Genomic DNA, 72,089 nt, shown 5'->3' with positions numbered 1-72,089 from the left:
ATTGTCAATCCCTTCATATGTCAAGACACACAAAGAAACCGAAATTCCGTTTCCTCCATCCCACGGTGACGAGACATACAAGTAGGCGACACAATACAAAAACAAGAAGGCACAAACCATAAATAATAAATAATAAATAATAAATAAATAAAATAAAATGAGCGATGAATAAAAACAGACCAATAACCCATTGAACATGAGGGGCAAAACCGAGCCAGTGAGCATACAGCAAGAACAGGACGCTACGCTGAAAGGGGGAGCGAGTTCAGGATCCTAACAGCCTGGAGTACGAAGCTGTTGGAAAGTCTGGTGGTGCGGGAGCGCAGGCTCCTGTACCGCCTCCCAGAGGGCAGAAGCTCAAACAAAGAGTGAGCGGGGTGACTCACATCACTCACAATCTTGGTCGCCTTGCGGGTGAGATGGGAGGTGTAAATGTCCTTCAAGGAGGGGAGAGAAGCACCAATAGTCTTACTAGCCGTTTTCACAATGCGCTGCAGGGCCTTCAAGTCTTGGTCAGTGCAGCTGCCACCCCAGACAGCAATACAGCTGGAGAGGACGCTCTCAATGGTGCCGCGGTAAAAAGTAGTCATGACGGCCGGAGGAGTCCCCGCTCGCCTGAGTTTCCGAAGGAAGTACAGGCGGCGCTGGGCCTTCTTCGCCAGCGACGCGGTGTTGGTGGACCAGGAGAGATCCTCACTGATGTGCACCCCCAGGAACCTGGCGCTGCTCACTCTCTCCACCACAGCACCGTCGATGGTCAGCGGCAGGTGTTGGGCGTGACCCTTCCGGAAGTCAATACTCCTTGGTCTTGTCGACGTTCAGCAGGAGGTTGTTGTCCCTGCACCACGCGGTCAGAAGGTCAACCTCCAGCCTGTATTCCCTTGGTGATGAGACCCACCAGAGTCGTGTCGTCAGCAAACTTCACTATGCGGTTCCCGCTGCAGGTGGCAGCGCAGTCATGCGTCAGGAGGGTGAAGAGCAGCGGACTGAGCACGCAGCCTTGGGGGGCTCAGCGTGATGCTGATGTCATGAAGTCTCCCCATACATTGTGTCCATCCTCCTCAACCCTTTCTTTTAGGGCTCAGATCGAATATGTAGGATATATTTTAGAAAATTTATTACTGTAAATATTAGCGTTTTAGCTCAATTGCTCCCAAGTCATGTGAACCAATTATATTAAAATGTACTGCGCTAAGGCTATTTTAAATGTGCGTGTCAATGACATTTTTTTAATTTGAAAAACTTAGACTTAGAGACTTAGATTTAGACAGAACTTTATTGTCATTTTGTCAACACTAGGTGTGTACAAAACGAAATTTCGTTGCATACGGCTTTCAACAATGTAGAGGTATTTCGGCTGGTTAAAAAGTGACATTCTATATAAAAATATGAAATAAGATAATTATAAAGTACAAAGTGCAGCAGTGATAAAGTATGTAAACAGTGCAGGAGACAAAAGCAGTATTTACAAGTGTGCAGAGGAATGCTACGTTTGAATGTTCAACAGTCTGACGACAGCAGGGAAAAAACTATTGCAGAACCTGGTGGACCTGCAGCGGATGCTGCGAAACCTCTTCCCAGAGGGCAGCAGGGAGAACAGTCCATGGTGGGGGTGTGATGGGTCACTGATAATATTTCGGGCTCGGGACACGCAGCGCTGGGATGACAAGTCCTGAATGGAGGGAAGAGGAGCCCCGATGATCCTCTCTGCTGTCCTCACCACTCTCCTCAGGTTCTTCCAATCGGAGGCGCTGCAACCTCCACACCACACCGAGAGACAGCTTGTCAGAATGCTCTCTATGGTGCTTCGGTAGAACGTCCTCATGATGGGTGGGGGCAGGTGGGCTCTCCTCATCCTCCGCAGGAAGTACAAGCGCTTCTGTGCCCTCTTGACCAGTGTTGTGGTGTTCACAGTCCAGGTGAGGTCGTCTGTGATGTGGACTCCCAGGAATTTAGTGCTGCTGACCACCTCCACAGCTGAGCTGTTGATGATCAGTGGAGCGTGGTGAGGCTGGTTCTTCCTGAAGTCGACGATGATCTCCTTCGTCTTCTCCACATTCAGGATCAGGCTGTTTTCTCTGCACCAGCCCACCAACTGCTCCACCTCCTCTCTGTAGTCCAGGTCGTTGTTGTCCCTGATGAGGCCCACCACCGTTGTGTCGTCTGCAAACTTCACGATGTGATTGGTGGTGAACCTGGGGGCGCAGTCGTGTGTCATCAGGGTGAACAGCAGGGGGCTCAGGACGCAGCCCTGAGGGGAGCCTGTGCTGAGGGTGATGACATCTGAGGTGTTCTGTCCGACCCGGACTGACTGAGGTCTGTTGGTGAGGAAGTCTAGCAGCCAGTTCCGAAGGGGGGTGCTGAAGCCCAGGTGTTCCAGTTTTTCCACCAGATGTTGTGGAATGATGGTGTTAAACGCTGAGCTGAAGTCCAGGAACAGCAACCACACGTGGGTGTTCCTCTCCTCCAGGTGAGCCAGGCTCAGGTGACGAACGGAGGAGATGGCATCCTCAGTAGAGCGGTTCTGCCGGTAGGCAAACTGGAACGGATCGAATGTTGGGGGGAGTCTGGAGACGATGTGATCTTTGAGCAGCCTTTCGAAGCACTTCATCATGGTGGGAGTCAGTGCCACAGGTCTGTAGTCATTCCATGAGGTGATTTGAGGTTTCTTCGGCACCGGAATGATGGAGGCAGCCTTGAAGCACACTGGCACTTTGGCTTGGTCCAGCGAGATGTTAAAAATGTCTGTGATGACACCAGCCAGCTGGCCTGCACATTCTTTGAACACCCGCCCAGGTATGTTGTCGGGGCCTGGGGCCTTACGTGGGTTGACTCTTCTCAGAGTCTTCCACACGTCGGCTGAGTCAAGGCAGAGGGCCTCCTCTTCCTGGTGGGGAACAGTTTTCACTGCAGGAGTGCTGTTTAGTGCCTCAAAACGCCCAAAACGACAAAAGAGCAACATGGAGAGGCATCTTACAAATTGCTATTATTTATTTTGAAGACCGGTGTTACGGTTCAACTCGCTCCCATTTTAACTTGCTCCGCGAATCCAGTTGCGGCCGTTAGGGAAAAGCCAGTTCGGTAATAGTGATGGCTCCTGAGTGAACGATTCGTTCAAGAGAACGAATCTTTTCAGTGAACGAGAGTGAACAAATCACTTCCTAAAGTGATTCATTCTTTTTTCAATTCATATGACTTCAACCAGTAGGTGTCAGTAATGCGCATTGAAGCTGGTGTTACTTCGCCGTAAAACAAAACGAAGAAGAAAATTACGTAACTTCCCGTTCATGAACGAGTCGTGAATTGCATTTCCCGTTCACCAACGAACGAATCTGTGAGTGAACGAATCAGTGAGTGATTTGCATTTCCGGTTCATCGCGAGAACGGATCAGTGAGGGAACGAAACCTGACTTTCCCGACTTCCCGTTCGCGAACGAGTCAATGGGTGCACTCTCATCGGACTGATCCAGGACGGTGATGAGACTGCGTACAGACAGGAGGTGGAGCGGCTGGTCCACTGGTGCAGCCAAAACCACCTGAAGCTGAACCCGCTCAAGACTGTGGAGATGACAGTGGACTTCAGGCGAGACCCTTCACCACCTTTACCCCTCACTATCCGCAGTAATACTATTCTCTCCACAGACACCTTCAAGTTCCTGGGAACCACAATCTCTCGGGACCTGAAATGGACCGGCCACATAGACTCTGTCCGGAAGAAGGCCCAGCAGAGGCTGTACTTCCTGAGACATCTCAAGAAGTTCAACCTGCCGCAAGAGCTTCTGAAGACCTTCTACACTACCATCATCCAGTCTGTCCTCTGCACCTCCATCACTGTCTGGTTTGGATCGGCCTCCAAACAAGACAAGCACAGACTGCAACGGACAATCAGGACTGCAGAAAAGATAATTGGAATCAACCTCCCATCTATCCAAGACTTGTACCTGTCCAGGACCAGGAAACGTGCAAGGAACATCTCTACAGATCCTTCTCACCCAGGTTGCAGTCTGTTTGAACTACTCCCCTCCGGACGGCGTTATAGAGCTCGGTACGCCAAAACCAGGAGACACAGAGACAGCTTCTTCCCCCAGGCTGATGAACTCACACCACTCTTAGAGTCTCAGAGTCATTACTGTGCAATAACATCTTGCTCTCCACACCTTTTTTAATTTGTCTACACTGTTTGTACTTTGTGTCCTCTCTGCATCCATTGCAGCCTGGTCATCCTAGATAAGGGACCTTCCCATCTGTGGTCTCTTCTCAAGGTTTCTCAGTTCCCCTAGCTGGAGTTTTGAGTTCTTCCTTGCCCTCTTGGGAGTTTAAGATCAGGGGATGTTTGAGAATATTTGCCATTTTTCACATGTCCTGAGTGTTGTTAGTCACCTAAATGTTGAACAGAGGCTGTGATTTACCGAAGTCAAATTCCTTGTTTGGCACGCTCAAACATGGCGAATAAAAAACTCTTGAATCTTGAATCTTCTTCAGCTTGACGGCATCCCTTACCGCCGGTGTCCACCAGCGGGTTCGGGGATTGCCGCCACGACAGGCACCAACGACCTTACGGCCACAGCTCCGGTCGGCCGCCTCAACAATGGAGGCGTGGAACATGGTCCACTCGGACTCAATGTCCCCCGCCTCCCCCGGGACGTGGGAAAAGCTCTGCCGGAGGTGGGAGTTGAAGCTCTTCCTGACAGGGGATTCTGCCTGACGTTCCCAGCAGACCCTCACAGAGCGTTTGGATCTGCCAGGTCGGACCGGCATCTTCCCCCGCCATCGGAGCCAACCCACCACCAGGTGGTGATCAGTTGACAGCTCCGCCCCTCTCTTCGCCCAAGTGTCCAAAACATGCGGCCGCATGACACGACTACAAAATCGATCATCGAACTGCGGCCTAGGGTGTCCTGGTGCCAAGTGCACACATGGACACCCTTATGTTTGAACATGGTGTTCATTATAGAAAATCTGTGTTGAGCACAGAAGTCCAATAATAGAACACCGCTCGGGTTCAGATCGGGGGGGGGGGGCGTTCCTCCCCAATCATGCCCTTCCAGGTCTCACTGTCATTGCCCACGTGAGCATTGAAGTCACCCAGTAGAACAATGGAGTCCCCAGAAGGAGCACTCTCCAGCACTTCCTCCAGGGACTCCAAGAAGGGTGGGTACTCTGAGCTGCCGTTTGGTGCATAGACACAAACAACAGTCAGGACCCGTCCCCCCACCCGAAGGCGGAGGGAGGCTACCCTCTCGTTCTCTGGGGTGAACCCCAATGTCCAGGCGCCCAGCCGGGGGGCAATAAGTATACCCACACCTGCTTGACGCCTCTCACTGTGGGCAACTCCAGAGTGGAAGAGAGTCCAGCCCTGCATCCATTGCAGCCTGGTCATCCTGGATAAGGGACCTTCCCATCTGTGGTCTCTTCTCAAGGTTTCTCAGTTCCCCTAGCTGGAGTTTTGAGTTCTTCCTTGCCCTCTTGGGAGTTTAAGATCAGGGGATGTTTGAGAATATTTGCCATTTTTCACATGTCCTGAGTGTTGTTAGTCACCTAGATGTTGAACAGAGGCTATGATTTACCGAAGTCAAATTCCTTGTTTGGCACGCTCAAACATGGCGAATAAAAACTCTTGAATCTTGAATCTTGACAGGGGGAGACTGAATAAGATGGTCAGACGAGCGAGCTCTGTCCTGGGCTGTCCCCTGGACTCTGTTGAAGTTGTGGGTGAGAGGAGGACGTTGATTAAGCTTAAATCCATCATTGACAACACCTCTCACCCCGTCCATGAGATTGTGGGTTCCCTAAGCAGCTCCTTTAGCGGCAGACTTTTGCACCCTCGGTGTCGAAAGGAACGGTTCCGCAGGTCCTTCATTCCCTTCGCTGTCAGACTTTACAACATGCATGCCGCTTGATAAAATGAATGTGTTTTGTCTCTACTAGCAGCACTTGTGTTTGTCCTTGTCTGTTATTTACCCTTTTTTGTAATTCTGGCACTCGTTTTATTCTTGCACTCGTATGCGCTGCTGTGACAAGTGAATTTCCCCGCTGTGGGATGAATAAAGTTCTATCAATCAATCAATCAATCAATCAATCAATCAATCAATCAATCGTTTTTATATTCGCCAATTAAAACATAAAAATCTGACATTTGGTTAACTGCTTTATATAACAATATATATGTGTTTTACGTTGTTATATGAGTTGGTGTACTCTTAAATAACAAGTGTTATGTCGGGGTTTTTCCAACCTTTTATTCAAACACAAACACATTCGGTATAATAACACCATCAACTATAAGCCAACAAATACAAAATTAAAACATCAATGTTGGCATAACGTGTCGGCTGGCATAAATCTGCGCGAACGACCAATCAGCAGCGAGCGATAGATGGAGGCGAGATTTTACGAGTCAGTGACGTAATTTCCTGTTCACGAACGAGTCAGTGACGCAACTTCCCGTTCACGACCGGGTGAGAGACTGTTGCCAACGGATCAGTGTGTGGGTGTTGTATTATAGAAAGAAATGTGTTAATTACCCGAGCCAATTATTATTATTATATATAATAAAAAGAAAATAGGGGGGGGTGTAGTTGTTTTTTTCCATGAGATGTTCTAAAAAAAAACAAAAAAACAAAAACAAAAAAGAAGATTCGGTTTAAAAGAACTGGAATGCACATCACTAGTCGGTAATCTTGTGATTCGTGACTGCAACATGGAAATTGTCGGACCGCTAAACTGTTCATTTTCGAGTGGCTGCACGAAATTGGAAACAGTAAAAAAAAAAAAAAAAATTTAACAGGAGACAGCGGGATTTGAACACTAGACGCAAAGTCATACAGAACCACTCGACAGCCCGATCACTTAACCGCTATGCTACGATCAACTTACATGAATTGTGGCGAATTACATTATTTATAATTAAAAGCAATTTACCCAGCGAGGATATGAGTTGATCTGGTGCCTCGTGTGTATACAAGCCCATCGTAACTGTCTCCTCCGAAGCAACTTGTCATGGTCGCGTTACCAGGCTTCACGACATCCTCGCAGTTGGGCATTATACATTTATGACATGATCAACTTTGCAGATACATAAGGAAAGGTTCAAAACACTAAAGCAACGGTGTTACCAAAGTTATATTTATCGGCTTTGCGTATAAATGAGTGTGGAGAGGACAGAATTTCACAAATGATCGTCTGTCATGCGACGCACGAAGAGGAAGCGGGTGAGATACAGAACAAGTGTCGAAACGGTTTATACCATACAATGTTGACAAATAGATTCACTCAGAAATAAAGGGAAACCTGCGTAATAAACTAAGTGAACCATCAATGTTGAGTATACTTGATTACATTCTATTGTTACGTACCATGGTTTCCAGGGTCTTCACTGTCTCCTCCATGATCTCTGCTGGATTCGAGGAAGGTCGGAAGTCGGAGTTTTCAGAGATCCAACAAGGGAGGGTGCACGAGAACGCCCTTTTGTTGGTAGTTGGGAAGTCGGAACATTTCTTTATATAAATTAAGGAAAGTTGCAGGTCAAAATATGTTACATTAAACGAGAACAATCAACCATGATTGTTGTTGACATTCGCCTCGGAAGCTTTGAGGTCGGAACTGGGCAAATTCGAGTTGGATTATTCCGATTTCCGACGTTGGTCGAATGCAGCAGAGGGAAGTACGTCTCGCTCACACCGGACGTGGAACGGCTGTGTGGAGGTATTTTTGGTGAAAACATTTTGTGTACTTTTTTTTTTTTTTTTACGTTTTGTGTTGGTGAAAAAGTTTTGTGTACTTGCAAAAACGTTCTGTGTACTGTTGGATTTGGTCCACAATTTGGGAAGCGCGCTATCCGCGCCTCATGGCAAAAGCCATAGCCTGGCTGTGACATCAATTTGTTAATGTTCCCTGACTATGCAAAGTTCTTACTCACCACTTACCATGCGTTTGTTTGTTTGTTCTTTTGACACTAGAGAGATATAAACAATGGGCTTAACTTTGATGTCTATTGTTATGCAAATGAGGCAGGTGGATGCACTACCCCCATGATACCGCCAGGGGGCGTTGCAGGTGTCTTCGTTGTTATGTAAATGCTGCAGGTGTCTTCGTTGTTATGTAAAAGATGCAGGTGTCTACGTTGTTATGTAAAAGGTGCAGGTGTATGTCTATTGTTTTGTAAATGCAGTAGGGGGGTGCACTGTCACCATGATAGAGACTTAGACTTAGACTTAGACAGAACTTTATTGTCATTTTGTCAACACTAGGTGTGTACAAAACGAAATTTCGTTGCATACGGCTTTCAACAATGTAGTGGTATTTCGGCTGGTTAAAAAGTGACATTCTATATAAAAATATGAAATAAGATAATTATAAAGTACAAAGTGCAGCAGTGATAAAGTATGTAAACAGTGCAGGAGACAAAAGCAGTATTTACAAGTGTGCAGAGGAATGCTACGTTTGAATGTTCAACAGTCTGACGACAGCAGGGAAAAAACTATTGCAGAACCTGGTGGACCTGCAGCGGATGCTGCGAAACCTCTTCCCAGAGGGCAGCAGGGAGAACAGTCCATGGTGGGGGTGTGATGGGTCACTGATAATATTTCGGGCTCGGGACACGCAGCGCTGGGATGACAAGTCCTGAATGGAGGGAAGAGGAGCCCCGATGATCCTCTCTGCTGTCCTCACCACTCTCCTCAGGTTCTTCCAATCGGAGGCGCTGCAACCTCCACACCACACCGAGAGACAGCTTGTCAGAATGCTCTCTATGGTGCTTCGGTAGAACGTCCTCATGATGGGTGGGGGCAGGTGGGCTCTCCTCATCCTCCGCAGGAAGTACAAGCGCTTCTGTGCCCTCTTGACCAGTGTTGTGGTGTTCACAGTCCAGGTGAGGTCGTCTGTGATGTGGACTCCCAGGAATTTAGTGCTGCTGACCACCTCCACAGCTGAGCTGTTGATGATCAGTGGAGCGTGGTGAGGCTGGTTCTTCCCGAAGTCGACGATGATCTCCTTCGTCTTCTCCACATTCAGGATCAGGCTGTTTTCTCTGCACCAGCCCACCAACTGCTCCACCTCCTCTCTGTAGTCCAGGTCGTTGTTGTCCCTGATGAGGCCCACCACCGTTGTGTCGTCTGCAAACTTCACGATGTGATTGGTGGTGAACCTGGGGGCGCAGTCGTGTGTCATCAGGGTGAACAGCAGGGGGCTCAGGACGCAGCCCTGAGGGGAGCCTGTGCTGAGGGTGATGACATCTGAGGTGTTCTGTCCGACCCGGACTGACTGAGGTCTGTTGGTGAGGAAGTCTAGCAGCCAGTTCCGAAGGGGGGTGCTGAAGCCCAGGTGTTCCAGTTTTTCCATCAGATGTTGTGGAATGATGGTGTTAAACGCTGAGCTGAAGTCCAGGAACAGCAACCACACGTGGGTGTTCCTCTCCTCCAGGTGAGCCAGGCTCAGGTGAAGAACGGAGGAGATGGAATCCTCAGTAGAGCGGTTCTGCCGGTAGGCAAACTGGAGCGGATCGAATGTTGGGGGGAGTCTGGAGACGATGTGATCTTTGAGCAGCCTTTCGAAGCACTTCATCATGATGGGAGTCAGTGCCACAGGTCTGTAGTCATTCCATGAGGTGATTTGAGGTTTCTTCGGCACCGGAATGATGGAGGCAGCCTTGAAGCACACTGGCACTTTGGCTTGGTCCAGCGAGATGTTAAAAATGTCTGTGATGACACCAGCCAGCTGGCCTGCACATTCTTTGAACACCCGCCCAGGTATGTTGTCGGGGCCTGGGGCCTTACGTGGGTTGACTCTTCTCAGAGTCTTCCACACGTCGGCTGAGTCAAGGCAGAGGGCCTCCTCTTCCTGGTGGGGAACAGTTTTAACTGCAGGAGTGCTGTTTAGTGCCTCAAAACGCCCAAAGAAGTTATTTAGACCATTCAGGAAGTCAGCATCAACCTCACCCACCGGGGGGGAGGGTAAGTTGTAGTCCGTGATCGCCCGTATGCCTTGCCACATACTCCTGGTGTTATTGGCGTCGTGGAAAAAATCCTGAATTTTTCGACTGTGGCTTCGCTTCGCTAGCCTGATGGCACGGTTCAAGTTGGCTCTCGCTGTCCTCAGTGCCTCCTTGTCGCCAGACTTGAAGGCTGAGTTCCGTGCTCGTAGCGTATGACGTACATCCTCAGTCATCCAGGGTCGTTGGTTGGCTCGGGTGATGATGTTCTTAGTGGTGCTGACGTCCTCGGAGCATTTGTTGATGTAGGCTGACACAGTCATGGCGTACTCATCAATGTCGATCTGATTGTCATATGTTGCTGCTGACTTGAACATGTCCCAGTCAGAGCACTCAAAGCAGTCCTGGAGTGCCTCCATGGCCCCCTCAGACCACACCCTCACCTGCTTCACTGTGGGTTTTGCTCTGATCAGCAGGGGCCTGTATGCAGGGATTAGCATAACAGATAGGTGGTCTGAAGAGCCGAGGTGGGGGCAGGGGCTGCTCTGAATGCATCCTTTATATTGGTGTAAACCAAGTCCAGAGTGTTCTCTCCCCGAGTTGGAAAATCCACGTGTTGGTAAAAATGAGGGAGAATAGTCTTCATGTTAGCCTGGTTGAAGTCCCCAGCAATGATGAAAACACCCTCTGTGTGCGTGGATTGCAGCTCACTGATTGTCCGATAGAGAACACTCATGGCCTCTTTAGTATTAGCGCTAGGAGGCACATACACAGCCGTGATGCTAACAACAGTAAACTCTCTGGGCAGGTAGAAGGGTCTGCGGTTAACAGTCAAAAGCTCGATGTCCGAAGAGCAGAAGCTGGCGACAGATCTAGCATTTTTGCACCAGTTGTTGTTGATGTAGACACCCAGCCCACCTCCTCGGGATTTACCGCTTAGCTCGCTGTTTCTGTCGGCGCGGAATGTAGCGAGCCCCTCCAGGCTAACGGCGTTGTCCGGTATTGATGAGTTCAGCCATGTCTCCGTCAGGATGAGAGCGCAGCAGTTTCTAACCTCCCTCTTTGAAGAGAGTTCCAGTTGTAGATGGTCCATTTTATTATCCAGTGAGCGGACGTTGGAGAGGAAGATGGATGGAAGCGGCGGTTTGTAGGGGTTAGCTTTAAGCTTAGCCGTTAGCCCACCTCGACAGCCGCGCTTTCGCCGCCGGTCACACCGCCTACGCTTACTCCTCCTCCGGCGTGTGCTGCCCGGCGAGCCCGCTGCATCGTGAGCTTCTGGGGCTAGCGCCCTAAGCACTCCGAGGCTACGTAAACAGACTAGGGTAGTTGTGGCTACGAGTCCGAAAACACTTGATGACCGTACCTCCAGCAGGCGCTGGCGATCATACACTAATCCAGTGTTTCCCAACCTTTTTGCATTCACGGCACACCTTTTCATTGGAAAAAATCTCGAGGCACACCACCGACAAAAATCTGTTAAGTGTTACACCAGCTTCTATATTAAAATCAGTTATATGACAACAAAAGACGTAAAGTTCTCTTCCTATATATGTATGGTGAGTCGAATAATGGAATACAAATAAATGCCAAATATGCTTTAAATTGTATTTCTTTTGTAAATAAAAGTGAGTTTTTGAAAAAAGGTTTTAGACAGTTAAGTGAATATGGAATAAACTATTGAAAGTGATTGTGATCAAAATCCAAAAGAATCAATATGACTTTGTTTACTGTTTTAGACTAGCTCTATAAATATTGCGACAATAAGAACAAAGTCACTTTAAAAGACGCTCTGCTGTTCTGACAGCGGCTGAGTGGCTATCACAGTCAAGGTGTCTCGACTTGACTGTATATTATATGTTGGTGAAAAACGAACAATCCAGATTCTCCCGTTGAACTACATGCTCTGATTTCCATCGGACCGAAAACGCACCACAGCCATCATAGTGTCACTGTTACTAAAAGCACACAGCAACACACACAAACTGAGTGTGTGCCGATGCCACAACATGAAATCAAGATTCTCCGATTTGCCACGCATGCACGATTAGCAAGTGGCTGACCAGGCCTTGCGCTAACTGACCAGTGGTTTGGCAATCCTGTTTATATATATAATTAATGTTGAACAATTTCCCACGGCACAGCTGAACATCTCTCACGGCACACCGGTGTGCCGCGGCACACTGGTTGGGAAACACTGCACTAATCTACTGGATGGATAAACTAAACTTTGTGTTGTTTGTAGTGTCCTAGGCGACATATTTTGTGAAAATACTCGTCGGTTGTTGAGAGCTGTAGCGGCCGCGGCCAACTGGGGCGCCGCCATCTTGAAGCTATTCAAACTTTGTCATGCCTCGTCCCCTGTTTTGCTGTCTGTATGGGTTGTAGTCGTTTCTGTGTGCTCGCCCCTCCCTTCCTGTGCCCATGATCGGTGTGATCATGCTCACCTGCCTCTTGTTAACTGTCGTGTATTTAGGTTCGGTTTGGGTACCACTCGATGTCGGAGCATTGTGTGGACAATGCTTGTGTCACCGTCACGAGAGCCTGTCTTTTGTGTTCCTGCAATAAACCCTGGTCCAAGCTGCATTTGGTCGTCCTGCTCCATTTCTACACTCCGTTCGTGACAGAATGCTCCGACCACCACAGCGACCAGCGCTTGGACCTCTCTCCACCATCAGCTCACACTGCGACGTCCGATCCGCGGCCATCGTCCGAGCAGGTTCCAGCGCGATCGGCTCCGCTGTCGTCATCGGACTTCGCTGCCGCGACGCCGGACACGCGGCCGCCATCGGAGTTCTTCCCGGCGCCATCGGCTGCGAGAGTCATCGGACTTCGCTGCCGCGACGCCGGACACGCGGCCGCCATCGGAGTTCTTCCCGGCGCCATCGGCTGCGAGAGTCATCGGACTTCGCTGCCGCGACGCCGGACACGCGGCCGCCATCGAAGTCTTCCCGGCGCCATCGGCTGCGAGAGTCATCGGACTTCGCTGCCGCGACGCCGGACACGCGGCCACCATCGGAGTGCCTCCCGGCGCCATCGGCTGCGAGAGTCATCGGACTTCGCTGCCGCGACGCCGGACACGCGGCCGCCATCGGAGTCCTCCCGGCGCCATCGGCTGCGAGAGTCATCGGACTTCGCTGCCGCAACGCCGGACCTGCGGCCGCCATCGGAGTGCCTCCCGGCGTCATCAGACTCGCGGTCGCCATCGGGCTCCACCCCAGCGTCGCAGGCCCCTTTGACGTCGCCCGTCTTCAGGCCAGCTGCACCGGACCCGCGATCGTCCCACTGCTGCGGCGCGTGGTGGCTCTTGCTGTTGCCGCAGCTCCGTCTTACGAATGCCGCTGATCGCGGTCCGGACTTTCGAGTGCCGCTGATTGCGGCAAGGACTTTTTTTTTTTTGCCGCCCGAGTGCGGGTTTTGCGTGAGTTGCCGCCCGAGTGCGGTTCGGTTCCCCTCGTCGCCGCCCGAGTGCGGTTCGGTTTCCCTCGTCGCCGCCCGAGTGCGGTTCTGGTTCCCCGAGTTTCCGCCGATTGCGGTTCTGTTTCCGCCGACTGCGGTTCTGTATCCCCGAGTTTCCGCCGATGGCGGTTCTGTATCCCCGAGTTTCCGCCGAGGGCGGTTCTGTATCCCCGAGTTTCCGCCGAGGGCGGTTCTGTATCCCCGAGTTTCCGCCGAGGGCGGTTCTGTATCCCCGAGTTTCCGCCGAGTGCGGTTCTGTATCCCCGAGTTTCCGCCGAGTGCGGTTCTGTATCCCCGAGTTTCCGCCGAGTGCGGTTTTGTATCCCCGAGTTTCCGCCGAGTGCGGTTCTGTATCCCCGAGTTTCCGCCGAGTGCGGTTCTGTATCCCCGAGTTTCCGCCGAGTGCGGTTCTGTCGCCGCCCGAGTGCGGTTCTGCCCCTCCGAGTTTCCGCCGTGTGCGGTTCTGTCGCCGCCCGAGTGCGGTTCTGCCCCTCCGAGTTTCCGCCGTGTGCGGTTCTGTCGCCGCCCGAGTGCGGTTCTGCCCCTGAGTTTCCGCCGTGTGCGGTTCTGTGCCCCGTGTCGCCGCCCGAGTGCGGTTCTGTGCCCCGTGTCGCCGCCCGAGTGCGGTTCTGTGCCCCGTGTCGCCCCCCGAGTGCGGTTCTGTGCCCCGTGTCGCCCCCCGAGTGCGGTTCTGTGCCCCGTGTCGCCGCCCGAGTGCGGTTCTCTGCCCCGTGTCGCCGCCCGAGTGCAGTTCTGTGCCCCGTGTCGCCGCCCGAGTGCGGTTCTGTGCCCCTAGTTGCCGTCGTGCACGGTTCGGGCTATTTCAGAGACCAGTAGGGTCGTCTGGACTCGTGCGCAGCCCCCCCCGCCCCCACGCGTGCCGCCGTGGGGGGTTGGGTTTTTGGGACGTCGGGAGCCGTCCCTTGTGGGGGGGGTTCTGTCATGCCTCGTCCCGTTTTGCTGTCTGTATGGGTTGTAGTCGTTTCTGTGTGCTCGCCCCTCCCTTCCTGTGCCCATGATCGGCGTGATCATGCTCACCTGCCTCTTGTTAACTGTCGCGTATTTAGGTTCGGTTTGGGTACCACTCGATGTCGGAGCATTGTGTGGACAATGCTTGTGTCACCGTCACGAGAGCCTGTCTTTTGTGTTCCTGCAATAAACCCTGGTCCAAGCTGCATTTGGTCGTCCTGCTCCATTTCTACACTCCGTTCGTGACATTAATGTGCATATTTACATATTCCTGTCCACAAATCCGTCAAATTCTTTCTCTTCTGTGTCCAAATTGAAGAGGTTTTTTTCAACAGTTGATCGATATACAATACAAACATTGCACAATAACACAACGTTGTTCAAATGTTAATGTACATATTTACCGTAATTTTCGGACTAAAAGTCGCTCCGAGTACAAGTCGCATCAATCATAAAATGCCCAAAAAAGTGAAAAAAAACCATATATAAGTCGCTCCGGAGTATAAGTCGCATTTTGGGGGGCAATTTATTCGACAAAATCCAACACCATGAACAGACATGAATGAGCAACAACAGGCTAAACGATAGGTATGCTAACGTGACATAAACACAAACGAAGAGCTGAGAACGGGCCTGACGTAACACTCAGAGTTATTAAAAAAAACTATTACATAAACAACACATTTATAAAACCATCTGTGTCACTCCAATTCATTAAATCCATCGATCGTCCTTTGTCAACAATGGGTGCGCGCCGCTGACGGCGCTTGCACTTCAAAATATTCCACAGGCCCATATAACGGTATATAAATTAGATATCAAATACCCATTATCTAAGCCAGGGGTGTCAAACTCATTTTGTTCGCGGGCCGCATTGTAGTCATAGCTTCTTTCGGAGGGCCATTAGGACTGTCAACCCAAATATATGTATGAGCACTTCATATTATATACAGTAAAAGCTACAAAACAAACTCATTTTCAAATCAGACGAGTAAAAACTGGTCAAATATTTAAAAAAAAAGACATTTTTAAAAGTGAAGACAATTTGCAATTCTAGTAATGACACGAATTTGATGCGCAATTCGTCTTCGCGGGCCACATAAAATGATGTGGCGGGCCGTATCTGGCCCCCGGGCCTTGAGTTTGACACCTGTGATCTAAGCAATAATATTATCAAACCATCTGTGCACTCTAAATCATTAAATCCATCGATCAAATTCCTCGTCCTTTGTCAACAATGCCGCGCGTGCGCCCTGACGTCAGCCTCGTCGTCATTCCACAGATCTAGTATATAACTATATTGTAGCGTTAACAAAGTACAAGGAAAGACGTGGGTTTGGTAAACGGCTCTTTATTTAACAAAACAAACTTCCAGGCGTGTGGCGGCGTGGACTTCCAGCCACGGAGGTGGAAGAGAGCTCCATAGAATAGGACCGGGCGTGCGTAAAAGCCATGACCGAGCCCCATCCACCGTCCCCGGACAGCCACCCGGCCGAGCGCCGGCCCTCGGCTTCCATCCACGGAGGTGAAAGAGAGCTCCGTAGCGTAGGACCGGGCGTGCGTAAAAGCCATGTCCGAGCCCCATCCACCGTCCCCGGACAGCCACCCGGCCGAGCGCCGGCCCCCGACTTCCATCCACGGAGGTGAGAGAGAGCTCCGTAGAGTAGGACCGGGCGTGCGTAAAAGCCATAATCGTTTTTCAAACCTTCTGTGTCACTCTAAATCAGGGGTCACCAACTCCGGTCCTCAAGGGCGCCAATCCAGCCTGTTTTAGGTGCAGCCCTACAACAACACACCTGATTCAAATAATCAGGATCGCTATCAGCCTTAATAGAGCTTGCTGATGAGCTGATCATTTGAATCAGGTGTGTTGTTGTAGGGCTGCACCTAAAACAGGCTGGATTGGCGCCCTTGAGGACCGGAGTTGGTGACCCCTGCTCTAAATCATTAAATCCTTCAAACTCTTCGTCCTCCGTGTCACTTAGAAACAAAGCCACTAATGATGTAGTACGTGAGGCCCTTCGCCATCTTCGTCATCCCGTGATCAATCTTGATGTGCTGGTGATATTTGGGGAGTACAGTCCATAGGTTGCACTGATTGAAGTCTCCAGCAGCGATAAAAACAACCAACAGTCTTTAGCGCGCTGATGACATCATACAGTTTGCTGAGCGCTGCTGTGGAGTTGGCTCTCGGGGGGATGTAGACAGCGGCAAAAAACACAGCGGTGAATTCCCTCGGTAGATAATAGGGGGGCATTGCAGCATTAAAAACTCCACGTCTGGTGAGCAGTGTCTATAAAGAGTCCGTATATCTCCACACCACGAGTTGTTTACAAACACGCACCCCCCCTCCTTTCGTCTTGCCGGAGGCTGCAGTCCGGTCCCCTCTGTGCACGGAGTACGTCTGTAGTTGGATGGCGCACGCTGGAATTTTGTCAGAAAGCCACGTTTCGGTGAAAATCAAAGTGCAACATTCTCTTATTTCCCGCTGTGATGTGATTCGTGCTCTTAGGTCGTCTAGTTTGTTGTCGAGAGACCGTACGTTGGCGAGCAGGAGGCTGGGTAGCGGTGGTCGGCTATCACGTGCTGGCGCCACCTGTGACAGGACCACGCCCCCCCTGTCAGTAGAATCGCCGCCACCTGCCACGGGCTGATGGACAGCGCTATATCAGCGCCGCCAGCGCAGACCCGAGTGTCAGTCTGTCCCGTGATGCTGCTTCGCTCTTCTGTCCCTGAGAAACTGACTCACTTGACAATTCAGAGATCCCGCAGAATTGCTTGTTCCCCCCAGCCAGATCGCCGCTCCAGCGCCAGCTGTTCCCATCTTACCCCCCCACAATAAAGTCTCTGTCGCTACGCACTTGGCTGTACTGTCCGATCCCTAACAGTCGGCTAGCGCGAGCTCTTAGTCTAGCATGGAGCCCTCCCCTCTTGCCTCACTTTCGACGCCGTCTCCGGAGCGCTCTCCTGGGGTCGGCCGCCTCACTCGAGGTCGGTGTGCCCGGGCCATCCTGGGGCTCGTGGTGGTCTTTGTTGGCGTGAACAATGAGTTGCAGCTCCGGTGAAATAAATCCCGTGAATTCCAGGTTATTTTGTCGATTGACTATATCAAGCAAATCCTGCTTGCTGTATGTTACCAGTGCATGAGTGTTGTGCACACTTGTATCCGCTTGTATCCGGGCTCTCGTTCTTTCGGTCACAACCCATAGCTCGTGACCATAGGTGGGGGTAGGAGCGGAAATCGATCGGTAAATTGAGAGCTTTGCCTTTTGGCTCAGCTCTCTCTTTACCACGACGGACCGGTACAGAGTCCGCATTACTGCCGACGCTGCACGATCCGCCTGTCGATCTCGCGCTCCATCCTCCCCTCACTCGTGAACAAGACCCCAAGATACTTGAACTCCTCCACTTGGGGCAGGATCTCATCCCCGATCCGGAGAGGGTATTCCACCCTTTTCCGACCGAGGACCACGGACTCGGATTTGGAGGTGCTGACCCGGCTGCGAACCGCTCCAGTGAGAGCTGGAGCTCACAGCTTGAAGAAGCCAAGAGCACCACGTCGTCTGCAAAAATCAGAGACGCGATGCTGAGGTCCCCAAACCGGACACCCTCAACGCCTCGGCTGTGCCTAGAAATTCTGTCCATAAAAATTATGAACGTATCGGTGACAAAGGGCAGCCTTGGCGGAGTCCAACCCTCACTAGGAACGAATCCGACTTACTGCCGGAAATACGGACCAAACTCTGGCATCGGTGATACAGGAACCGAACCGCCCTTATCAGTTGGCTCGGCACCCCGTACTCCCGAAGCACCCTCCACAGAACCTCCCGAGGGACACGGTCGAACGCCTTCTCCAAGTCCACAAAACACATGTGGACTGGTTGGGCGAACTCCCATGCCCCCTCGAGGATCCTGCCGAGGGTGTAGAGCTGGTCCACTGTTCCACGGCCAGGACGAAAGCCACACTGCTCCTCCTGAATCCGAGGTTTGACCTCCCGACGGACCCTCCTCTCCAGCACTCTGAATAGACCTTACCAGGGAAGCTGAGGAGTGTGAGTCCCCTGTAATTGGAATACACCCTTCGGTCTCCTTTCTTAAAGAGGGGAACCACCACCCCAGTCTGCCAATCCAGAGGCACCGTCTCCGATGTCCACGCAATGTTGTAGAGGCATGTCAGCCATGACAGCCCCACAAAATCCAGGGCCTTTAAGAACTCCGGGCGGATCTCATCTACCCCCGGGGCCTTGCCACCGAGGAGTATTTTAACTACCTCAGTGACTTCGACCCCAGAGATTGGAAAGTCCGCCTCAGAGTCTCCAGGCCCTGCTTCCACAATGGAAGGTGTGTCGGTGGAATTGAGGAGGTCTTCGAAGTATTCTCCCCACCGACTCACGACGTCCCGAGTCGAGGTCAGCAGCACGCCATCTCCACACTAAACAGTTTTGACGGTGCACTGCTTCCCCCTCCTGAGACGCCAGATGGTGGACCAGAATTTCCTCGAAGCCGTCCAGAAGTCATTCTCCATGGCCTTGCCAAACTCCTCCCACGCCCGGGTTTTTGCCTCAGCAACCGCCGAAGCCGCGTTCCGCTTAGCCATCCGGTACCTGTCAGCTGCCTCCGGAGTCCCGCAGGCCAAAACAGTCCGATAAGACTCCTTCTTCAGTTTGACGGCATCCTTTACTGCCGGTGTGTCATGCTGTCCGGTTTTGTAGGTTGTTTTGTTTTGTCTTGTCCGTCATGTTCTAACTTCCTGTTTTATTTTGTACATCACATTCCAGATCACTGGTCCTTCCGCTGCACGCTCGTTCACTTGACCTCCCCGTTTGTTAACCACGTACACCTGTGTCGTCCGCCCTGATTGTCTGCACCTGTGTCCTTCCCCTTCTGTGTGTGTATTTAGCCTGCGTCTTCCCCTTGTCCTCTGCCAGTGCGTCTTGCAAGCCATGACCACCAGCGACTCCATAGCCACGGATTTAGCCCTTGATTGCCTTGCTCACAGAGACCTTTTTGTCCACGCTTTGTGGGTTGTGCGTGAGACCTTGCCTTCGTTTTTTCCTCAGTTTGAGGCACCTTTGTTTTTGCCCTTTTTCCCTCAGTTTGAGGCGCCTTTGTTTTTGCCTTTTTTCCCTCAGTGTGAGGCACCTTTGTTTTTAGAGCGGTCATCCGCCGAAGAAATAAAACACCTTGAACTGTCGAAACTCTGCATTCGAGTCCTCTCCCTGCCTGAGCCTGACAGTACGCACTGGCCAGACATGGACTCGGCAGAGCCGGAACAGTTGGCTGCCGCAGTGCGCTCCCAGGCATCGACGCTGGGCCAACACCAGCAGCAGGTCAGTGCCCTGGGAGTGGATGTCCGTGAGATCCGGGCAACCCAAGAGGAATTCAGAGCGGCGGTGGCCGCCCAGGTGGAATCGCTGGGCCGACAGATGCAGGGCATTGTCACGCTGCTGACCGCTGGACCAACAGCGACCCCCAGTCCGCCAGTGCCCCCCCCGACCGAGCGGCCGATTCCCGCGCCCATGACAATGGGAGTCAGGCTGGCTCCCCCGGAACGATACGCTGGGGAACCCGGGGGCAGCAAGGCATTCGTCACCGGGTGTGAAATGCAATTCGAGCGGTCTCCAGGCGATTTCCCCACCGAGCGCTCCCGGGTGGCCTACATGATCTCTTACCTGACAGGAAGAGCCCGGGCGTGGGCAATGGCAGAATGGGCCCGGGATTCCGTCACCTGCCGATCTCTCGCCGCGTTCGTCGAAGCCCTGCGCATGGTGTTCGATCCTGTCTCCTCGGACCGTGAAAAAGCGCGGGAGCTGAGCCAGCTGTCCCAGGGGCGTGAGTCAGTCAGCGACTACGCGATCCGCTTCCGCACTCTGGCCACAGAATGCGGGTGGAACCAGATGGCCCTGTATGATATCTTCCTCAAGGGTCTTTCTGGAACCATCCAGGACCAGCTCGTTCCCCTCGATCTCCCCGCTGACCTCGACGCGCTCATCGCGCTGGCTGTCCGCACCGACAATCGCCTGCAGGAAAGAAAGAGGCAGCGCGCAAGCCGGAGCGCTTCCGTCTTCCCCCCCTCGGCCGGGTTGGCATCGCCGCACCTCGAGATCCCGCACCAACCATCGAACACGGCACTGCTACCGCCCGGGGCGGAACCCATGCAACTAGGCAGAGCCAAGTTGAGCGCCGAGGAGAAGCAGCGCCGACGCCAGGAAGGTCGTTGCTACTACTGCGGCGCTCTGGGACATATCGTCGGCTCCTGCCCCGAGAAACGAACCATGAAGGTAAGCGCCTTCTCCGGTAGCCCGCGGAAGATTCGGACCCTACCCATCGGCACGCTTACATGCCTTGGGAAAACCACCCAGCTCGGGGTGCTAATTGACTCCGGGGCAGATGAGAGTATGATCGACTGGACTTTTGCTCGGAGGCTGGGAATAAGAACTGAACCACTAGCCACGACCGTGAAAGCCGAGGCGCTCAATGGTCAGGCGCTTTTTGAGATAACCCATGTAACCGAACCTCTCTCACTATCTTTCGGGACTCATCACGAGAAAGTCCGACTACATGTGATAACCTCCCCCAAGAATCCAATTATACTCGGGTACCCGTGGCTGTCGCTCCACAATCCAACCATGGACTGGGCGTCCGGGGAGATAAGGGGATGGGGACCCAGTTGCCAAGAGTCATGTGTCGCACCTAAACCCCCGATCAGCCTTAACCGTAGCTCTGACTCCGAAACCCCTGATCTCACCGGTGTACCAGTCTGTTACCACCAACTCGCGGAAGCATTTAGCAAAGCCAAGGCTAGCTCGCTACCGCCCCACCGTCCGTACGACTGCGCTATAGAGCTTCTGCCTGGGGCTCCGATACCCAAGGGGAGGCTTTATTCCCTCTCGGAACCCGAAAAACAAGCGCTGAATGAGTACATAGACGCGTCGCTTAAGGCGGGACTGATCAGACCCTCATCCTCCCCTGCAGGGGCCGGATTTTTCTTTGTGGGCAAAAAAGACGGTACCCTACGCCCCTGCATAGACTATAGCCCTCTCAACCAGATCACTATTAAAAATCGATACCCTCTTCCACTCATGGCGACGGTCTTCGATCAGTTGCAGCAAGCTCGGGTCTTCACCAAACTGGATTTGCGTAACGCTTACCACCTCGTGCGCATCCGGGAGGGAGACGAATGGAAGACGGGATTCAACACCCCTCGAGGACACTTTGAGTACCTGGTGATGCCATTTGGTCTCACCAATGCCCCCGCAGTATTTCAAGCCATGATTAACGATGTTCTGGGAGACTTTATAGATCGTTTTGTTTATGTCTATTTGGATGACATTCTTATCTATTCACCTGATACGGAGACCCATGAGAACCATGTTAGATCGGTCCTGCAACGCCTCCTGGACCATCACCTTTACGTGAAGGCAGAGAAGAGCGAGTTCCACGTCGACACTATTTCCTTCCTTGGCTTCATCATACACCCCGGTAAGGTCCAAATGGACCCAGCCAAAGTAAGCGCCGTAACCCAATGGCCCAGACCCGATAACCGCAAAAAGGTGCAGCAATTTCTAGGCTTTGCTAATTTCTACAGGCGTTTCATCCGAGGTTTCAGTGCCACAGCGGCCCCGCTGCATGCTCTGACTTCTCCAGCCGCCCCCTTCCGTTGGACGGCGGAAGCAGAGGCTGCCTTCCAGGAGCTAAAGAGGCGATTCAGCACCGCCCCGATCCTCACACTGCCCGACCCCTCTCGTCAGTTCGTGGTGGAGGTTGACGCCTCCAGTCGAGGAATCGGCGCCGTCCTGTCCCAAAGGTCACCAGAGGACAACAAGCTTCATCCGTGCGCTTACCTGTCCCGGCGGATGACCCCCGCCGAACAGAACTACGACGTGGGTGATCGAGAATTGTTGGCGGTGAAGCAGGCGCTCGAGGAGTGGAGACACTGGCTGGAGGGAGCCCAACAACCATTCTTAGTATGGACGGATCATAAGAACTTGCAGTACCTCAAGAACGCAAAACGGCTGAACTCACGCCAGGCTCGTTGGTCGCTCTTTTTCAACCGTTTCAATTTCACCCTGTCCTACAGACCGGGAGCAAAGAACGTCAAACCTGATGCCCTGTCCCGCGTCTACAGTCCGGATCCGGAGGCCAAGGAGCCCGAACCCATTCTTCGTCCTCACTGTGTGGTAGGGGCCGTTACCTGGCCCGTAGAAGACCAAGTAAAGCAGGCCAACGGTGACGCACCACCCCCTGACAACTGCCCGACGAATCGACTTTTTGTGCCGCCCGAGCTGCGTTCCCGAGTCGTCCACTGGGGACACACCTCCCGGCTCGCCTGTCATCCCGGCGTTCGACGAACCCTGTACGTTGTGCAGCAGCGATTCTGGTGGCCCTCCATGGCGGCCGACGTCAGGGAGTACGTGGCAGCCTGCTCCGTCTGTGCGCGCAACAAGAACACCCCCGGCACCCGGGTGGGGTTGCTGCAACCCCTCCCCATTCCCTCCCGTCCCTGGGCCGACCTCTCTGTAGATTTTGTCACTGGGCTTCCCGTTTCCAAGGGGAAGACCACGATACTCACTGTGGTGGACCGGTTCTCCAAAATGGCCCATTTCATTGCCCTGCCCAAATTACCCTCAGCAAAGCGAACAGCCGAAGTCCTCATGGACCATGTTTTTAGAGTACACGGATTCCCGCGGACTGTCACATCGGATAGGGGGCCCCAATTCGTGTCTCGCTTCTGGAAAGAGTTCTGCAGACACATAGGAGCCACCGTGTGCCTCACTTCGGGCTATCACCCGGAGGCGAACGGCCAGGCGGAGCGCGTCAATCAGCAGCTGGAAACAGGCCTCCGCTGCCTGGTGGCCCAGAACCCCTCCTCCTGGAGTAAGAACCTGATCTGGGTGGAATACGCCCATAACTCCCTCCCTACCACTGCTACGGGGATGTCCCCTTTCATGTGCGTCTTTGGCTATCAGCCCCCGGTCTTCCCTGACAATGAGCCAGAGGTGTCGGTGACCTCGGCGCGCGCCGTGGTGAGACGATGCCGTCGCATCTGGGCGGCGGCGCGTGCCACGCTGGTCCGCCAGGGGGACCGAGTGAAGAGGATGGCCGACCGGAGACGACGGCCGGCGCCCGCCTACCAGCGGGGCCAACGGGTCTGGCTGTCCGCTCGGGATCTTCCGCTCCAAGTGGGCTCCAGGAAGCTGGCCCCCCGTTTTGTGGGGCCTTTTCCCATCTCCAAGGTCGTGAATCCGGCCGCTGTACGGCTTCGCCTGCCCCGGTCCCTCGCTGTGCATCCCACCTTCCACGTCGGGAAGATCAAGCCGGTCAGGGAGAGTGAGATGGTGCCGGCTCCCGAGCCGCCTCCGTCTCCGCGGACTGTGGGGGGTGGGCCTGCGTACACGGTCAAGGAACTACTGGACGTGCGCAGGAGGGGACGAGGCTGGCAGTTCCTGGTCGACTGGGAGGGTTATGGGCCAGAGGAGCGGCAATGGGTGCCGCGCAGTTTTATCTTGGATCCTGGTCTGCTGGACGACTTCTACGCTGCTCACCCAGATGCTCCTGGTCCGTCTGGGATCCGGCCCTAGAGGGGGGGGTTATGTCATGCTGTCCGGTTTTGTAGGTTGTTTTGTTTTGTCTTGTCCGTCATGTTCTAACTTCCTGTTTTATTTTGTACATCACATTCCAGATCACTGGTCCTTCCGCTGCACGCTCGTTCACTTGACCTCCCCGTTTGTTAACCACGTACACCTGTGTCGTCCGCCCTGATTGTCTGCACCTGTGTCCTTCCCCTTCTGTGTGTGTATTTAGCCTGCGTCTTCCCCTTGTCCTCTGCCAGTGCGTCTTGCAAGCCATGACCACCAGCGACTCCATAGCCACGGATTTAGCCCTTGATTGCCTTGCTCACAGAGACCTTTTTGTCCACGCTTTGTGGGTTGTGCGTGAGACCTTGCCTTCGTTTTTTCCTCAGTTTGAGGCACCTTTGTTTTTGCCCTTTTTCCCTCAGTTTGAGGCGCCTTTGTTTTTGCCTTTTTTCCCTCAGTGTGAGGCACCTTTGTTTTTGGAGCGGTCATCCGCCGAAGAAATAAAACACCTTGAACTGTCGAAACTCTGCATTCGAGTCCTCTCCCTGCCTGAGCCTGACACGGTGTCCACCAGCGGGTTCGGGGATTGCCGCCACGACAGGCACCAACGACCTTACGGCCACAGCTCCAGTCGGCTGCCTCAACAATGGAGGCGCGGAACATGGTCCAATCGGACTCAATGTCCCCCGCCTCCCCCAGGACGTGGGAAAAGCTCTGCCGGAGGTGGGAGTTGAAGCTCGTCCGGACAGGGGATTCTGCCAGACGTTCCCAGCAGACCCTCACAGAGCGTTTGGGTCTGCCAGGTCGGACCGGCATCTTCCCCCACCATCGGAGCCAACCCACCACCAGGTGGTGATCAGTTGACAGCTCCGCCCCTCTGTTCGCCCGAGTGTCCAAAACATGCAGCCGCAAATCTGATGACACGACTACAAAGTCGATCATCGAACTGCGGCCTCGGGTGTCCTGGTGCCAAGTGCACACATGGACAGCCTTATACTTGAACATGGTGTTCATTATTGACAATCCGTGTCGAGCACAGAATTCCAATAATAGAACACCGCTTGGGTTCAGATCGGGGTGGCTGTTCCTCCCAATCACGCCCTTCCGGGTCTCACTGTTATTGCCCACGTGAGCATTGAAGTCACCCAGTAGAACGATGGAGTCCCCAGAAGGAGCGCCCTCCAGCACTTCTTCCAGGGACTCCAAGAAGGGTGGGTACTCTGAGCTGCCGTTTGGTGCATAGACAAACAATAGTCAGGACCTGCCCCCCCACCCGAAGGCGGAGGGAGGCTACCCTCTCGTTCACTGGGGTGAACCCCAATGTGCAGGCGCCCAGCTGGGGGGCAATAAGTATACCCACACCTGCTCGACGCCTCTCACCGTGGGCGACTCCAGAGTGGAAGAGAGTCCAGCCCCTCTCGAGAGGGCTTGTACCGGAACCCAAACTGTGTGTGGAGGCAAGTCCGACTATGTTAAGTCGGAACCTTTCTGCCTCGCACACCAGCTCAGGCTCCTTTCCAGCCAGAGAGGTGACGTTCCATGTCCCAAGAGCCAGTTTCTGCAGCCGGGGATCGGACCGCCAAGGTCCCCGCCTTTGGCCGCCGCCCAGCTCACAATGCACCCGACCCCTTTGGCCCCTCCCACAGGTGTTGAGCCCATGGAAAGGGGGACCCACGTTTCCTTTTCGGGCTGTGCCCGGCCGGGCCCCATGAGCACCAGACGCTCGCGTTCGAGCCCCACCTCCGGGCCTGGCTCCAGAGGGAGGCCCCGGTGACCCGCGTCCGGGCGAGGGAAATCTGAGTCCATATGTCTTTTTCGTCATAAGGGGCTTGTGTGAGCCGTGCTTTGTCTGCCCCCTCACCTAGGACCCTTTTGCCATGGGTGACCCTACCAGGGGCATGAAGCCCCAGACAACATGGCTCCTAGGATCATTGGGACACGCGAAACCCCTCCACCACGGTAAGGTGACGACTCACGGAGGGGACCACCCACCCGATCATAGTTAAATTCTGGAGATCTCCACAAAATTGAGATTATTATTCAGATGAATTGGACCCGCTTTCATGGTAAAAACATGAGATATTGATAAAGACGTCAAAGACGCATAAAGACTGTCCATAGCCAATTGACAAGTTCAGTCGGCTCGGTGGTGCACTGGGTAGCACGTCCGCCTCACAGTTAGGAGGGTGCGGGTTCGATTCCACCTCCGGCCCTCCCTGTGCGGAGTTTGCATGTTTTCCCCAGGCCCGCGTGGGTTTTCTCCGGGCACTCCGGTTTCCTCCCACATCCCAAAAACATGCTTGGTAGGCCGATTGAAGACTCCAAATTGTCCCTAGGTGTGAGTGCGAGTGCAAATGGTTGTTTGTCTCTGTGTGCCCTGCGATTGGCTGGCAACCGGTTCAGGGTGTCCCCCGCCTACTGCCCGATGACGGCTGGAATAGGCTCCAGCACGCCCGCGACCCCCGTGGGGACTAAGCGGTTCAGAAAATGGATGGAGTCTCTCACAACTTTATAGGGGAGAAAAAACCCAACTACCGTTTTTTTTCCATGTATAATGCGCAAAATTTAACCAATTTATTGTCCTAAAATCTGGGGTGCGCATTATACATGGGTACAATTTTAAAACTTTTTTTTTCTTTTTTTTTTTTTTTGGTGAAGAAAATCATGGTACAACAAATTTCACCACACCCAGATGCGTGTGTGATGATCATTGGGATTTAAAAAAAAAAAAAAAAAAAAAGTCAAAATTTGGGTGCGTATTATACATGGGTACAGGCTTTTTTCCAGCATCGACATGCCATTTTTAGGGTGCGTATTATACATGGGGGCGCATTATACATGGAAAAAAACGGTATTTATTTCATTCAGTTCATTCAGATTCCAAGCGTCATAAATCATCATACATCATCTATACACACTCTAATACACATGTAGAGATGTGCAACAGTGTAGCATTTATAACATTTTATAATGTGTTGTTTGGTTTATCCTTAGTGTTGGGGAGGGTTATACGCTAGATCTTGGGTGTATATAGTGTACAAGATGGTGTATCGGTCAGAATACAGGAGGCCGCAAAGGACGCTGGACACAGGGAATGGCCAAACGGTAGATGGATGGATGGACAGGTTTATTGAGTTGCAGAATTAAAGGTTTATAGAATGGCGGAGTCTGCAATAACGAATAATAAGAATAAGGGTAAAAAACAATCCCAAACTAAATATTCCAAATATAGCACAAACATGTTTCAAATGACCCTAAAGGAAATACAGTATAATAAAGTTGTTGCCAACGTACATGGTTGAATTCTAATGCTACAAGTGGCCACATTATGCTTATCTCAATGATACTCATAGTAATGTGGGCAATCGGATGGTCTGGGGAGACCTCTAGTGATCGAAATGAGGAACAGGAATGGCGGCAACAGGAAGTGTCTCTCGTCCGCGAATCCGCTCCGAGTGCCATACAAGGACCCGAACTGACACGAAGGCAACAAATACAAACCAATATACTTATTATACGACAACAAAGATATAGGGCTTACTTTTTGGTCATGAACTCGGCTTTACTTCGCTTCGACTATGACTAGCGAACTTCTACACCACCATACCGTGAACTGCTCTCTTCCGGACTGCCCTGCTCATGCGCGGAGAATGCCGCGTCACCCCATGGAGTCACGTGACATGCGGAGCGGGAACACAAGGCAGAGCCGCTGCCAACACAAACATGCACATAGAACAGCACAGCATGCAAACAATGTTACAGCCTTCTGTACAGCCGCCCCCAAATGTGCAGGGCACATTTGTTTCAAATGAAGGCTCATCAGTCTTTATGAGAGTCTTGAGTCACTTCCGATGGGAGGGCTGGTAGCACCACCAGTCGAGCTACTGGTCTGGTGTACACATGCCCTTTAATGTCGACATCAGCTGACCTTATGTGGCCATCGTCACTGCGATGGATCTTCGTCACATGACCAATAGGCCACATGGCACGGGGTAACTGTGGCTCGGTGATCATGACCACTGACTTCTCCAGGAGGTCGGGGGGGGAGGCTTGCAATTTGTGTCTTGTTTGCAATCCCGGTAGGTAATCCCTGATAAATCTTGACCAAAACTGGTCGGCAAGGACTTGGGAGTGCCGCCAGCGCCTTTGGCTCAGGATTTCGCTCTTCGGGTAGACAATTTGGGGGAGTGATCCATCAGGCCGCCCCAGTAGGAGGCTATTGGGGGTCACGGGGTCGACGTCAGACAGGTCAGCGGACACATAGCCCAAAGGTTTTGAGTTGAGAATGGCCTCCACTTCCAACAGGAGAGGACGTCCTCATGGATAGGCTCAGTACCTAGACAGGTGCGGAGTGCAGACTTGACAGCTCGTAATTCTCTCTCCCATACTCCACCAAAGTGAGGGGCTGCTGGGGGGTTGAAGTTGAATTTGATTTTACGTTGAGCGAGTTGACTTTGTAGGGTTGGACACATACTTGTGAAGGCTTCCCGAAGCTCTTTCTCTCCTCCTTTGAAATTGGTCCCGTGGTCTGACCACAGTTCCGAGGGGGTTCCTCTTCTGGCAATGAATCGCCTCAAAGCCATCAGGAAAGCATCAGTGTCCATATTTCGTATGAGGTCCAGATGTACCGCTCTGGTGGTCAAGCACTTGAAGATGAGACCCCAGCGTTTCTCATGGCGTCGTCCAACCTTTACTAACATGGGACCAAAACAGTCCATGCCAGTGGCGTGGAAGGCAGGTTTATGCAACTGGAGGCGTGCGGTTGGGAGGTCAGCCATTTTAGGTATGGAAGGCTTGGCCCGCCAGCGCTGACAATCTGCACAGGAACGTTGATAGCGACGAACTGCTTCACGGCCGTGAATGATCCAATAGGTCCTCCGCAGCTCTGCAAAGACTCGCTCTGGCCCCGGGTGTTTAAGGTCCTGGTCATATTTCTTTATGAGCAGGCGGGTCACAGGGTGTGAGGCGTCGAGGACGATAGGGTGTGGGGTGACCTCGTTCTGGCCCTCTAGACGGCGTAACCGGCCTCCTACTCTGATTAGGTCGATGGAGGCGTCGATGACTGGCGCTAAAGTAAGGAGTCGACTCGAAGTTTTCACGGGCTTCCCTGCTGACAGCTGAGCACAATCGTCTGGAAAGGATTGCTTCTGGGCTCGTTGAAGGATGAGTACCTCAGCTTGTCGGTATTCTTCAGCGGTAGGTGAGTAAACCGAAGGGGCCTGGCCATGAAGCTCCCTTGCAGTAGCGTCCATGAGTTCCTGCCAGGTGTTGCATGTCTTGTTTTGTAGAATGTCAATGTCAGGTGAGGTGACGGTGGACCCACAGAAAGTACCTTTCCTTAATTCAGCGGCATCATCAGGTGGAATACAGTGTGGCATTTCTGGCCAGGTGGTTGGACCCTGTAGAAGGAAGGCGGGTCCTTGTGACCATCGATTGTGCTCCAACAGGGATATCAATGTCTTCCCTCTTGTCAGGTCGTCGGCAGGGTTGTTGTCTGAGTCTACATAGCGCCAAACAAAGCCTTCCGTAAGCTCCTGGATCTCAGCTACTCTTGACCCTACAAACACCTTGTATCGACAGGATTGTGAATGTAGCCAGGTGAGTACAGTGGTAGAGTCAGACCACAATACTGTGCTGTGTACTGGGAGAGCAAGCTCTTTCTTAAGGGTGGAAGCCAACCGCGCTGCTACAAGAGCCGCACACAGCTCAAGGCGAGGTACAGAATGCACACGCTTAGGGGCTATGCAGGAGCGAGCCAGAACAAAGGATAAATGTACCTTACCCTGGTTGTCTTCGGTTCGGAGGAAGGCTACAGCCCCGTAGGCCTTTTCTGAGGCGTCAGCAAAGATGTGCACTTGCCGAGTGGTCCCTTCGCGGGGGCTATCAGCAGGCGCATACGGACGTGGCATGGTAATGTCCGGCAGATGCTTGAGCTCCGCCTCCCAACAGGACCAAGCCTGTAGCAGGTCAGGAGGGAGGTTAGGATCGTCCCAACCTCGCTGCTTGTCCCACAGCTGTCTTAGGATGAGCTTGGCGCGAGTGGAGAATGGCAGCAGGTATCCCAATGGATCGTACTGTGAGGCTAGGATTCTATAAATGTTCCTCAAGGTTGGTACATCGTAAGGGACTAACCGCTGCTTGTAGCCTAGGGAGTCTGCCTGCCAGTTCCAGCTGAGGCCCAGGGTCGACTCAAACGGGTTGGATTTATCTTGGGCTAACCACAGGTCTAGACTGGTGGATCTGAGCTCTGAAGGTAGGTGGCTGAGAACATTTGGGTCGTTGCAAGCCCACTGTCGCAATTCAAAGCCGCCCGAGGCGAGGAGCTCCCTGAGCCGGTCCACCCGACCCTTTGCTTCGCTGGGTGTAGCCACACTCTGCAGGTAGTTGTCGACATAGAAACAGTGCTCCACGGAGAACCTCATGTCATCGTTTGACTTACTGGGATCCTTGACATGGTTTTGCAGGGCGTATGTCGCACAACATGGGCTACCGGTGGTCCCAAAGGGGAGGACCTGCCATTCAAAGATCTTGGGTGGTTGTTCTACCTCTAGGTCTCTCCATAAGAATCTCAGAAGGGGGCGATCCTCAGGGAGGAGACGGACCTGGTGGAACATCCCTTTAATGTCCCCACTGACTGCAATGGGACATTCTCGGAACCTCAATAGGACCGCTAGCAGGGAGGCACCTACAGTTGGGCCTGGTAGGAGGAACTGATTAAGGGACTGGCCCAAAAATTGATGAGAACAGTTAAAGACGAGGCGGTTCTTCCCGTTATGGGTCACGAGGTGATGGGGGATAAACCAGCTCTCCGTTGATGAGGTGTCCTCGCTAACTTCCTGCACTGCGCCTGACTCGATGAGTTTCCGCATCTCTGCTTGGTGTGCTTGTCCCTGCTCAGGGTTCTTAAGGAGGCGTCTCTCAGTGCTGCGCAGCAGGGCCATAACTGATTCTTTAGGTGCTTGCAATAGGGGCATAGCCGCATGGCGTAACAGGGGAGTAGCGTATCTAAGGATGCCACTCACCTCGGTACGTACTGTCTTCGTCTCCAGCAGGGCTATGGCTTGCTGATCCTGCTTGGATCGTGTCACTTCCCTCTCTGGCCTGTAGGGGACTGTATCCGCTTGCCAGAGTCTCTCCACATGCCTGTAGAGATCATCCATGGGTGGTGGAACAGAGGTGAACAGGCATTGAGCTGGGTGAGCCGGCCGCCCCGTCGACTGACACGGGCCCTGCAAGGTCCACCCCAGTCTAGTGTGGACAGCTGCTGGGCTACCATGAGGACCAAGCCTGACAGGCTCGATGGGGGTTATGAGGTGGGGCTGGTCTGAACCTATGAGAAGCAAGGGCTTTACTTCTCGGAAGGTAGGAATAGGGATTCCACGCAGGTGCTTGAACTTCCTCTGTAGGTGGCTAACTGGGTAGCTATGTGGGGCTAGATTAAGATGGTTGGCTGTAAAGGCATCAGTGATCTTAAACATGACATTAGGGTTGGTGGGGGAGGAGACCCGGAATGACACTGTATGGCCATGCAAAACTTGGATGTCCGAGCGCACTGTGCGCAGTGGGAGGTCTTAGGGAGCGCCGTTAAGGGCTAGTGACTTAGCAGCGGTGGGGAGCAGCATAGTCCTCTCAGACCCATCATCCAGTATAGCAAAGGTGTCTAACTTCTGACTACCATAGTGCACGTGTACTCGCACCACCTTCAACATGACTCGGTTCCCCACATGTGGTCGGTCAAGGTAGAAGGACTCGGAGGCACAGGTAGTCAGGCAGCTTTCAGCCTTTGGAGGTGAGTCATCCTTAACTTTCTCAGGTCTTATGTTAATCTCGTGGAGAGCGAGAAGGTGCTTGCCTTGACAAAGGTTACAGGGTTTCTTGAGGTTGCACTGAGCGGCGAAGTGTTGACGGGCACAGCGCCAACACCGCTTGTGCTCCTGGATCCACCTTTTCAGCTCGTCTTTGGTGAGCTGGGCTACACCACTACACTGGCTGAGGTAGTGGTCTGTACTCTCACAATAGGCACAGTATACCTTGGACTTGTCTTTCCCTTTGACAGGTTTCTCTTTAATTAGTTTCACTGAGGGCTCCTGGCTACTATGCAGGACTGCTGTTTGCTTAGCCACAGGACGAATGTTCCATTTAGTGCTCTGCTTCTCCTTGGAGCTCCGGCTACTGGTAGGATCGTCAAAGTCCTGACACCATGACTCGTGGCGAAGCCACTCTGACAGGTCCCTCAAGGTGGATGTGGCTCCAGATCGAGTGGGCTGGGAACGGCGGAAATCGGCCCGCTGTTCAGGAGGAAGCTTACTCAGTAGGCGAGCTACGTGAGAGCCACAACTTAGTTCAATTTCTCCTTCGTGGCCCAAGGTCTGGAGGAGACCCACCAGTGATTGAACTTGAAGGGCAAATTTCTGGAACGCCATTGGATCACCCCGCCTGACCTCTGGGCCATCCAGGACGCTGGATATCTTCTTTAGGGCAAGCTGATGAGGTTGACCATATTTGTCATAGAGAGCTGTCATGGTGTCCGTGTAGGGGGTTGGGGAGTTTAGATAGGCGTCAGATATCAGTTTGGCCTCCTCTAACTTAAGATGGTCTACTAGTACCTGATACTTGAAGAGTTCTGTAGCATTGGAGGGGAGGAGGTTCTCTAATGCTATACGTAGCCGGGCAAACTCACTAGGGTCCGGGAAAGTGAACTTGGGAATGGTCGGTTGGGGTCCTCTGTACACTGGCTCTGGGAATGGAGGTTGCATGTAAGGGGTGGTTCTGTGAGAGTGTGGCACTTGAAGATGTGATGGACCAGTTGGGGATGCTCTTAGAGGTAAGGGTAAGTTACATGGCGGTACAGGAGGAACATGGGAGGACTCACGGCTAGAAGGAATGAACTGTGGATGACGGAATTGGGCTGGTTGTGGCTGAGGCCTGTAGTGTAGAGGCTTGGTCTTCGGTGGAGTCAGGTAAGGAGGTAACTGATGAGCTCCCAGATTAAAGGCACTGAGGTCGGCGTTTAGAGCTTCCTCGGGTTCAGGCCATGGCGGGGGATCAGGCCAATCCTCCTCTTCCTCTGACTCAGTGAATGTCGAGCTGTTGCTCGTGGTGACGGCCCCATCAGGTGGTGTGGGACTGGAACATGCTGGTAGAGGGATGTTCACTTGACTCGTGCCTATTCTTAGAGAGTGGGCCACGTCAATCAGCTGCTGAAGGTCACTACGGGCTTTATTTAGCTCCTTCAGTCCGGCATGGATGGCTTCGTGAGTCTCACGCAGAACCGCATTCTCATCTTGTAAGGTTTGGCGGTTCGGGTGGTACATCGGGTGCTGGGTTGGCTGTTGTTGGTATGACTGGACAGGTGCTGATAAGGTTCTATCATCCGCATTCCTCCTCCGGGTGAAGCTTGAGGCTAGCTGAGGGGCTCTATACTGAGCAGCATCCTCGAAGCTCTCCGGGTGAAGTTGAGGTGCATGCAAGGAGATCGTCTGGACTAGTCCCTTCTGTGGGTATGACGGTCTGCCTGTTGGGGTCGGTGTAAACGAGTCCCACCGTGGTTGGCCGCTGTGCTCATATCCCACGTAGTCCACCTCGAAGTCCTGCATCCAAGCTGGGGGGTGCGTCCGACGTTTTGGCCTCACATCCAGGTGTCTTTCTTGATCTTGCTCCATCCTGAACACTATATCCGGCTCGAAGGACCACAATGTTGGGGAGGGTTATACGCTAGATCTTGGGTGTATATAGTGTACAAGATGGTGTATCGGTCAGAATACAGGAGGCCGCAAAGGACGCTGGACACAGGGAATGGCCAAACGGTAGATGGATGGATGGACAGGTTTATTGAGTTGCAGAATTAAAGGTTTATAGAATGGCGGAGTCTGCAATAACGAATAATAAGAATAAGGGTAAAAAACAATCCCAAACTAAATATTCCAAATATAGCACAAACATGTTTCAAATGACCCTAAAGGAAATACAGTATAATAAAGTTGTTGCCAACGTACATGGTTGAATTCTAATGCTACAAGTGGCCACATTATGCTTATCTCAATGATACTCATAGTAATGTGGGCAATCGGATGGTCTGGGGAGACCTCTAGTGATCGAAATGAGGAACAGGAATGGCGGCAACAGGAAGTGTCTCTCGTCCGCGAATCCGCTCCGAGTGCCATACAAGGACCCGAACTGACACGAAGGCAACAAATACAAACCAATATACTTATTATACGACAACAAAGATATAGGGCTTACTTTTTGGTCATGAACTCGGCTTTACTTCGCTTCGACTATGACTAGCGAACTTCTACACCACCATACCGTGAACTGCTCTCTTCCGGACTGCCCTGCTCATGCGCGGAGAATGCCGCGTCACCCCATGGAGTCACGTGGCATGCGGAGCGGGAACACAAGGCAGAGCCGCTGCCAACACAAACATGCACATAGAACAGCACAGCATGCAAACAATGTTACAGCCTTCTGTACACTTAGACAAAGAAACGATGCGTGAAAAAGAAAAACTAGAGATGGAGCTAAATGTGCTGCACTCAACCGCAGAAGACCAGAGGAGACACATCGAAATCAGGGGCCAGGCCCTTAACAATGCCCAAGCCAAAGTGGTCAAACTAGAGGAGGAGGTAAGATCAGGGTTGTACATTAACATGTAATTTTAACAAATTTCCGACTTGGTCGCACCAGCACATGATTTGGTTGCACCATTTTTGGGGCGGGTACAGAATGAACATGAATGCTGATGAATGGCAAACTATAATTTTGTATGAAGAACTCCAGTGACTTGAGTTATATCTGGATTATAATAAAGGTGAATATGAGGTTTCTATTCATATTCAAGATTCAAGAGATTCAAGAGTTTTTATTCGCCATGTTTGAGCGTGCCAAACAAGGAATTTGACTTCGGTAATCACAGCCTCTGTTCAACATTTAGGTGACTAACAACACTCAGGACGTGAAAAATGGCAAATATTCTCAAACATCCCCTGATCTTAAACTCCCAAGAGGGCAAGGAAAAACTCAAAACTCCAGCTAGGGGAAATGAGAAACCTTGAGAAGAGACCACAGATGGGAGGGTCCCTCTTCCAGGATGACCAGGCTGCAATGGATGCAGAGAGGACACATAGTACAAACAGTGTAGACAAATTCAAAAAAGGTATGGAGAGCAGGATGTTATTGCACAGTAATGACTCTGAGACTCTAATAGTGGTGTGAGTTCATCAGAGCAACAGTCTGGGGGAAGAAGCTGTCTCTGTGTCTGCTGGTTTTGGCGTACAGAGCTCTATAACGCCGTCCGGAGGGGAGTAGTTCAAACAGACTGCAACCTGGGTGAGAAGGGTCTGTAGAGATGTTACTTGCACATTTCCTGGTCCTGGACAGGTACAAGTCTTGGATAGATGGGAGGTTGATTCCAATTATCTTTTCTGCAGTCCTGATTGTCCGTTGCAGTCTGTGCTTGTCTTGTTTGAAGGCCGATCCAAACCAGACAGTGATGGAGGTGCAGAGGTGGATGATGGCAGTGTAGAAGGGCTTCAGAAGCTCCCGCGGCAGGTTGAACTTCTTGAGCTGTCTCAGGAAGTACAGCCTCTGCTGGGCCTTCTTCCGGACAGAGTCTATGTGGCCGGTCCATTTCAGGTCCCGAGAAATTTTGGTTCCCAGGAACTTGAAGGTGTCTGTGGAGAGAATAGTATTACTGCGGATAGTGAGGGGTGAAAGTTGTGAATGGTCTCGCCTGAAGTCCACTGTCATCTCCACGGTCTTGAGCGGGTTCAGCTCCAGGTGGTTTTGGCTGCACCAGTGGACCAGCCGCTCCACCTCCTGTCTGTACGCAGTCTCATCACCATCCTGGATCAGTCCGATAAGAGTGGTGTCGTCTGCCTACTTCAGGAGCTTCACAGGAGAGTCACCTGAGGAGAAACCGTTGGTGTAGAGAGAGAAGAGCAGTGGGGAGAGGACGCACCCCTGAGGGGCTCCAGTATTGGTGGTCCGCGTACCAGATGTGATGCTCCCCAGCCTCACACGCTGTCTCCTGTTGGTCAGGAAGCTGGTGATCCACTGACAGGTGGAGGCAGGCACCGCGAGCTGGATGAGCTTCTGTTGGAGGATGTCAGGAGCGATGGTATTGAACGCCAAGCTGAAGTCCACAAACAGGATCCTGGCGTACGTTCCTGGGGTATCCAGGTGGTGCAGGATGTAGTGCAGTCCCATGTTGACCGCATCATCCACCGACCTGTTTGCCCGGTAGGCAAACTGGAGGGGCTCAAGCAGGGGGCCCGTGACATCCTTCAGGTGGTTCAGCACTAACCTCTCGAAAGATTTCATGACCACAGATGTCAGTGCGACAGGTCTATATTCATTCAAACCCTGTGATGGAGGGCTTCTTGGCCACTGGAACGATGGTAGAGCTCTTGAAGCACGAGGGCACCTCACACAGCTCCAGGGAACGGTTGAAGATCCGTGCAAAGGTGGGTGCCAGCTGCTCAGCACAGACTTTCAAGCAGGAAGGTGACACGCCGTCTGGGCCCGGTGCCTTCCTGATCTTTTGTCTCCGGAACATCTGGCGCACTTCCTCCTCGCGGATCTGGAGCGCGGGCGCGGCCTCTGCAAGAGAGAGAGTAGGTGACAACGGTGATGGAGGTGTGGACAGAGCGGTTGTGGGGGGAGGTGAGTATGTAGATTGTGCTGCAGGAGGTCCCGTTGTGTGGGAGGAGCGATCAAACCTGCAGTAGAACCTGTTTAGCTGGTTAGCAAGCCTTGGGCTCTCCACAGGACGGGGGGTTCGTTTCTTGAAGCCTGTGATGCTCTGCAGACCTTTCCACACTGTTGAGGGATCAAGATTGGCAGAGAGGTGTCTCTCCATGCTCTCCCCGTAACACCTCCTGGCTTTCCTGACCTCTCGGTTCAGTGTGTTTCTGGTCTGCTTGAACAGGTCCCGGTCGCCGCTCCTGTAGGCCTCCTCCTTGACTTTGCGCAGCCTCCTGAGGTTCGGTGTAAACCAAGGTTTGTCGATGTTGTACGTGCAGAAGGTCTTAGTCTGCACACACAGATCCTCACAAAAACTGATGTATGATGTGACAGTGTCGGTGAGTTCATGCAGGTCTGAAGTTGCAGCTTCAAAAACTCCCCAATCGGTGCAGTCAAAGTAGGCTTGGAGGTCCTGCCTTGACTCCACTGTCCACTTCCTCACAGTCCTCACCACAGGCTTAGACGTTTTTAGTTTCTGCCTGTAGGCCGGGATCAGATGAACTAGACAGTGGTCCGAGAGTCCTAAAGCTGCACGAGCCACAGAGTGGTATGCATATTTAATTACGGTGTAGCAGTGGTCCAGTGTCTATGCTCCTCTGGTGGGACACATTATGTGTTGTCTGTATCTGGGGAGTTCGTGTGCGAGGTTCGCCCTGTTAAGATCACCCAGAACAATGATTTGTAAATTTGGTAGAAGTTTCTCCATGTCTGTCACCTGGTCAGCCAGCATCTGCGTGGCTTCACTCGCATGTGCGTGTGGTGGAATGTAAACAGCCACCATGACGATCGAGGAGAACTCCTGTGGTGAATAGAACGGCCGGCAGTTTATGAAAAGTGTTTCTAGAAGAGGCCTGCAAAACTCTTTCAACACCGTGACATCAGTACACCAACGTTCATTAATATAGAAACAGAGACCACCTCCCTTTGATTTTCCGGAGAGCTCCGCGCTGCGATCTGCACGCATTAGCCGAAACCCAGCTAACTCCACGGCGTGGTGGGGGCTGCGTCCGCTAAGCCACGTTTCAACAAAACAGCGCGGCGGATCTTCTGAAGTCCGTGTTCCTTGAAATGAGGAGCAGCAGTTCGTCCATCTTGTTCGCCAGAGAGCGGACATTCGCCAGATGAATTGATGGTAGGGCAGAACGGAACCCTCTCTGCCTCAGCTTTACGAGGGCTCTGGCTCATTCTCCGCCTCGTCGTCGTCGTGCTAGCTTGTATAGCACCGCCGCTCCGGCTAAAATCTCCGACAAACAGTCTGAATCAGAGAGAAAAGGAGAAAAAATACCAGAAGAAGACTGTCCGATGTTTAACAGCGCTTCTCTGGTAAAAGTGATCCGGGATGGACAGCAGAGGACACAGAAAACACACAAAATAAGACAAAGAAACAGAGAGCGACTCACCGTGGTGGCCATCCGCGGCGCCATCATGACGTCAATATGACTGGCAATCGCCTATGAGCTGCTTCGTGTCTTTGACTTGGCCTCAGCGGCGGAGGAACTGTTGGAGCTCCACCAAGGCAACCAGCCCGTGGCCGACTATGTGATCAAGTTCCAGACAGTGGCCGGGCGGACCAGCTGGAACCACGCGTCCTTGATGGGGATGTTTCTTCACGGGCTAGCTGAGTAGGTTAAGGATGAGATGGTGTCCTATGAATGCCCCCAAACCCTCGAGGACGCCATGGACCTGGCCACATGGGTGGATCGGCCGATCCGGTCAAGATGGTGTGAGAAGGACACAAAGTTGACTCTTTCTCTCCGCCACCGTGACGCCAGCTCGATGCCTTGGGCATCATTGAGACTCCCTGCCGCTCCGCTCCACCTGCCGCCCACCCGTGACTGGGCCCCTTTTGTAGCCAGCCAGCCCGTATCAGTCACTTTTCCCTCCCAGCAGAAAGGGCCTGAACCCATGGAGCTGGGGCTGACTACCCTCACGCACTGTGGGGGGGGGGGGGGCATCTCGTGGCATTCTGACCTGCCAAAACTCGACGGACCCGTCCAGCTGGGATCTGTATGAGTTCTGTCTGGTTTCCTTCCCTCTCCGGTAATGAGTTCCCGGCTTCGTCGGTTCGTGCCCGGCGGTCCCGGGTTCCGCCTTCTCGTGGGCTTCCGTTGCCGACTCCAATGCCTACTCTCGTCCTGGCAGTTCGTGCCGTGCACTCTGTCGGACCTACTGATCGGAAGGGTTGTCGGACTTGGTCCTGTCGAGAAACGCAGCTTGAGTGGTCCCACCTGACGACGGTGCTTGGGAAACGTTTTCCTCCGGTGACTGACTTGTCGGATTGGAATTGACTCGTGGCTTAGGGTTGGGTTTTGTTTTTTGGGATGTCAGGAGCTATCACTTTACATGTGTTACTATGTGTTCTTTTGCTATGGCCCGCATTAGCCCACGAGTGTCAGAACTTCTCCCGTGCCTACAGTGGCCGGACACTTCAACAGCTTGTTGTAAAAAAACAGGCAGGCACTCATGACTATGTGCGATGCAAGACCAGCTATTTTTTATTTTTACAACCGTCCGTACTCGCACTCACACCTATGGGCAATTTGGAGTGCACAATTGGCCGACCAAGCATGTTTTTGGGATGTGGGAGGAAACCGGAGTGCCCGGAGAAAACCCAGGCGGGCACGGGGAGAACGTGCAAACTCCACACAGGGAGGGTCGAAGGTGGAATCGAACCGGCACCCTCCTAACTGTGGGGCGGACGTGCTAACCAGGGCTCCACCGAGCCGCCAGAAGACAATCAGTGAGTGGAAATTACCAGGATACAACCTTTAGTGCTCAAATTGGGTTACAGGAATTAAGTTGGTTCATACCCATTCTTTTCGAACTTTAACAATATTTCATGCCAAAATCATTTACTACAGGTATACATCAGTTGTGTGTGAATGCTACAACATATTTTCTAAATGTATACTCACTGGTTACAGCAGTCTCAACACAGAATGTTTTTGTTTCACCCTTCTCACTACAGTTGTCTTTTTTAGGGACACCTTTGTCACAATGTTAAGCCATTCTCGCAGCAGCAGCTATGACACATCAGTGGAAGCCCACATTCAAAAAGATATTCTAATGGCTAATCGCCAATGTTTGGACATGGAAAGCAGGTAACATATTTCAAGATGCCTTCATTTTTTTTAGTAATGAATGAGGATAAAGCCACTCTATTTAATGACCAATTCTTGGTCAGCCCAAATCAGGAAAACGAATGGTGAGTAATTTGAAAAATTATATGTCAGGTATTAAGATCTGGATAAACTTATAGCCAACTCCCCAACCCCTGATTTATTGAGCTAGTGACTGACCTCTTGACCAGTACTCAGGCAGAGAGGCTTGTCCTAAAATCCCATTGCAGATTTTATGAAGAGGGGGGTAATTCATCCGAATTATTAGCCCATCAACTTTGTCAAAAAGCGTCATTTTGTAATATATCACAAATTATGTTACCGGATGACTCCTTGACAGCTCATCAGATTATCAATAATTGCTTTATTTAGTTTTATTCGAAATTGTATACTTCAGACTCCATAGCTGGCTGTGACTGATTTTACCTTTTTTTTCCTGATATGAATATTCTGGAAATTGATTCTGACTTTTGTCAAAAGCGAGCGGCCAAGTGCAAACACTGTGTTTATTCAATGTATCTGGGGAATGAGGTGGTGGAGATTTTGGCACGGCGTGGTTCGAGGGACTGGTCGAGGACGTGATCGTGATCGGGCAGTTAGTCAGGGCAGGCAGCGAACGGGCAAAGTCGGTAACGGGCAGTTGATTGGGGCAGGTGGCGAGCAGGCATAGTCGGTCAATATACGGCAAATCGGGTCGGCAACTAGGAATAGAGCAAGGCACAAGGCAAGGAACGAGGCACAAGGCAGGGGTAGCCGACTGAATGTGTTTAAATAGGGACTTGCTAATTGGTCATGACAGGTGCAGGTGATTGTCTTGATGGGAGGGGCGTGGCTGTGACTGAGTGGAAGGTCACCGGCTGGAAGTAGTGTGGAAGGTGTGTGGCACAGGCGTGAGACAGATTTTAAAATGAGACTGGAAGAAAATCTGAATTAATAATGCTATAATGGCCCTTCAAAGTGGTAAAGCCCCCAGCCGGCCGGGATGGGTTTCCGACTGATTTTTACAATAAATTTTAAGATAACGTTCCCCCCTTCTTTTAGTGGTGTATACGGAAGCGCTGAAAAATAACATTCTTCCCCCTCCTCCTCGACAGGTTTCTGTTACTCTCAGAAGCAGTAATATCATACAAGGTATCGTAAGTGGTAGTTGAACACATACAGTCTCTCTGTACGCAGAGCTTCTGCTCTACATCACCTGCAAACTTTTCCTGTGGTTACAAATTAGAGACAATAAGATCCCTGCTTGGCTCCAGACTGAAACGTTCACTAATAGTCCACATTCACTTCCTTCCATCCTCTACCATGAATGGCACAATCAAAGACAATGTTGGCATTCGGAGTTTGACGCAAATGTCAGGAAAGCTTTGCCTCGGTTCTCGGACAACGCTTCGAAAACCGACGTTAGTTGGCATTGTTGTGTGTGGTAGGTGTTAAACCATTGTGACACCCGGCTGCAGTCGTGCGTGGCCCGCTTCCGGAAAGCTGCCCCTGCAAGGCTACAAGAACTCAACTCTCAACAAGAACTCAACTCTCAGCATGATTCACGCGATAACAGCCGTGTAAAATGAAAGCTACTGTACGTATTTGTAAATAATAGCCATAAAGCTGCACCGGCGAGACCACAATCAAGGGGGTTCAAGATGAAGAGTTGAGTTCACGCAATAACAACCATGTAAAAAGAAAGCTACTGTATGTTATATTTAAGAGGCTGGACAACGGATCTTTTTAAGAGCAAGCTTTAATGCGAGGCCTTTTCAGGAATGAACATACCCACAAAATACAACACACCAGCACAACTTTTGCTCATGCGCAATGACACGGTAGGTACAGGTGCCTGTGTGCGTTTACATACCCACAAAATACAACACACCAGCACAACTTTTGCTCATGCGCAATGACACGGTAGGTACAGGTGCCTGTGTGCGTTTACATGCATCACACTGTATTTGTTAACAATAGCCATGCTTTTCGTTCACATTAATTTGCTTTTGTGACATTATTTTCGGGACTTTGGCTCTTCTACCTTGGGTAAGTGCATACATTTTTCATTTAAATAGTGTTATTTTGTCATGTTTCATTTATTTCGAGCTCATTATTTGTCTTTTGAATGTCTGACATGTCAAGCGCTGTACACGAACAGTGTAAGGCTGTGCTTTCCAGTATGTTTGTCTTTTTTTTGTGGTTATATGTACTGTTTTAGACAAAATTAGACAAACTGCTTTGGAACGCGACGGATTCGCTTCTCGACGCTTCCTCTGAAACGAATTAGCATCGCGATCAGGAGTTCTACTGTGGTTGTAACTCATTCCTTACATATTGTGAACCAATTTAAAAAATGTTTGGGTATTCAAAGTGTTTCTATCTATTCCCCAATTATACCATCCATATATTACCACACCATATCACCTTTTTCAGCCATCATTAGTAGACAATGGCTTTAAAACCTTGTATGATAAGGGTATTATAGTATTCAGATCTATATATTGATGATACCTTTGCTAGCTTTGAACAAGTTATCCAAAACCTATAAGCTGACCAAAAAGACATGTTTTCGCTATTTGCAGGTTAGAGGTTTTCCTCGCAAAAAAAAAAGTTGCTAATTTGTCTATTTGTCCTCCTTCCATTTGTTTGGATTCCCCTCAAGGGTCAATAAGAAGACTAAAGACAGGATATTATTGTTCACATGTGACTTCCGTGACTACTCCATTTTGCGTATTCATAAAAAATCGGAATGCGATCTAGGGACCCAGTTGTCTGATAAGCAATGAAATAGTACTCTTAGTAGAGTCCACTCTTAATCCACATGCTCTAGACCAGGGGTCCCCAAATAAATTGGCAAGAGGTCCACTATCTCGACCAACCTTATAGACCAGGGTCCAGACATGCAAAAACGTTCCAACAAAAATATTGGAAGTAGAAACAGTTTTATTTTTGCTTTTTCAAACCTTCATAACAAAAAATTAATGTTACCTTATTCTTGATTTCCTAATTTTGCTTGGGGAGGGGGGAACCTGTTCTCATTTTCTACACTTGCTAAAAATACCCCCAAGAAGACACAGAAAAAGTCAGTCTAATAAATTAGTGTATGCTTCCACATACCGTATTTAGTTTGTATTATAAGGCGCACCTAAAAACCTCAAATTTTCTCAAAGCTGACAGTGCGCCTTATAATCCGGTGCGCTTTATATATGGACCAATATAGATTCGTGGATGAGGACTAATTTATGAATGTAAACTTTACATGTTTATTTTGTGTGTTGTGTGATATTAACGTTTGAGCAACGTTGAGTTATTGATATATTGTTATTGTTTTCACTATTTCGAGTGTTACTATATCGTGATTGCATTAACGTTTGAGCAACGTTGAGTTATTTATTCTATGCGCTTTATAATCCGGTGCGCCTTATATATGGACAAAGTTTTAAAATGGGCCATTCATTGAAGGTGCGCTTTATAATCCGGTGCGCCTTATATTGCGGAAAATACGGTACTCCTTCCAATGTCCTGGCTCACATACTCGTCACTCGTAACGTGCAGTATTGCATCAGGTATTCTGGTTTGACAAAAAGATAGCGTCCCAAGTGGACAAATAAATCTTTCATTTTATTTTTTTTAATTGATGTAGATTTATCCCGCGGGGCGGACTAAACCCCCTGACAGGCTGATTTCGGCCCGCAGCCCGTACGATTGACACCCCTGATGTAGTTTTTGGCACACTAAGGTTTATTTGGAAGTTCGCCTTCTCACCTGCATAGTCCCTTGAGCACACAACTTTGGATCTTTGCTGTTTTTTATTGAGCATTAATGTTCTGTCATTGGATTAGATCAGGGGTGGGCAAACTACGGCCCGCGGGCCACATCCGGCCCACGGGACCGTTTAATCCGGCCCGCCAACCCTGAATTAATTGTATTATTAAACTTTTTTTTTTGTCATTTTGCCTGCAATGACTGCGTTTCCCCAGTAGATGGGGAACCGCTCGCCTGCGCATTTACTACCGGAAGCCGTGTCAGAAAGCTCGGTGCACACTCACAAGTGCGTGTACGTACGTACTCAGTAGTACGGACATGGCGCACTCGCGCTCTATTTGTATCAGTCCCGAATTTAGAGCGTGGGCTGTGACGACAGCATTCTTGTAATTCGCTCGCTGAGCTTTCAGATACAGTTTTACGCTAAAGCCACCCACAAACCTTCCCCTGGAATCCTTCCATTAAAATGAGTGGCCCGAAGAAAAGAAGTGAGTGCCGAATGTTAAGAGTGGCCAATTTGGCTCGACGTACGCGACGTGACGTTCAGCCACATCAACCCGTCACAGATTGAGGTAAACGGATCTCTCCTAAGAATTGCCACAACAAATTTTACTCCAGACTATGATGCACTAGCAAAAAAGGGAGACCAACAACACTGTTCCCACTGAAAATGAAGGGGAGGCTCTCAAGTTTGTTGTAAAAAAATGCATTTTGAATATGATTTGTACACATAGCAGGGATTGAAACTAGCGACCATTCTCATTTTCAAACAATGCAGGATGCTCAAGGACATTGATGCACCACCTGTTTGCGACTACCGTAATTTCCGGACTATAAGTCGCGGTTTTTTTTCATAGTTTGGGTGGGGGGGCGACTTATACTCAGGAGCGACTTATATACATATATATGGTTTTTTTTCACTTTTTTGGGCATTTTATGGCTGGTGCGACTTATACTCCGGTGCGACTTATAGTCCGAAAATTACGGTAATCTTAACCTGTAAAGTTCTTAAGGCTTACTTTAAGGAAGTGTTTCCCGTTTCCTCACCTCTGTTACCAGGTGTTTGTGAGTTAAAACTCTGCTCTGATGTTCAGATACCACTCACGGTGTTGCCGTTTTGATTACTTTATTTGGATGTATGCTTTCACCGATTCTTCAAGATGATATATTTGGTCAGAATGTTTGCTGTTTGATGTGATCTCATAAGATAAACATTTTTCATTAATCTGACCTGCAGGCACTGAAGTGATGGAGACTGTTATTCATAATAATAGTGTCGTATTTTATGAGAATCACTGATAGCAGTTTTTTAGTGATTTTATTTTTTTTAATGCTGTTAATAAATGCATTTGTTTTCAAAAAACTTGTTTGGAATATCCATGCTTTACTACCTACTAAAGGCCAAAATCTTTTATGCAATGACCTTTACAGGTCGCTTATATTACTTCACACAAACACTACGTCCATCTGCTCCTGGTTCGGCCCTCCGGTCCAAATTTAGAACCCAGTTCGGCCCGCGAGTCAAAACGTTTGCCCACCCCTGGATTAGATGGATGTGCTTTTGTGTCCATTAAGAGCCAGCACTTTTGAAAGCCATTCAAGAGACAAAAAAGGCCACAAATGTATCCTGAGAATATTTAAAATTGCATGTAAGTGTGTCCTAAAAGCATTTATTTAGAAATATAAATCAGTTAAAGAATGATTACCGTTTTTTTCCGTGTATAATGCGCAAAATTTAACTAATTTATTGTCCTAAAATCTGGGGTGCGCATTATACATGGGTACAAATTTTTTTTAATTTTTTTTTTTTTAAATTCTTTTTTTTTTTTTTTTTTTTTTTTTTTTTTTAAGAAAATCATGGTACAACAAAACCAACAACAGGACTGACCGACAATAGTGTGTTTGTACTGTGCTCTGGTCATTTCGTCAAAGAAGGGATAATAGTCCTCTTCTCTTCTTGACTGACAATGAATGTGATAGTTTAATACAATCAGCAAATAACAAAATGCGTATTACAGGTAATATTTTATTTCACAACACTTTGCCATGTTCCTTTCGTCTCTGCTGTTCACTTCAAACACGCTCCATACGAACGCAATGCTCTCGTATCAGACGCTTGCTCGATCACCTGCTCGTTTGCTGTCACAATGTACCCTACACAAATCCGAAACATTTGTTGCGGCTCCGAGTCACGACGAGGGGCAAGTTTTGGTTTCCAAGGGTGTTTTTATTCCTCTTCAACGTCTCTCCCATACAGAGCCGCCTTTTTCACATGTCCGCACGTCACTTTCCTCTCTTTTCATCTGATCGCGGTGGTGCCTTTACGGGCAGTCGGAGAAATCAACGCCAACAAAAAAAAAATACATCCAGCCTAGTTAAGACCATACCAAAGACTATAAAAATGGGACCCATTGCCTCCCTGCGTGTGTGACGATCATTGGGACTTAAAAAAAAAAAAAAAAAAAAAATTGGGTGCGTATTATACATGGGTACAGGCTTTTTTCCAGCATCAACATGCCATTTTTAGGGTGCGTATTATACATGGGGGCGCATTATACACGGAAAAAAACGGTAATTGATATTGTAATAAAAGTCCATTATTCCCTGAAAATAACATTTCTCCTTATAAACATAAAAGGGATGAAAAAAATGTCAGGGGGGGGCACCATATATGTCTTCCTACCCCTCAGAAAGTAAGTTTAAGTCTACAGAGTAGTGCGCTCAAAGTGTATATCCAAAAGCACTCGAGACCATGGCAACAGGTCTGCTGCTATCTTCTGGTGAAGTGTAAATTATTTTTTGTACATGTATATTTTCTCCTGTGTCAATAGTGCTGACTACCCACACATTATTGATTGTATGCCAGAGGCTGCAGGCTGGTGGGAATTTAAACACAGGCTGCATTATTAGCCCCAGGCCGGAGTTTGGACAGGTCTATCCTTTATTTTCTGTCATAGGATCAAGAATCTCCATGCCCAGATCATAGAGAAGGATGCTATGATCAAGGTACTCCACCAGCGCTCCAAGAAGGAGACAATCAAGCCAGATGCGCCGTGTACAATGAGGCCCTCCAAGTCACTGATGTCTAATACTTGCCCTGGAAGTTCAGGACTGCTTTCTCATTGCACTGTACTCAGTAGCTCAGCCATCATTGAAGAATGCAAAGATAGCAGCTGGAAAGGGAGCCTAGGTAAGAGTCTGAAAACCTTTTGGAGCTCTTAACTCTGCAAACTAAATTGTTTTTCTCCTTCAGGAGTTCTACTCGGTCCAGAATTTCGCATCACATTATCTCCCTCCCCGGTAATAATAATAATAATAAATTATATTTATAACGCACTTTATATTCGGAGGAATCTCAAAGTGCTACATGGCAAATAAAAACAAGAAAACAAAACAAGGACAAGTATAAAACAACTGGACGACAACCAGGATATGAGAGAAATTACGGAAATGCTAAGGTAAAGAGGTGAGTTTTAAGTCCGGTTTTGAAAGAGTCAGTGGATTGGGGTGCTCTTAGGTGGTCGGGGAGGGAGTTCCACAGTGTAGGGGCTGTATGGTAGAAGGCCCGGTCGCCCATGGTGCGCAGCTTGGTTTTCGGGACGTGGAGAAGGTGTGAATTAGATGAGCGGAGGCTTCGGGTGGCAGGTTTTGGGGCAAGGAGTTCTTTGAGGTATGGGGGAGCATGTCCGAGGATACAATGGTGAGTGAGGAGGGCGATCTTATAATCAATTCGGAATTTGATGGGGAGCCAGTGCAGAGAACGGAGGATGGGTGTGATGTGGTAGCTTTTCCGCACCCTCATCAGGATCCTAGCAGCGCTGTTTTGGATGTACTGAAACCTCTGGAGGCTCTTGCTAGGGATCCCGATGAGGAGTGCGTTACAATAGTCTAGCCTTGAGGAGATAAAGGCGTGGACAAGTTTCTCAGCATCCGTCAGGGTAAGTGTGGGGCGGAGTTTGGAAATATTCCTGAGGTGGAAGAAGGAGGTTTTGCAGATGTGTTTTATGTGTGACTCTAGGTTGAGTTGAGGGTCCAGTTTCACACCCAGGTTGGTGACAGTGGCTGAGAGGGTAATAGTGAGACCGGCGAATGAGATGCTTGTTATTGGGCAGGTATGGATCTGATGGGGAGTGCCAATTAACATGGCTTGGGTTTTGTCACTGCAGGAAGCTGAGATTCATCCACGCCTTTATCTCCTCCAGACACAGGGAGAGGATGGATGAGGGAGATGGAGGAGGCTGGGTTATGGAGGGCGGGGGGTCGAGTTTGAGGTATAGCTGGGTGTCGTCCGCATAACAATGATATGAGATGCCGAACTTCCTGATTATATTGCCGAGGGGTAGCATGTAGAGAGTGAAGAGGGTAGGACCGAGTACAGATCCCTGGGGGACACCGGAGGTGACAGTGTGAGTGTCGGATTTTTTCCCTCCCAGGGAAACGTACTCGGTTCGGTTTGAGAGGTAGGACTGAAGCCAGGTTAGAGCAGTGCCAGAGAATCCAGTGGAGTGAAGTTGGTTAAGGAGGATATTGTGGTGGACTGTCAAATGCAGCGGACAGATCCAACAGAATGAGGAGTGACGGGGAGCCGGCATCGGCAGCCATGAGAAGGTCGTTGGTGACCCTAACAAGTGCTGTTTCAGTGCTGTGGCCAGAGCGAAAACCGGATTGAAATTTCTCAGCGATGTTATTGCGGGTGAGATGAGTGTGAAGTTGGGCAGCTACCACTTTTTCCAGAACCTTGGAGAGGAACGGGAGGTTAGATATCGGTCTGTAGTTGGCAAGGTTGTCCGGGTGAAGTGAGGGTTTTTTGAGCAGGGGGGTAATGATGGCAGTCTTCAATGCAGGGGGTACAGAGCCAGACTGGAGTGAGAGGTTGATGACATTGGTTATTAGGGGACTGATGGCTGAGGTTTGTTGTTTAATGAGGGCTGTGGGGAAAGGGTCCAGGGCACATGTGGAGGGTTTCATCATTTTGATGATGTCCTCTACCTCCGACTGCAAGATAGGGGAGGAGCAGCGGAGAGGCTGGACTGTCCCGGGTGGAAGGAAGGGGGGAGGAGGTGAAGTGGTGGGGCCAAAAGAGGAGAGGAGCTGGGTGCAGATGTTGTCAACCTTAGCAGTAAAGAAGGTCATAAAGTTATTGCACACTACCTCTGAGGATTCTGTTGGAGTGGTGGGTTGGGGTTTGAGAAAGTGGTTGATGGTTGAAAGTCAAAAGTCAAAGTCTGCTTTATTGTCAACCTCTTCACATGCCAAGACACACAAAGAAATCGAAATTACGTTTCCACTATCCCACGGTGACAAGACATAGTACACGACATACATACAAGCAAACAACACAAAATAAAAACAAGAAGGCACAAACAATGAATAAGAGTGATGAATAAATAATAAATAAACAAATAACACAATAAATAAATAAATAAGAGGAGCAAAACGGAGCAAGCGTGCATACAGCAGACAGTCAGAATATGGCGCAAAAGTACAGGACGCTACGCAAAAGGGGGGAGAGAGTTCAGAATCCTAACAGCCTGGAGTACGAAGCTGTTGGTGAGTCTGGTGGTGCGGGAGCGCAGGCTCCTGTACCTCTTCCCAGAGGGCAGAAGATCGAACAAAGAATGAGCGGGGTGACTCACATCACTCACAATCGTGGTCGCCTTGCGGGTGAGATGGGAGGTGTAAATGTCCTTCAAGGAGGGGAGTGAAGCACCAATAATCTTACCAGCCGTGTTCACTATGCGCTGGAGGGCCTTCATGTTGTAGTCAGTGCAGCTACGACCCCAAACAGCAATACAACTGGAGAGGACGCTCTCAATGGTGCCACGGTAAAATGTAGTCATGACGGCCGGAGGAGCACACGCTCGCCTGAGTTTCCGCAGGAAGTACAGGCGGCGCTGGGCCAGCTCAGTGGCCTAGAGTGTCCGCCCTGAGACTGGAAGGTTGTGGGTTCAAACCCCGGCCGGGTCATACCAAAGACTATAAAAATGGGACCCATTGCCTCCCTGCTTGGCACTCAGCATTAAGGGTTGGAATTGGGGGGTTAGATCACCAACTGATTCCCGAGCGCGGCACCGCTGCTGCTCACTGCTCCCCTCTCCCCCAGGGGATGGATTAAAATCACACGGGGATGGGTTAAATGCAGAGGACAAATTTCACCACACCCAGATGTGTGAGTGACGATCATTGGGACTTTAACTTAACTTTAACTTTAACTTCTTCACCAGTGATGCGGTGTTGGTGGACCAGGAGAGATCCTCACTGATGTGCACCCCCAGGAACCTGGTGCTGCTCACTCTCTCCACCACAGCACCGTCGATGGTCAGCGGCAGGTGTCGGGTGTGACCCTTCCGGTCAACAACAATCTCCTTGGTCTTGTTGACGTTCAGCAGGAGGTTGTTGTCCTTGCACCACGTGGTCAGAAGGTCAACCTCCAACCTGTATTGAGTCTCGTCGCCCTTGGTGATGAGACCCACCAGAGTCGTGTCGTCAGCAAATTTCACCATGCGGTTGGCGCTGTAGGTTGCAGCGCAGTCATGCGTCAGCAGGCTGAAGAGCAGCGGACTGAGCACGCAGCCTTGGGGGGCCCCCGTGCTCAGCGTGATGCTGGCGGAGATCTTGTCGCCAACACGTACCACCTGAGGTCTCTGACTGAGGAAGTATAGTAGCCAGTTGCAGAGGTAGGTACTGAGGCCCAGCTTGGCGAGTTTGCAGATGAGTCGTTGTGGCACAATGGTGTTGAAGGCAGAACTGAAGTCCACAAACAGCAATCTCACTTACGAGTCCCTACTCTCCAGGTGGGTGAGGGCCGAGCAGATGGCATCCTCAGAGGACCGTTTGGCTCGGTACGCAAACTGGAAGGGGTCTATGGTGGGGGGTAGAATGGATCTGATGTGCTCCATGACAAGCCGCTCAAAGCACTTCATGATGATGGGCGTCAGTGCCACGGGGCGGTAGTCATTGAAGCAGGACGGGGCAGATTTCTTCGGCACAGGTACGATGGTGGCAGCCTTGAAACACGAAGGGACGACGGCTTGCTGCAGGAAAATGTTGAAGATGTCCGTGAAGACACCCGTCAGCTCCCCAGCGCAGTCCTTCAGCGCTCGACCCGGGATGTTGTCAGGGCCCGCCGCCTTACGAGTGGTGATAGCGGCAAGCGCCCTCCTCACGCTATCAGCAGAGAGGCACAGGGGCTGCTCTTGTGGAGGAGGAGGGGCTGTTTTGAATTTACAGGGGTATTGTTTATGATATTGGAGTAGAACTGGGCACGTGCAGTCCCTAGGGCTTTTGAGTAGGCCTTCTGATGTTCTTTGTAGGCCTGTTTGTGCACGGTCAGTCCTGAGGCTTTGAGACGACGCTCCAGGATGCGTCCAGTTGACTTCATCAGACGCAGCTCACTGGTGTACCAGGGGGCTGAGCGTGAAAAAGTGACTGTTTTGGTTTTTTGGGGGGCGTGGATACCTAGAAGTTTGGCCAAAGAGTTATTGTAATGGTCCACTGCCTTGCTGACTGATGGAAAGGTTGCAGAGGAGGAGGAGAGAAGCTGGAGGTCCTGTGCTATAGTGTCTTGGTTGATGTTTTTGAAATTTCTGAATGAGATTTGCCGCTTGGGTTTGGAGTGGGGGCGTGGGAAAGGCAGTTCCATTTGAATAAGTTTGTGGTCAGACACACCGACCTCGTGAACTTGTAGGTTGCTTATGGCCAATCATCATCATCGTTTTAAAGTCCGCTTTCCAGGCGCCGCTGGGTTGGACTGGGTTCTCGATGTGGCCGTCTTCCACCGGGAACGGTCCATGGCCATCTCGTGGTTGATGCCGAGTGCCTTCATGTCGGCTGCCACGGTCATCTGCCAGGTCTTTTTAGGTCGGCCACTGGGTCTTGTTCCCTCTACGTTATACGACATAACTTTCTTCACCCAGTCGTTCTCGTCCTTCCTCACTACATGTCCGTACCATCGCAGTCTGCCTCTCCTCACCACATCCACTATGGACTCCACTCCGATCTTCTGTCTCAGCTCTGCACTGGTCTTTTCCTCCCTCATTGACACACCACACATCCATCTGATCATCCTCATTTCTGCTCTGTTTAGTTTGTCTTCATGTTCTGTTTTCAGGGCCCATGCCTCACTTCCGTACGTCATACTACTTCTGACACAGGCTGAGTACACTTGGCCTCTCATCTTCAGGGATGGGGCCTTAGATGTTAAGAAGGGCATGAGTTCCCTGAATTTCTTCCACCCGCTTCTCACCCTTGTGGTCACTGCTAGGTCCACCCCCCCATCAGCGTTAAGCATGTCTCCAAGGTAGCAGAAGCTGTCCACCACCTCGTACATCTCCCCATCTACCACGAGCCCCTCTTGCTCAGCTGGGTCTGCTTGGGCGACTTCTCCCCTACACCGCTTGCATTGGAAGGTCTCACTTGCAGCTAGTAGGCTGCCTTTTACTCCGCTGCATCTTCGGTGCACCCATCTCTGGCAACCCTTGCACCGGATAGAGTTAGCTTGCACTCCCTTCCCGCAAACTCCACATGGCCATGCTCCTGACTGCGATATCACTCCCAGGCCAGCACCACCGACCATGACCTTTGATTTTGCCGCATTCACCTTCATTCCTTTCACTTCCAGGCATGTCTTCCAGGCCGCTAGCTTCCTAGCTAGGTCTTCTCGGCTGTGAGCCATCAATACCAGGTCATCCGCGTAGAGCAGCTCCCATGGTAGTCCACCCCTCACTTCCCTCGATACCACATCCATCACGATAGCAAATAGGTTGCTTATGGCCAATGAGGAGATGATAAGGTCAAGGTTTGTCATGAGTGGGGACATTTACATGTTGAGTGAGGTGTAAACAGTCCAATAGAATAGAATAGAATAGAATAGATCTTTATTGTCATTGTCACCTGTACAACGAAATTTAAAAAGTGCCAACCGATCCGCGCATGCGATAAAAAATATATAGAATAAATAGAATAAAAATATAAAAAAAACAAGATAAAAACCCACAGAAGAACATACACAGACATAATCATTTACGTTTAGCTGCATTCAATGTGACTACCGCTGTAGGTTAAAAACTGTTGGCGAATCTGCTAGTCCTCGACCTAATTAATCTGTAGCGTCTGCCTGATGGCAACAGTTCGAAAAGGGAGTGGCCAGGGTGGGAAGTGTCCTTCAGAACGTTCTGTGTTTTTTTGAGACAGCGGGTTCTGTGTAGGTCTTCCAGTGGGGAGAGGGCAGCCAATGATCTTCTGTGCTGTGTTGATGACCCCTTGGAGCTTTTTCCTCTGAGCAGCAGTGCAGCTGGAGTACCAAACACATATACAGTACGTTAAAGTGCTTTCTATGGAGCAGCGATAGAAGGACACCAGCAGTCTCCGTGTAATGCTGTGCCTCCTCAGCACCCTTAAAAAGTAGAGTCTCTGTTGGGCCTTTTTAAGCAGCTCAGAGGTGTTCACGCCCCAGGTGAAGTCCTCCTCGATGTGGACTCCCAGGTAGCGGAAGGAGGACACCCTCTTCACACAGACCCCGTCGATGATGAGTGGTGGAATGTCCGTTTTATTTTTCCTCCTAAAATCAATGACCAGTTCTTGGGTTTTAGCCGTGTTTAGGAGCAGATTGTTCTCTCCGCACCACTCCGATAGCTGGACCACTTCGTCCCTGTAGGCAGACTCATCCCCCTTTGAGATGAGCCCCACCACGGTTGTGTCATCCGCAAATTTCACGATGGTGTTGCTGCGGTGGGCGGGGGTGCATGCATGTGTGTAGAGCGTGTAAAGCAGTGGGCTCAGTACGCAGCCCTGTGGGGAGCCGGTTCCAAGACTGAGAGGTGTGGATGTATGACGGCCCACTTTCACCCTCTGGCTGCGACCCGTCAGGAAGCTCTTAATCCACCTGCAAGTATTATGTGGAAGTCCCAGGCCCTCCAGTATGTCCACCAGTCTGTGGGGGAGGATGGTGTTAAAAGCAGAGCTAAAGTCCACGAAGAGCATCCGCACATAGCTCCCCGGCTGCTCCAGGTGGGACAGTGCAGCGTGGAGGGCTGTAGCTACTGCGTCCTCTGTGGATCTATTTGCCCTGTAGGCAAACTGGTGGGGGTCAAAACCTCTGAACAGGAGTGCTGTGATGTGACCCCGTACCAGCTTTTCAAAGCACTTCATGACCACCGGGGTGAGTGCGACTGGCCGGTAGTCATTGAGGCTGGTGATGTGGCGTTTCTTGGGCAGGGGGACTATAGTGGAGGATTTTAAACAGGATGGGACGGTGGACTCAGTAAGGGACTGGTTGAAAATCTTTGTGAAGACTCCAGCCAGCTGATCTGCGCAGTCCTTCAGGACACGCCCAGTGACGCCGTCAGGACCCGCAGCCTTCCTCGGGTTGATGGTCCGCAGCGTGCGCCTCACCTCGTGCTCCTTCACTGTGAGGGTGAAGCTGCTGCGGTCTGTGGGATGTGATGTGGCCCCTTCAGGTGGCTCGGACTCGAACCGGGCGAAGAAGGTATTGAGGACCTCTGCCAGTGAGGCGTCCCCTTCAGCAGCTCCGATGGTGGTTCTGTAGTTGGTGAGATGCTGGACTCCCTGCCACACCTGCTTGCTGTCCTTGCTGTCCAGGTGATCCTCAATCCTCTTCTTGTAGGCAAGCTGGGCCTCTCTGATGCCTCTCCTCAGGTTGGCTCTGGCTGTGCTGTAGAGAGCCCCGTCCTCAGACCTGAGGGACAGGGCGGTGTTCCTCTCCTCCAGCAGCCGAAGGACCTCCCGGGTCATCCAGGGCTTCTGGTTGGGGTATATCCGTATAAGTTTGTCCACTGTGACAGTGTCTGTGCAGTGCTTGATATAACACAGAACACTGTCTGTGAACACGTTCAAGTCCCGGTGTTCGAAGATGTCCCAGTTAGTCCTGTCGAAGCAGTCCTGCAACTGCTGAGAGGCGTCATCAGGCCAGGTTTTAACAGTTTTAGTGATGATAGGAGCTGATTTCCTGATGGTGGTATATGCCGGGATTAATAGCAGTGACATATGGTCAGACTGGCCCAGGTGAGGTAGCTGTTTTGCCCTGTAGCCTAGCTTGATGTTGGAGTAGACCTTGTCCAGAGTGTTTACTCCTCTAGTGGCACATTTAACATGCTGATGGAAACTAGGGAGTGCTGCTTTCAAATCTACATGATTAAAGTCCCCTGCCATGATGTGGACTGCGTCAGGATATCTGCTCAGCTGGCTGCTAATACTGCCATGTAATAGTCCGATAGCTAGCTTAGCATTAGCCTCCGGAGGTATGTAAACAACAGTCGTCATGACTACGGTAAATTCACGAGGGAGGTAAAAGGGCCTGCATTTAATAGTCACGTACTCCAGGTCCGGGCAGCAGTGACTGTCTACAGTCACCATATTAGTACACCAGTTGTTATTGACGTACATACAGAGCTTGCTCTTGCCGGAGTTCTCAGTCCTGTCATGACGCTGTGTGGTGTATCCTGCTAGCTCGATAGCAGAGTCCGGTATGAGTGGATGAAGCCAGGTTTCGGTGATCAGTACCATGCAGCAGTCCTTCACGGTCTGGTTCGCAGACATCTGTAGCCTTAGTTCATCCATTTTGTTAGCAAGAGACCTGGCGTTGGTAAGAAACAGGCTAGGGAGCGGTGGTTTGAACGGCTGCTTCCGTAGCCTGGTTAGCGCGCCGGCCCTGCAGCCTCGTTTTTGTTTTCTCTCTCTGCGCTGCCTTCGCTTCCTCCCAGCGGGGATGGTGATCCAAGGGGAGCCGGGGCGCCTGATGATATCCTCCGGTATGTTTTTCGAGCGGTGAAACTCCGCTGCGACACTCAACTCGCAGCAAACACCTATCCTGAGGAGCTCCTGCTGGTTGTAGGTGGTGTATGATTGACATACAGTGGGTACAAACACTAACAAAAAACAAACAATGCGTAGATCGGGAGAGCACTGAGCCGCTGCAACTGCGTGCGCCGCCATCTTTCCGTAGTCCGCCATCTTTCCGAAAACCATGTTGCAACAGCTCAGAGGCAGGGGGGCGTGTCGACATGGATGTTAACATCACCTAGTATGGTTAGATTAGCGGAAGTGGAGGTACGTACAGAGGGTAGTGAGTAGATCGTGTAGTTCTGGAATGAAAGCGGAGTTTGGTTTAGGAGGGTGGTAAATAAGTAAAACTGTGATAGGTAGAGGGAGGGGGGGACAGCTCTAGATCAAGACAGTGGAGTACAGCCAGGCCACCGCCACGGCCAGTGCTGCGAGGTTTAGTTATATATTTATAACCAGAGGGACAGGCTTCATTGAGGGATTGATAGACATCCGGTGGTTGCCAGGTCTCAGTCAGGCACATTATGTCTAAGCCTTTGTCCAGGATGAGGTCGTGAATAAATGATGATTTACGGGTGAGTGCTTGGATGTTGAGGAGATCCATTTTGATTGTGGCTGTGGGGCTGTGTTTAGGTAGGGGGCGAAGTAGAGAGAAATCCACTCCACGTTTTCTGTGCCACATGAAGTGCAGTATTGTATTCGATGACGACTACAGTGGTGTTTATTTGACGCAATCAGACTACGGTAAGGCAACCGTTCACTTACGCTAGTTAATATAAATGCTATTAGTTGGTGATTTTATTTTTTATGTATGTAACAGATCTCGTGGCCGCGGCCATTAGACAAAAAGACCCGTTGATACAAACTGGTTTTGAAGCCCCGACTCTAAAGGAGAGCTCTGGACGCCATTTTGAGGCACCAAAGACGGCAGGGTCATCAGAGTCACGTGATAGCACCCAAATCATACCCCCCTCCGGCCGACAGGGGGTTGTCAAGAGCATAGAGACGGAAGAGGGGGCATCCACAGACAACGAATTAGCGGAGGTTTTATCTGTCTACGAGGATGCTAAACTTCCTCAAGAGTCGATAAACAAAGTCAGAGGTAATCTTTTCTATGTTATCATTTGAATGTTTTTTTTTGATGGTATTATAACGATTTAACTGGTTTTTTTTTAATATCTACTTCCAGTTAAGCGTAGTGACACCGGACGGTTTCGAAGAACGAGGAAGAGCAGACGTGCAGCCTTCTACAAGACATATCACTCAAACAGCAAGGGGTCTGAATCGACAAGCGAGAGTCATCAGCACAAGACAAGACGCCCTATAAAGTGCAGTGGTAATTGTATTTACAAGAATCGGTTACAAGAATGTTTTAAGATAATACGTATTCTGACAGATTTGGCCGAATCAAGATAGGTCAGATTTTTTTTACTACACTGTGTTGTTTCTATTGTGATTTTCAGAAAAAGAAATACAATGGAGCACGCTAACCTTACGTCAGCAGAGTCGGATTTCTTAATAAACATTGGCGAATTAGATTTACAGTTACCTTGTGAAACAGACCAAAGAAGTGATACACCTGAGCTAGACTTGCCGTCAACCAGTGCTTCTACAAGCCAAATATCAGATCTGATCAACATTGTGAACAATGCCATGTTAGAGGGGAGAGACACAGACAGTCCTGATATTCAGGCCCACTTACAAGTTGTCGTAAACGAGCTAAACAGTCAAAGTCAGAATGACGGTAGACAAAGTCCTACACTGATTCCGTCACAATTGCTAAACATGATAGCAGAATTAAATAACCAAGCTAACGGTAGCAGCGGGCGTAGCAGTCCTGATATTCCTGCTCAACTGCTAAACATGATCCAAAATCTAAATACGCAGCCTCTGATTGACCCAACGACTGTATTGCAACATCATCATGACAATGCTTCTGTAATAACTGGTAACATGCCACCGCCATTTCAACATAACTGCTCGGTTATAATCGATCACGAGATAGATGTTATTGATGACAGCGCACCAGCGTTTCAAGACATACCCCGCCAATCTAACAACAGTTCTGTAATAACTGATCAGCGTGGCGGTGCTGTTGTAGTTAATAGACCGCATTTCAACAATATTGAAGTAAGGCGTCATTTAAATATACCATCACAAACAAACAGCAATGATTTTGCAACCTTTTACCTCCAGATTGAAGAAAAAATAGATGACGTCTTGCGAGAGGTTGACGTGCGAACACAGCCAGGTGACGTGGTTCAAATTGAGATAGTGGCTGGAAATGGTAGGGCCCATGTTTACCAACAAAAGAGCGACATAAACAGTGTCAGAGATAATGTAACGGCTTTGCTTGAACGTCTAGCTCAATCAAATGTAGAGCTTCTGGCTGATGAGAATTTAGAGCTTATTGTCCAAATAGTCACCCCATTACGTGGCGGAATGCGTCGTCGACTGGTGAACAGTACCAACAAAGAAATTTTGAAGCGGAAAAAACGACACTTGCACATACCTAGGAATAAGGATAACAGTCTATGCTTTGCTCTCTCACTAACCTATCTGCTAAACGACACGCTAACATCAAAACAGGCCGTAAGACAAGCACGACTTTTACATGAGAGTGTGGGTTTGGATTGTCAAACACCTGTGAGTCTGGGGGACGTGCATAAATTTGAAAAAGTTCTCAGACGGAAAATAACTGTAATGTATCGAAAAGAAGACAGCCGGCCCATGACTTTCTTCGACACACACTACCCTAAAACAGACGAAGACAATTTATTTGTCTTACACCTCGAGAATCATTATTATGGCGTGAAAGCGATAGAAGCGTTTGTAGGGCATGCATATTTTTGCAGACACTGCTACAAAGGTCATGAAAATTGGCGATTCCACTACTGTGAGGGGCATTGTAACATTTGTCTCGATCCTCGTTGTAAACAACGCCGATTTAAACAGGTTATCTGCCCCGATTGTAACAAAAACTGTCGTAATGAGGAGTGCTTTGCCAAACATAAAGAGTTTCGAACGACGAATCGTGTGAGCAACTGCGCCTCATACAAAAAGTGCTTGCAATGCGGTCACCAATATTATGTGAAAGCTGATGGTACAGGTGTTAAACACCGTTGTCCTGTTAAAAGGTGCGCCGTGTGTGATGAGATCTTAAACCAAGGTGATGATGCCTTACTGAACCCACACATGTGCTACATGCAGCCCATCAAACCTGAACCACCTTGCAAAAATGTAGTCTACTATGATTTTGAAACCTATGTAGATGCAGATGGTTTACACAAACCCTTTCTTATCTGCTGTAAATCAAATAGACTAGCGAAACAATGGTTTGGTACAGACTGTGTTGACAAATTCCTCACATTTTTTCGAAACCCCCGGTTTAAACACACGACATTTGTTGCACAGAACGCGAGAGGCTTTGATTCATACATCTTGATAAAGAGAATGCTTGAATTAGGTATCAAACTTGACATTCTGATGCAGGGGAGCAAGGTTCTATCATTTGTCGATTTAGACACAAAATCTCGTTATATAGACTCATTGTCATTCTTAACGATGCCGCTAAGTGCGTTGCCTAAGGCCTTGGGCCTTGTAGACAAATCAAAGGGTTGTTTCCCACATAAATTCAGCTCTTTAGAACATCTAAACTACGTAGGATGTCACCCTGACCCTACGTACTACGATGTTGAACGAATGTCACCCTCTCAACGTGCTAAGTTTGATGAATGGTACGACAAAGAAGCTAACAGTGTGTTCGATTTTGCTAAACAAGCGATAGCCTACTGTGAGAATGATGTTGATTTGCTAATGCAAGGATGTGAGAAGTTCAGGAGCGAGTATTTTGAGGCCACGGGAACAGACCCTTTCAACGCCATCACAATAGCCTCGGCGTGCATGAAAGTTTTTCGCACTAATTTCCTAACCCCTCAAACACTAGCCATTACGCCTTCAGACAACTACATGCGTCAGTACAAAGCTTTCTCACACGATTCTATTCAATACATGCAATGGATCATGCATAGTCAAAATATCTACATTAGACACGCATTGAACGGGGGCGAAGTTAAGATAGATAACTACACAGTAGACGGCTATTCTGAAATCGGGGGCATGAAAATAGTTTTTGAGTATTTTGGTTGCTATCACCACGGCTGCTCAGAATGCTACAAACTCTCTAATATATGTCCGACAACAAAACGCCCCTTTCAGGAGAGGTTTGACACCACCCAAAAGAAAATTCAGGAACTACAGCTTAAACAAGATGTGCACCTTGTAATTATGTGGGAGCACGAATGGTTGCAAATGAAAAAATTGAACATAGAGGTTAAGGAATTCCTGAAAAAAAACAAATTCCCTACACCGCTCAAGCCGAGGCAGGCTCTTTTCGGAGGTCGAACAAACACATTTGTTTTAAGATACACGGCAAAAGCTGATGAGAGGGTGTTGTACGTTGATGTCACATCATTATATCCTTTCATTAACAGTACAGGCATCTACCCTATTGGTCATCCGACGATTATCCACAGTGATTTTAAAGACCCAAGACTGTATTTCGGCTTCATAAGCGCTACTGTCAATCCGCCTCGTGGTTTGTATTTTCCTGTTTTACCTTTCAAAACAGCTAAAGGTAAACTTGTCTTCACGCTCTGTCGTACTTGCGCCGAGCATAACAATCAACAGACAGCCTGTACACATAATGATGAGCAAAGATCGTTAACAGGTGTTTGGACAACCCCTGAATTTGTTAAGGCACTTGATCTTGGCTACACTGTTGCAGATATTACAGAAGTATGGCATTACACAAGAGCGAGCGACACAATTTTCCGTGATTACATGCGAGCATTTCTGAAAGGTAAACAAGAATCTTCAGGCTATCCAGCGCATGCGGTCAATCAGGCTGATAGAGAAAGTTACATACAGAGCTACGCGATTCATCAGGGTATCCAACTAGACCCTTCTAAAATCGCTGTAAACCCTGGAAAAAGGCAAGTTTCAAAACTCTGTTTAAATAACCTGTGGGGAAAACTAGCCCAGCGTGAGAACATGACAAACACAAAGATTGTGACAAAATCTGAGGAATTTTTTGAACTTCTGTTTTCGGGTCTGTACGATGTGAAATTCTTCCACTTTATCAGCGAAAAGCTTTCGATTGTACAGTATTGTTTCAACATAAACAATGAGATACCCGCCTCAAAAACATCAAACGTGGCAGCTGCTTGTTTCACAACCGCGTATGCACGTCTAAAAATGTACAGCTATTTAGAAATTTTACAGACGCGCGTTCTTTACACCGACACAGACAGTCTCGTGTACACGGTGAAACCTGGCGAAAGTGCCCTCCCGCTAGGGGATTATCTGGGCGATTTGACAGATGAGCTTTCGAATGACAGCATTTCAGAATTTGTCTCAGCAGGGCCTAAAACATACGCTTACAGGACAAGAGCGACCGGCCTCACAGTCATGAAGGTGAAAGGGATCACGCAGACTCACGAAAGCGGTCAGAGTATCAATCTCGATAGCATGCTCGACATGGTTCAGGGGTACATCGACACAGCAGGTGCAATCTCAGATGTGCTTTACGCACCCCAACATGGCATTGTTCGCGATAAGAGGGGGTTTCATCTCAGAAACACATCATTTTCCAAAAGGCTTCGTGTGGTTTACGACAAAAGAAGATTGCTCGTTCAAGGTCGCACTGAACCATTTGGTTATTGATCTCCCTCCATACATACAGGTGTGTGGAAAATGGCTTTTAACCAGATTGAATTTGACCCTAGATTAGAACTTCCTTTTTCCTCTATAATAGCAGGGCCGTCAGGTTGTGGTAAAACATTCTTTGTCAGAACCGTTTTAGAAAATCCTGAACATGTTATGAGAAAAAAACCTGATAATATTGTCTGGGTTTATACTGCCTACCAACCAATGTACGATGAGCTCAAAAACATGAATAAAGACATCGTTTTCATCAAGGGGCTGCCTGAATCTTTTGATGACGAGAAGCTGTTCCCTCCGCAGCAGCACCACCTACTGATTCTGGACGACATCATCTTCCAAGCTTCGGATAATCCGGAAGTGGTCCGCATATTCACACAATATAGACATCATAAAAATTTAAGCGTTATAATGCTAACACAGAATGTATTCCATCAAGGGAAATTCAGCCGTACTATTAGTTTAAACAGTAATTATTTGATTCTGTTCAAAAACCCCCATGATAAATTGCAAGTGAATGTTTTAGCGAATCAGATCTGCCCCAGCAACCGGAAGTTTTTTTTGGAATCTTTCGAAGATGCAACGAAAGAGCCGCACGGGTATTTACTGATAGATCTGACGCCTTCATGCCCAGAACAATATAGACTACGTACAGGTGTACTACATAGTCAGTGGCCTGTGGTTTATATACCCAAACAATAAAACGATGACAAAGCTTTTAAAAACAAATGCGTCGTTACTCAAGTCTTTGTTTACATCCAAACCGGCCAAACGTAAGCATTTACTTCTCAGAGGTCCGAATAGTTTAGTGAGAGCATTGTGTGAGATTGCTCTGAATCTTTTAAAAGGACATCTACCCTTAAAATCAAAACGCTATAAAAAACTAAAAAAGCAGAAGAAAAATATCCGCTTTCTGGCTAATAAGAAAAATACTCTGAAGAAGAAAAGAGCTGTGTTAGTTCAGAAAGGTGGTTTCATATTGCCTTTATTAGCGGCATTCGCACCTGTTCTGGGGAGTGTTATTAGTGGTTTTATGAACAAATAATAAAATGAGTTTGAAAACGGCGCAGAAAATGTTCCTGATCTCCCCTTACCAGCTCGAGAGGCTCCATAAGCCAGCCCCCACCATTCGTGACAGAGCTGAGTATTCTTTGGATGAGGAGATGAAACAGGTTTTGGATAATAAAAATTTAAATCAATATGAAAAGATCAAAATTTATCAAACCCTGCTGCAGCGTTATTTGGGGTTGATCAAACAAAAAGATTCTGAGCAGATTCCTATTACGATTCGTAATGAAGAGACGGGCGTTGAAGAGGAAAGGAAAACGGCTCAAAAAGTGCCAGATGAAGATTGGGTTGATATTTTGGATACGATTGGTCCACGTTATCGCCGCAACGCCTCCTATGTGCTGAAAAAATTATCGGCGGAAGATGTAAGGTGGACGCCACGAAGCGAATTTATTTTTAGAGGGAAAACTGTCAGGGGCTCGCACATGAGCGATTTGATAAAACATTTAATTGTGACCGGTAAGAAACTAGCAGCTCAACCGGCTGGCTGGACAGAATTTCTGCGTACATTAGCACAGCTAAATCTACCTGAATCAACCATTTCCAACCCCTCTGCTCGTGCTGATTTCAAACGTTTGAAATACGCTAGGGATGAAGATGATGATGATGATGATGTTTCTCATGCAAAATATGTAAGCGTAAAAAAAAGGAAAATCAGATCGCCGGTAGTAAAATGGGTTAGTTATTAAAAAATGTTAGATACGTTAATGTTGTTACTGAAAAAAAACTAATGACTCTGTAACTCTCTTTAACAATGTTTATTGAATAAAAGAGATTTTATAAAACATTAACACGGTTTCAGACAATGACATTCTTTAAATTTATGTAATGAACAAGATATTTGACCGCCACGCATCCTATCAGGTCTCCGACAATTCTTGACAAAATCGGTAACCATAACGTCGTTATGCAGAGGATCGGAACTATAATGCGTCATCACCTCACTGTAGCTCAGCCCCCACCCTCGTTGTGACAAGTAGTAGACGCAATGTTGACCACAGGTGTCATTCAATTCGTGTTGCAGTTGCCCATTATGATATTCGATACGCTTAGAATGCTTCTTCAGAAATCTGTATATACTTGACGGGTAATAAGGACTGTCCGGCGGCAGACCAAAAGGATCAAAGAATGTGGCCAAACCATCAGATTCTAAAGTCAAAGCGAGCCAATGCTCCCCGGGGAGATGTCGAGGATGTGTATTGACAATATAATGTCTGGGGGGCGTGTCTTTGACGTCAGCTAACTCGTCTGACGCTAAAACACCTCCAAACAGCGCCCTTTGCGTCCGAGTCATAATCAAATCCAATTCACGGCCGTTCATAGTGTCAATAATAGTCCATCAATACTTCCCTCTTGGCATTAATCTCAATAAGGGAATCATAGACCGCGTAAACGATAAGCGTGGCTGTATGTGGGAGGGGCGTACGGAATCGCAAATCTAATCTTAAAACACCATTATTCACGGGGGACAAAGCACCGGAATCATCTGCTTGACTTAAATTGAAGACAAAAAGTGAATAGCCTTGACTAAAATCTTGTTGATCGATACAGAGCGGTAAATCTTTTAAAAAGCGACCCGTAGCTGTGTACAGATTATGAAATTCACGTGTATATAATCCAGCTTCGAAATTGGGTTGAAAAGCTTTAGCTGGTATCTGGCGACCTTCGTGGCTAAGCGCCAAATACTCAATGTTATGATGTAAAAAGTTAAAGGGGTTTAAATCTCGTCGTCCCATAAAACTGTTATGATTCACCATAGCTAGTACAATTTGTTTAGGAATATGTCCGAGGAAGAGGTTATCTTGGTGACAAATCCGTGAGTTTTGAGGGATAGAAAAAGTCTTTATATTGACTCTACTTAGTGGGTACAAGGCGTTACCTTTATGTAAAGCGGCTTCATGACCAATAGAGACAGCCGGGGAGACTGAAACCTTTTTCACGTAAAGTGAAGCTCCTAATATCTTGAGACACGAGTCGCTGTCTGGAGCGCTCATGAGGCAAAAATCATCCGGAGCTCTAGTTAACTTTAGCCGTAGATCCACATTATTCAATAGATGGCGTTCGGAAAAGAAAATATCTCCGTGTAGCGGTCCTGTGACGTGGAACTCACGTGATCCTCCCATCAGCTGTGCACGGCGGGCCAGGCCTTCGTTGACAGTAGGCCCATCAAAAACAACAGAGTCCATGCGCCCCCTAGTGTCTTTAGCAAACATTCCTGCTGTGAACTGGGATTCCAATGAATCGTGTGAAAAGTTTAACAGTAACTCAATGATGGATCTATATGCATGCGTTGCACTAGACTGTGATATTAATCTTCCCCCCATTGAGATATCTAATTGACTAAAAATTGTGTTTATCGGGAAATTCACAATCCCGACTTGTTCTTGCGGCGGCAAATTAGACCCATCTCGACGCGTTATTTTTAAACGCAGGTGTAATAGAGTGTCAGATAAATCTAAATATTTTGAACCATCCCCGGGTATAAAGAATTCGATTGGCCCCTGGTCCACAATGGCCGACAACGGTAGGAATTCGACATAAGAACTATCTTCGATAGATAGTTGTGTTAACGGACAAGAAAACAAATCGAGACTTGATAATACACACTCTTGCGATTTAAAATGTAGAAGGGCCATTTTAAGAGAAAATATCTGCCTTCCGTCTCCTTCGTCTTTTCTTAACTGATCTGAGATCGGCAGAGCGTTTTTTTCTTTTAAGTGTCTTTTTCCTACGCCCCCCAGGATGCAGCCCCCTGCGTGATAAAACTGCAAGTCCGGAACCTTCTTGAGTTGTAGTTGTTTTGCGTTGAATTCTTTCTATGACACGCCCGGCTACATCCGTTGCTATGTTTTTAGCAGCGGATTGAAGATGTGGCTTCGCCAGGTTAAAGCCGCTTTTGAACATAGGCATCACGAAACGGAAGAGTTTTGCAAAAATAGACCCTAGGCCACGCCCATATTGAACGGGGCTCCCCTGAAACCCTTGAAACGCTCCTCCCACTTGCGTTTCGTAATAATCCACAAATCTATACATATCGGGATGTGTGGATGATGTCATCATTGTTTTTATTATCTCGATCTAAAATGCAAAATGAGGATAACTTTCCCGTATTCAAATTCCACAGGGGTGTTCTGGTCTGTTCGGAGACTAACTGTAATGGTCTCGATATGACTTCTGCACACGTTTAAATAGTACACAGGATTAAAAGTCTTATTTATAACATCTCCGTATTTCCCCATAACGGGGAGAGTGCGAAGCATCGGTGCGTAAGCGTCACCTATAGTTTGATGTTGAACAATATCTGTATAAACGAATACAAAATATAAACCGGCTCTTTTATCAGCCGCATGTTGTCCATAGACGCCTTCCGGTCGGAGCTGGAGCCAATGTTCCGGGTTCATTCCAACAATATACGCTAGGGGGCTCTTGAACATAATTCTCAAACCTTCTTCGCCTGTAAACAGATATCTGCGCATATGTTGGTCAAATTGAATGTCAATCTTTCTCGTACTGGTTTTAGTTAATAGAGTTCGGATTTCAGAAGCTAACGACTCATGATCGTTGTAAACGCCTCCTCGAATTTTCAACGTATGCCGAACCTCAGGATCAACCTCTCGAGACGTATGTTTGAGGTAAAAATTCCGAACACCCTCTCGATTTTTCTGCATATGCTTAATTTCCGAATCATCTTCTAAAAAGCCATCGAGGGAGTTTTGTGGTTTCAGATGTTTGAAGTAGAAGTCCCGTTTTTTCTCAGGAACGTCAGAAATTGAGTTGATGTATGAAATTTCACATAAGCCGACCTCCCATGAGCCTTTTAAATCGATATGTTGCGCTAATTCCACTTTAAATTCTGAAAGCGTGTTCTCAGGGAAGATGTGCATGCTAGCATTTGAGGCTAGTGTTACGTAGAATTCTCTGTGGACATCGCCCATGTTGAAATTTCACAGAGTGACAGCTTGTCGAGTTTTAAATGTCTTTTACGCTATATGTGGGGACCCAGCTGTCAAATTTGGCTGGCCAGCCAACCCAGTGAACTAGTAACTCCCGTTTGCCTGACACGATGCGTGATTTAAGGATTTTCTGTATACGAAAAATCTTGTTTTTTTTTATTTTTACTTTTTGTAATTCCGCTTCGTAAAAGCTGCCTTCTATAGAAACACCGTCTAAATCCGATATTTTGTATACAGGCGGGACGCGGTGGAGACGTTGTGTAATTCTGAATATTTCGTCCGTGAAGCTTTGTAAATATCCCTTCTCAAAGATACCTCTCAATTTGGATAGCCGGACTGTATCGCCTGGAGCGAAGCGGAACTTGATTCCTCGTCGGAAGGGGTTGTTTGCGTACAGGTTAGTAAAAGCAATGTCTCTATTATCCATGTTTACGGCATTAGGTGTCATTTTTATACTAGTATGGAAACTGTCATTATAGCTGATAATAAAATCCTGAATTACATCGACATATCGTTGTGTGTTTTTGGCAGTAAAATATCTCCACATTCGTGATTTCAACGTTCTGTGAAAGCGTTCAACCGTTTGCGCCTTTGTGTCAGAAGACGTTGCAAAATGTATAATATTATGCTGTCTCATTAATTTCTGGAAATGTTTGTTAAAAAATTCTTTCCCTTTATCTGTCTGGAGTCGTAAGGGTACCCCGCTAACTGCTAAGACATCTTCAAAGGCCCTGGTCACATGCTGAGCTGATTTGGTCTTCAGAACTCGTACAAAAGCGCGTTTCGAAAACACATCAATTGTGGTCAGTAAATATTTATATCCGTCATTGTAGTGTGCTAGTGATTGCATATCACATAAATCTGCTTGAAATTGTCTCATAGGACCTCGAACAAAAACTTTATTTCTAGGAAAGGTTATTCTGGCTGGTTTGTGTAAAGTATAAGTATCTTGGTCTGCTAGAAACGCTTTCACTTTTTTAATTTTAGTGTTTTTACAGTTAACAGTCGCTCCTTTGTGTAAACGTGCCTCCCCTCCGTAACTAGCTGGGTTATTAGCTTTATAATAGAGTTTTTGAAGACATCTGTCACCCCCCATTGTTAGATGCAGATTGACGCGTAGCAAAATGTGTCACCGCTAATAAAGCATACAAGTATGTGATTTTTTAATAGAGTAAACACAGAAAATCACTTTGCTGGTCACAGCTAATAAAAGCATACAGGTATGAGATTTTTTAAATAGAATAAACAGAAAACAATCACTTTGCTGGTCACATTAGTTTATTACAAAAAGTAGGAAGCACACAGCAATAAAAAATAAAAACAGTTTCTAAGGTTCAGTATAACGCATGTATGAAAATAACATAGACGGTAGTATTTTGGCTTCAATTAGGGTTTCAAGTCTCCTTAACCATGTAGTTATATCATCTAGCAAATAGTATTTAATATAGTCTAAAAACAATGCTAGATCAGCAGCCAGTTGGACCCATGTTTTCCTCACAACATTTCCCATTGTGTTTTCCCAAAGGTTCTAAATAATAACCCCACTTCACTCTTACTCAGCACCAGAATGTCACTAAATTCTTGTTTTATACAGCGGAGCTGGGCAAAGATCTTGCGTTCATGGGCGAGGTCGTGTAGAATGGACGCAGCTGTGTTGCGTATGGTTTTTAAAGGAGCAGCGGTCCTGAAATAAAAGAGCATGGTCGATAATGTGTGCAGAAAGTTAGCATTGCATAGCTCAGCCGTCACTGTTTCATAATTTGCATAAAAATAAAAGCAGCGATCCTCTATGAACAGGCATGTGTGATGTAGCTGACTGAGATCATCGAGAAAACACCCGTCACACATTGCTTTGGCATGTTCTATTAAGGCATCGTACAAAAGGTAGGCCACCATTAGTTTGACGCGTGTGTAATCTCCCACTATCAACCAGGAAAGTGGTTCTACATTCATCATGTATAAATCCTTGGGAATGTCGATTTTCACAGGTGATGATGTCATCGTTTGCATCGGCATGTTATCACCAGAGGGGAGGCGAGGGTCGTCTCCCGCATCTGTGTCGTCCATCAGCGTCGTGAGATCGATGTAGGGCTCCGAATCATCAACCACTATGGCTGATGCCTCGGGAGCGACATCATCGTAGGATAAGCATGGTAAGTCCGCATCTGTATCATCCATCAGCGTCGGAAGATCGATGTAGGTCTCCGAACCATCAACCTCTCTAGCTAATGCCTCAGGATCGATGATGTGGAGGGCTTCAGCATAGGTCAGGCATGGCAAGTCGAAACCTCTTTCAGGATAGCTCACGCACGTGTCGTCGAACAGGTGTCTAGCTGGATACGAAGACCATTGATCATGTTGCTCCACCCCGTTTGCTAGGGGGGTCTCGTCCCCCTCTGAACCAGCAGGTGGCGTTAGCTCTATGGTAGATGGGGGTCCGCAGATGGTCTCGAAACTCTGTCTGGAGCTGTGTGACGGTTGTGGAGATGTGATGAACGCCATGTCGGCCTGATTTGTCTCTGCGGCAGAATTGTCGAGGGAGGACCACATCTCGTCCGCTGGCTGTGATACGGTTCCATACGGTCTGAGGAACTCAAAGATCTTTGATGGCGTTTGCACAGCTATCTCAGCCGCTATGTTTGCTTGTGGAGATGTGATGAAAGCTGTGTCTACCTTGTTTGTCTCATCGGCAGATTTCTCGGGACTTGACCAGAGTGTTATCGTCTCATTTGGCGTCGTCTGCACCCCCCTTGAGATTTTCCCCCCTGGTCCGTTCATCATAGATGGAAATCCGGGTAAAAGACGTCTGGCGGATCTTTTTTGAGCCATGTTGTCGATCTCTCTCTCTCTCTCTCTCTCTCTGGACTTCAGGTATGAGGGGCTGAGGGGCCGTGTGCTAGAAGCTGCCTCCTCTTATACAGAGATGTCCTAATGATTACAACCCCCTCCCCTAGATGCTAATAGTTACACCCTCCTCCCCAGTTTCGGTGGTAGTCGTAAAAAAAAAAAAGAAAAGAGTGTGTGTATGTGTGTGTGTGTGTGTGTGTGTGTGTGTGTGTGTGTGTGTGTGTGTGTGTGCGTGTGTGTGCGTGTGTTTTTAGTGAGGCTAGTCTAAAGTCAATTTACGTTTAGCTCCAATGGTGTTTATCCAAACACGGCTATCTACAAAAAGTTTTGTAATACTGTCACCAAATGCCTGCAGTCTTTCAAGCCACTCTGCTAACGGTACGTTGATTATTGTCTGGAAAACCCCACATTCACTATTAAACACTTCTAGCGTCAGATACAGTAGCTCGATTAGCTCGCCATCTTCTGCTCCATCAGTAGTTTGAGGAGAAACTTTAAGTCGTAGAAAACATTTCCCGCTAACCGTAATTCGCGAAACCCAGGTTATGTTCAACTCGCCTTGGATGCCGTATTCATCTAGAAATTCAGTCAAAACCTGGGGTAGGAGTTGGCTTATCACACCCCAGTCATTGGAATTCAACAAACCATACGTGCTGGTTGGGTCAGAATCGTTGTTTGGTCCAGATGTTTCTCGGTTTTTCATGAAGAAAAAAAGCTCCCCGATTTCATAAAAAAATCTAAATCCCCAGAGTGTCTCCGTTGTCAGGTCCCAGTTCTGCTCAAGTTTTTCTGTAGGAGGCTGCTGCATACGTTTTAGGTACAAATGTTTTTTTTTAGGAGCGTCCAACAAACCGCCTAAACGGCTAAAATGAATACTAATAGGTGTTTCGGCTATCATGATTTAAGCTTCAAGTTTACAGTTTAACACCGCTGCTTTAGCTTAGCTTTTTAAGCTCGTCGCTCAATGCACCCCACCTTAAATATACCAGCAGTAGGTCCACCCCTTTCCTTAAAACCACACCTTTGTCACGTGTTTTACTCAGGACATGTTAGACTACTTTCCTAAAACTATCTAAACAAAATGTAGCATACAAAATTTACTGAAATATAAGGCTTTCAGAGGCCTTCGACTGTCTTCCCCCTCTTGCCCTTGACCTCTCCTAAAAAACCAGACATGCCTGTTGACACAGAGTCGTTGTCTTTGTGAAACTCAAATCTTGTTCTTCTTGTCCTGAGCGCTTCTAAAAACCAACACCTGTGCGAATGCTTCAACACTGATTGTAATTGTAATCTGCAGTTTCAGAGTCGTTGTTTTGTGAATGCTTCTTCAGAAATCTGTATATACTAATCTTGTTCTTCTCGTCCTGACCGCTTCTAGAAAAAAACACCTGTGCTAATGCTTCAGCTCTGATTACAATTATAATCATCAGACATTTTGTCTTGATCTTTCTCTCTAAAAACTACACTTGAATATGTTTCAACATAACACCTTTATTGCAATTCTAATCTTTCTCTTCTTGTCCTGACCTCTCTCTCTCTCTCTCTCTCTCTCTCTCTCTCTCTCTCTCTCTCTAAAAAACTACAACGCGCCCTCTGACATATTTTACGTAGGGTCAACTCTGACTGTAATTGTAATCTTCAGACATGTTCCAACATGTTTCAACACTGATTGTAATTGTAATCTTCAAACATGCCCCAACATAGCACCTTTGACTGTAATTCTGATCTTCAGTCTCGCAAAAAAAAAAAAAAAAAAAAAAAAAAAAAACTGGACACACTCCCTCACCAAAGCACCTTACAACACCCCCCTGGCGTTATCTTGGTGACATTGCACCCCCTACGTCATTTGCAAAAAAAAAACAAAAAACACCTGGACACGCCCCCCTCACCAAAGCACCTTACAGCGCCCCCTGGCGTTATCTTGGTGACATTGCACCCTCTACGTCATTTGCAAAAAAAAAAAAAAAAAAAAAAAAAAAACACATCTGTCGATATGGAGATGGTTAAAGGCAAGTCATGCTACTATTTATACTGGTATAATAATAATAATAATAATAATAATACACTAAGATTATCATATAAAACATGATGTAATGTGTATGTAATATCATGCAGATATAACTGTATTTGCTGACATAGATGACAAACAATTCTTGACGCTCTCCAACTTTTTGACGCACTCTCTGATCAGAGCTCATGTGCTGGCGTGTCTTCCCAAATAACCCCACCTTAAATATACCAGCAGTAGGTCCACCCCTCACCCCTTAAAAACACACCTGTACATGCCCCCCTCACCGTAACACCAAGATAGCGCCCCCTAGCGGTATCATGGTGACAGTGCACCCCCTACAACATTTACAAAACAATAGACATACACCTGCATCTTTTACATAACAACGAAGACACCTGCATCTTTTACATAACAACGAAGACACCTGCAACATTTACATAACGAAAACACCTGCAACGCCCCCTAGCGGTATCATGGGGGTAGTGCATCCACCTGCCTCATTTGCATAACAATAGACATCAAAGTTAAGGGCATTGTTTAACTCTCTATCAGCACCAGCGTCCTCTCCCCAGATTACTTCCGCCTTCTCACTGTGACTGACGAATTGTGCCCCTCCCGTCAGGTGGTGAATCGTTATCCTTCGGTAGTTCCTTTGACACTTACTACAGCAGTTCACTCTAAGACAGGCAGCAGGGATAGCTGCACACAGACAGACAAGAATGAGAGTCAAGACACCAGTAAGCCTGGCAGCCCAGCCCTTAAGAGCATGGTGATGCCAAACCGACTATCATGTCCCAGCAACCATTACATCCCTGACCATGGAGCTGGTAAGATTAAATACTAAGAAATATGTTCATCATGTATTCGTGGACATATGTACAGCTGTGTAAGTGCAATACATAGAAAACAATATCCATCCATCCATCCATTTTCTGAACCGCTTAGTCCCCACGGGGGTCGCGGGAGTGCTGGAGCCTATCCCAGCCGTCATCGGGCAGTAGGCGGGGGACACCCCGAACCGGTTGCCAGCCAATCGCAGGGCACACAGAGACAAACAACCATTTGCACTCGCACTCACACCCAGGGACAATTTGGAGTCTTCAATCGGCCTACCAAGCATGTTTTTGGGATGTGGGAGGAAACCGGAGT

At 49.0% G+C, this 72,089-nt stretch overlaps 1 protein-coding gene across 1 annotated transcript; it reads left to right on the top strand.

The window, feature by feature from the left end:
• The first annotated feature begins 39,388 nt into the window (after positions 1-39,388).
• LOC119133899 (angiomotin-like) lies at positions 39,389-71,830 on the top strand. The gene is made up of 5 exons (XM_037270096.1): positions 39,389-39,776; positions 46,499-46,731; positions 46,795-46,839; positions 71,582-71,767; positions 71,823-71,830. Exons 1-5 carry the CDS (start codon positions 39,673-39,675, stop codon positions 71,828-71,830), a joined length of 576 nt encoding a protein of 191 aa, XP_037125991.1. The 5' UTR covers positions 39,389-39,672.
• The last annotated feature ends 259 nt before the right edge of the window (positions 71,831-72,089 follow it).

The sequence above is a fragment of the Syngnathus acus genome, chromosome 14 (genome assembly GCF_901709675.1).
Source record: "Syngnathus acus chromosome 14, fSynAcu1.2, whole genome shotgun sequence".
NCBI lineage: Eukaryota > Metazoa > Chordata > Actinopteri > Syngnathiformes > Syngnathidae > Syngnathus > Syngnathus acus.
Note: the sequence above shows the minus strand (reverse complement) of the source record. Positions and strands in the feature narration are given on the sequence as shown.

Coding starts and splice junctions, on each gene's coding strand:
- LOC119133899 (XM_037270096.1), top strand. CDS start 39,673: ATGTTAAGCCATTCTCGCAGCAGCAGCTATGACACATCAGTGGAAGCC. Junction 46,732..46,794: donor CAGCTGGAAAGGGAGCCTAG/GTAAGAGTCTGA, acceptor TTTCTCCTTCAG/GAGTTCTACTCGGTCCAGAA. Junction 46,840..71,581: donor CATCACATTATCTCCCTCCC/CGGTAATAATAA, acceptor ATCGTTATCCTT/CGGTAGTTCCTTTGACACTT.